This window comes from Suricata suricatta, chromosome 11 (genome assembly GCF_006229205.1).
Source record: "Suricata suricatta isolate VVHF042 chromosome 11, meerkat_22Aug2017_6uvM2_HiC, whole genome shotgun sequence".
NCBI lineage: Eukaryota > Metazoa > Chordata > Mammalia > Carnivora > Herpestidae > Suricata > Suricata suricatta.
The window spans coordinates 36,085,263-36,157,351 of NC_043710.1; the positions used below are offsets into that span (position 1 = coordinate 36,085,263).

The 72,089-nt window shown below is 36.8% G+C and overlaps 1 protein-coding gene across 1 annotated transcript in view; it reads left to right on the plus strand.

The window, feature by feature from the left end:
- Positions 1–186, plus strand: part of FANCF (FA complementation group F) — a 1,307-nt gene extending 1,121 nt beyond the window's left edge. The window contains exon 1 of the mRNA XM_029956901.1: positions 1–186. This exon is cut by the window's left edge and continues 1,121 nt beyond it. The gene's annotated coding sequence lies outside the window, so the exon portion shown is untranslated.
- The last annotated feature ends 71,903 nt before the right edge of the window (positions 187–72,089 follow it).

A 72,089-nucleotide genomic window follows, 5' to 3' on the forward strand; every position in this document is an offset into this window, starting at 1 on the left:
GTGTTTGCCCAGGCCACAGTTCACTGTGGGCAATGTTTTGTTATTGGTTACTTGAATGTATGGTTTACAAAATTAAAATTCCGGTGCTTGCACCAGATCTCTACTTTCGTGTGTCCAAAATAGTATTTTGGGTGCTAATTTATAATAGACGAAATTATAATTTATAATTATAAATGTGTAAAGTAACTGCCGCCTATTGTCATGGATTTTGTGATTAGAGCAGTGACATTGGAAGTACCTTACTTAAAGCCATGAGATTAACAACAGTTTGCTTATTAGAAGGCCCATTTCTGGGGCGCCTGGGTAGCCCAGTAGGTTAAGCGTCCAACTTGGGTTCAGGTCATCATCTCCCAGTTTGAGAGTTCCAGCCCCCTCTCCTGCTCTGTGCTAACAGCTCAGAGCTAGACGCCTGTTTCTGATTCTGTGTCTCCCTGTCTCTCTCAAAAAAAAAAAAAACAAAAAAAACAAAAACAAAAAAACATTAAAAAAAATTTTTTTAAAGGTTCATTTCTAAGAATGTTGAAAAAAATATTGATGTAGTTTCCAAAGTGACCAAACACCTTTTATTCTATCAGTAGGACTTTCGTAGGTTTCCCCCGCCCCACAAGTAGTGAAGAGTTTTCTTTAACCAACAACATGTGTTGTCAAAAAAAAAAAAGTTCATTTTAAAAGCTAACGGGCCTATTTGGAGTTTAAATCCTGGACTTTGGCCTTTTGAACTTAATATCCTAACCAATTAATCAGCCTCAACCTGTATTAAAATTGTGTTGTTCAGCAAGTTTGTTTCTCATTTCTGCAAATCACTACTCCCTGAAATTCAAAGACTAGACAGTGCTTTAAAACACTGACTTAAGGATGAGGAAGAATTTTGCTTAAAGTATAGTAAATACAAATATATGCCCTTGGATTTAATTTAGCATTTGACGGCAAAAGTATCAAACAACATGAGTTAGAAGACCCAGATCTTAGTGCAGCGTCTGCCACTGACTAGATTAATAATAAATCACAACTTTGGTGTTACAGTTGCCTCATATGTTAAATGAAGTGCTTAAAATAGTTTAATGTCCTTATTTTTCCCTTGGCACCTGCCCTTTGGGGACAGTTAAGGACATTTGTCTAGGGTTTGTAGGAACCCAATATTTTGAGTTTACCCTGAGGCTCCAGAGCTGGCAGATTCCCAATCACCCAATTTGTTAATTTTTATTAGAGGGAGTATAATTTTGCATTCATCAAGATATTTTTGTCCCTATCCAAGTTACATGGTAGCAACATTTTCTTGGAAAATATATGAAGGTTCAGAAAGTTAATTTCTAATTTCAGAAATGGAATTAGAATGAGGAGTTGTGTAGTCTTGTAGAATTTTCATTCCAAAGTAGAACCTGGAGTAAACTACTGTTTCCCTACCATGTCTACTTTTTTGAATAATCTGGGTTAACAGTAGCAAATTTTATTTCCTGTGGTCTGATTCCTTTGTCTAGCTCTTATCCATATAGCCCGTCTTTTAGATTGCTTGCCATAGAAACGCAGTTCCTTCTATCAGTTACATGAAAGTCTTGTTTCAGGAAACAACCCTGAGAAGTTCTGTAGGGTTAAGTCCTAATAGAGACTCATAACTCTAAGTTCCAATTCTAAGCTTTAGTTTTAGAGAATGATAGTTTGTAAACTTATTTCCCTATTTCTACAGCTACATCGAGAACTCTTATTTAAAAAATGAAAAAAATTGGGACGCCTGGGTGGCGCAATAGTTGCTTAAGTGCCCAACTTCGGCTCAGGTCATGATCTCATGGTCCTGAGTTTGAGCCCCACATCAGGATCTGTGCTGACAACACTGAACTTGGAGCCTGCTTTGGATTCCGTGTCTCCCTCTCTCTCTCTGCCCCTCCCCAGCTTGTATTCTCTTCTGAAAAATAAATAAATGATAAAAACAAACAAACAAAAACAAATTGGCTATAAAATGAAAAAATATGGACATAGACCTAATAGTAAAGAAAATTTTGAAATCCATTTTTGTACTTCCCATATCTTATTTTAGGCTCTACTTATGTTCATTACATAGATAATCTTGTTTAATTTTCACACCAAGACTGTATTCTTTAAATCAGGGTATAGGCTAAAAGAGATCAAGTAGAATACTCAAGGGCACACAGAAAATAAGCAGCATGAGAGCAGAAGCCCTGTCCTTTTTTTCTATTTCCCCAAGAGCCTAGCACACTGCCTGGCATGTAGAAGGTACTCCTAATATTTCAATAAATGAAGCCAAGATTAGAACCTTAATCTATATTTTTATCTTATTTTTAAACAACTTTATACTTCAAAATATGCTATTGAATATAGCAATCTTATTCCTCTAAGAATCTATAAGAAAAAGTGAGAGGAAAGATGATAATTGAGTAAATAACTTCAAGCTTCTCATTAGTCTGTAAATAAAACAATTTCATATTTGTTGTATTGCTGTTAGTATTATTTAACAACATCTATCTCAATGTTTTAGAACTTCTCTTGGACTTGTCTATTAAGTACATTAGAATATTTGAAATCTAAATGCTGTTTCTATATGCTGGATATTTGTAACATTCTAATGGAAAATGTATAAGGTTTGACTTTTGGTGAATAAATAAGGCATATGTATGGTGTCCTATGTGGTGTGTTATAGTTCACAAAGTTCTACAACTAAATCATCTAGCAGAACCTCTGTAAGACACAGCAATGTGCTATGAGCTTCCAATTTTATTGAGACTCAGGAATTGAGGTTCAGGGTAGCAATTTGTCCAACACCGCATGGCTCTTAGATGGTAAAGCCAACATACATCTGGATCTTTTCTAACTTGAATTGCTCCACATATCTTTTAGATGATTTTAGGTGACTGGTGATTTGAAAACCAATGTTCAATTAAAAGGTCTGTATCATCATTGTATACTCCAAACTAATACAGGGTCTGGCACATGGGAAGCATTACATTTTTTCAGTATTCTTTAAGTTTGGGTTATTGTCACCTGCTATAACTTTTACCAAAGTATTTTACTCTCTGAATGAGAGTTTATGCATCTTAAAAATGGAAAAATGCCATCTTTTCTACTACTTAGCATAATTAAAAAATAAAATGATAATGCATATGGAAATGATGCCAAGTTATCAATAGGCAGATTCACTTATTTTCTCTTCTTTAGGTTAATAAATATAAGTACATGTTTGTAAATGATGATCTATACTTAATCCATTAGTATTTATGAAAAGCAACGATACAGACAAGTATAATGAAAACTAAAAATGAAGCATTACTTAGATTTGACCATTAAAATAAATTTAAAAATAAAATGAGGTTTATTATTAAAATGATAGCTTAATATCTTAAACACATTTCTGTTGCATAAATAATACAGTAGCAATATTAAAGGACTAGCCAGTCACCTTGGCACTATATTCATGTCTATGTATTCCTTCCCATTTTTGGTCATATGTCTGCTATTTCTGTAGCTATAATGTACATACCATTTCTAGATTTTATAAAGTTATCAATTGTTTTCATGTTTAGTCTTTAAAATTAGGAAAACCTGCACTGATCATAGACTAAGTCCTAAATAAATATTCACTGAATGCTTTTCCTACATTTAATGAGATGAAAATGTTGAGGTCTTTTTCCATTTTTATTATGTTAACTTTTCTAATGATAATTTGTCATCGAATTTCTGGATACTCAACTTGGTCAAATCTTTTTACTATTCTGTTCAATTTCATGTATATTTTGTTTAGATTTTTGATTCTCAGTTCATGAGTGAAATTGACCTGTAATTTTTCATTCTTATTTTTGTATGAAATTAAGATTATATTGCCCATACAGTTTGAGTTATGGACTTCTATTTTTCTTATCATATGGAAGAATTTTATAAAATTGGAATGATCAATCCTTTGACAGCTTGGATTATTATTCTCTACTACAATATGAGCTGGATGGTTTTTTATTGAATTATTTAACTAACATTTAAATTTTCTTAGTGGTTACAAGAGATATTCACACTTTCTTCTTAAGTCAGTTTTGGTAAGTTATGCTTCTCTAAAAATTAATTTCATCTAACTTTTCAAATTTACTGAAACAAAGTAGTTTCTTACTTTTTAAATCACTAGTATCTTCTCAGCTTTTTATTCATTAGTTACTTGTAGTTCAGTTTCTTTTTGTTTTTTAGCCTGTCTTTCTTTTCAATTAGTTTCTTCAGATGTTAAGTGTTACATAATTTTTATCAGCAAACTAACACTTTGTCATACATCTATACCTTTTGAAAAGGTTACCTATTTGCTTTGCTTTATTCTGTTTTTTTCCTTCTTAAATAAAGACATTTAGCTTATTTTCTTTTTATGTTTATTTTTTTAATGTTTGTTTATTTTTGAGAGAGACAGAGCTCCAGCAGGGGAGGAGCAGAGAGAAGGAGACACAGAATCAGAAGCAAGTTCCAGGCACTCAGCTGTCAGCACAGAATCCGATGTGGGGCTCTCACTAACCTTGAGATCATGATGTAAGATGAAGTTGGACGTCTAACTGACTGAGCCACCCAGGCGCCTTCTTTTTGTATTATTATATAACAAACTGATTTCTGAATTCTGCTTTCACTGCAAGAGTTGTGATTTTTTTACATATACCTTTTTTGATATATAAAAATAACCCACCCCCACATTTCAGCTAGAAATGGCCAACCAGTTAAAGAGTAAATTTCCAAGGTTCTCTTGCAGTTGGGTATGGTACTCACACTAGGTTTTGACCAGTTATATATAAACAGAATTGATAGGCACAGCTTAGGATTCACATTCTAGGATTGTGAAATTATTTGCCCTTATGCCCTTTCTCCCTTCAAATGTATTGGAACATTAGTATGGTGCTGGTGAGCTACTTTGAATCATACAGCTAAAGTCACTTGGAACTGTTGTAGCCCCAAAGATAAAGCCACATGTTGGGTGGAGGAGTAGAGTGATGAAGGGTGAGAAAGGTGGCTTGGAAATTATCTTTATTTCCTAAAATCCCAATAAAGCATTACAAGTATGTTTTGTTGAGAATCGAAATGTTTGTAGCAGTTGAGCCCTATGGAACATACAGCTACAGCTTTGCCAGAGTGCAAGCCCTCATTTTTCCTTTAACCCACACCAGCTTAACTTCTGCCCTCAGTACTGGATGCCAAATTCAAAGGACAGCTTTCCGATATCAAGTTGTTTGTCTTCTTCACAGCATTAGATATACTGGCATTGTAAGTAGTTGATAACTATTTATGAGTGTATGGGAATGGAGTCAATAAAATAGGAATAGGAATGGAGTAAACATTTCATTAGAGTGTCATCCTTTGGTCACATCTAAGAAATACAGGTCATTTACCTAGTAGGTCCAAGGAGCACAGATCCAGAGTGGAGCCCTCAATATGTGGCAGCTTCTTCAAGCTGTAACCCAACAATCTGAAAAACATTCTGAAGCTTATTTGTTGCATTTGATATGGATCCACCTTCATCAATGTCAAGACTCAGTTGCTGTCATTAAATTGCTCAATTTCTTTTGGTTTTATAGCTCTTTTACACAGTTTTGGAGCTCTGAAGCAGTATTCTGATCCTCTAAAGTAGTAGCCAGTTATAAATAGAATGGCCCATCTTCCCTAGATAATTGTGGATATAGAATATTTATATTAACATAAATTAGTTAACATAAATGCTCTAGGAAGGAAGCATTGATTTCTCTCAGCAATTAATTGGAAATGATCAATCACTATCTTAGAAGTGTGGCAGTAGCATCATTTATCAGGTACTAATTGTCCTGGTGGGCTAAGAATGCCCTTTCAGCTTAGAAATCTTGTGGCCTTAAGGGAAAGCAGCTTGAATAATTACAATAATTAATGTGTGTACAACTGTCACTTGAAGCTTCATTACTCTTAATATTGGGACAAAGGTTTGAGTTCAAAAAAGCTTACAGTGTTTTAAAGTCTCATTGTGGTTTTATCTTTTTATATCATGGATGATCAAGACTTAAATCTTAGAAATCTTGTTATGCAGTAATTCAGAAGTATAAGCATAGGAATATAAAATGTGAATAATCAGTGTCTATTTTATATTTACTACAGATAGTATTACCAATTTCTGAATAAGGTCTATTATAATTTTAATGTTAAGGACATTTGAAATTTGTACTGAAATTTGGGATTTACACATCAATGTTTAAAATAAGTTCATTCTAAAGTCAATTTTATTGGCTTATCACCACAAACAAAGCCTCTTCACTATAACCTTTCAGTTTCATATTTGTGTGGCAAATGTTTCCTCATTTATTTATTCAAATAGCATTTGATTACCTACTTATATACCAGTCTGTGATTTAATGCAATAAAACTTATTACAAACCAATTTATTTAGCTTATATATTTTTATGTTATGAGCCAAATTTTTTATTTCTTAAAAGAAAATACACCTGGAGAGCAATATGTGAAGTATAGATGTACGTGTAAATCAATGTTGGGTATTTTACCTTCTATAATTGGTCAAAGCTCTATGGGAAAACTGTTGAAATATTCATTATTATACGTCTGACATATTATCGACACTTATTTTGTAAGATACTCTGTTTGAGGCTATGCATACATTTATGAGCATTGACAATCTGCCAAAATGAAACAAGAAAATAGCACACTGTTAGCTTCCATTGAATATAGATGCAGCCATGGACAAGAATGGGTAAAGGTTTTTGCTAATCTTAAACACATTAGGTCCTTAAAAATGTTCCCTGAATTTGAATCCACAGCGGATGTTAAGATAAAATTTCAAATAATCTGTTACTAATAAAGACTATCAAAATGCAGAATAAGAAAAACAAGGCAGATTGCAAATTATTCCTAGTCTCCTTTAGAGATGAAACAATCTCATAGTTTTACAATATTCTGGCCAAAAAAGAAGTGTGTTTTCTATCTTGCATTAAAAAAAATTATGTTCACAATCTTTGATGACTTTCAAAAATATTCAGTAGTTTGCATAAATATTGCTAGCCAGTAGGGGGATGAGGTTGAAGGTGCACATTCTCTGGTCTATTTTTCCAATAATTGCAAAAACATGTGTTCCTGACATTGCTGGTTTAAAACTGTTGTTGGAAACATAAAATAAATTGCAAGTGACTAACAAGAGTAATTTACAAAAGATACACGATCTAGTTCACTAGTCAGCAAGCATAGGTTGCATATGGAATTACTATAGGAACCGAAACTAATCGAGAGCAGGCGCCATTTTCTAATTACAGCTGGAAGCACTGGACCTTGTGCACTGCACCAGTAAATTGGCCCCAGTAGAATCAAAATAATTTCACTGTTTGTCGTTATAGACGTTAGCTAAGGCAGGATATTTGAAGAACATGGTTTCTGTAATTTGTTAAAGATATTATATCCATTTTTATAGTCTAGTTATATGAACGGAATATTACACCTTATATTACAATTAAAAGGATTTATAATTCCATTTAAGAGTTTTAAAAGATTAAAGAAAACAATGATTTTTTATGGTGGGGGAACTAAAGTGTAACTAAGAACACAAAGGCGGGGGAAAAAATTAAATGGCTTTCTTTTTATGGCTGATTTTTATCATAAAACACTATCTCTGGACAATTTTGAATAATTTTTTTCATAGCTCTAAGCTTCCAACCTTTCCTTTATGTCATTTGGATAAGAATAATAATCACATCTTTTTTCAGTAAAACAATCAAGTGCATGAATATTCAAGAACTTCCTTTAGGCATTCTTTTAGGGTAGGTGTATTGGCAATGCATTCTCTTCATTTTCCTTTATCTGGAATGCCTTGATTTCCCTTTAATTTCTGAGGGATAATTGAAACCAGATATAGAATTTGGGGCTGACATGTCTCTTTTTTCAGCATTTGAAAATGTGTCATTTCCTTCTGGTATCTGTAGTTTATGATGGCAAATCTGTCATTTGATTAGTTTTACCTCTACTGGGAAAATGTCATTTCTCTGTTTCAAGATTTTTTTCATTGTTTATGGTTGTTAGAAGTTTGATTATGATATATCTTTGTGGATTCCACTTGTTGGGCTTTTCTCAGCTTCTTTTAAAAAAATGATTCGACAAGAGAAACCTAATGGAGGACCAGGGGGAGGGGAAGAGGGAAAGAGAGTTGGGGAGAGAGAGGGACGCAAAACTTGAGATACTATTGAATACTGAAAAGAACTGAGGGCTGAAGGGGGTGGGGGGATAAGAGGTGGTGGTGATGGAGAAGGGCACTTGTGGGGAAGAACACTGGGTGTTGTATGGAAACTAATTTGACAATAAACTACTTAAAAAAATGATTCGAGCATAGTTGACACACAATATGACATCAGTTGTAGGTTGTACAATATAGTGATTCAACTCTCTATATATTATGCTGTGCTCACACAGGTATAGTTACCATCTGTCACCATGCATTATATCATTATATCATTATATCATTAACTATATTCCTTATTCTGTGACTTTTATTCTCAAGACTTGTTCATTCCATTAACTGGAAGCCTGTATATCCTACTTCCTTTCATCCATTTCATCCGTCCCCCAAACCCTGCCCTCTGGCAACTATCAGTTTGTTCTCTGTATTTGTAGTTCTGATCCTGCTTATCATTTATTCATTCATTTTTTTTATTCTACAGATGAGTGAAATCATATGATATTTGTCTTTATCAGTCTGACTTATTTCACTTGTCATAATTCCCTCGAGGTCCATCCATGTTTGAATCTATAGGTTCATGTCTTTTGCCAAATTTGGAAAAACTTCAGCCATTATTTTCTATAATATTTTTCAGTTCCACTATTTTTCTCCTCCCTTTCATTGAGTCCAATGACATGATGTTAACTATTTTGATTCGCTTAAAGAAGTCACTGGGTTCTGCTCACAATTTTTCCCCCTGCAATTTATTTTCTTTCTTTTGTTCATGTTGGGTAATATCTACAATTTTATATTTGAGTTCACTAATTCTTTCCTCTGCCCCCACCATTCTGTTGTTGAGCTCTTCCATTGAATTTCTATTTCTATTGAATTTTGTAGTTCTAAGATATTCATATATATCTTTTATTTCTTTGCTGAGACCTTTCTTTTTTTGTTGTTGTTCACATTTCAAGTGCTTGTAATTGTCTATTGAATCATTTGTATGATTGTTGCTTTAAAATCCTTGTCAGACAATTCCAACATTTGTGTCATTTTAGTGTGACTATCTACTGATGGTTTTCTTTCACTCTTCAAGAATATGTTTTAATAAGACAAATTTATTTTTTCTATCTAAGAGAAAGAAGAATCTAGCCTGAAAGTTAAGTGCCGCAGTAGAAGATATTATTTGCAATCTTAACATAAGAGACTTTTAGCATAAGGTCCACCAACTTTTATTATTAAGTCCAATTTTTTAATGTATTTTTTCTAATGTTATATTGTATGTCAGTTAAAATTCAATAAAAATCACTTAATAAAATATTTACTTACTTACACCTATATACTCCTCTACCACATAGTAGATACTATCTATTTATTTGCTTATATATTTATGATCTACCTACCTGAATCCCTAGACAAATATGGATATGGATACAGATATCACCATGGATATAGACATAGATCTATGCATAGAAAAGTATCTGGAAATTCAGCTGAATTTCATGACTGCTATTGCTAAATAGAATAAAGATCTTCTTACATTTTTATTTGCATTTTTGTTGAATTATTGTAATAAGCATATAAAATTTTTATAGACCATAAAAGAGCCAAATACTTTTCTTAAAATAATCTTTATGAAGGCTATTAAAGAAATATGTCAATATAGCCATCATCTAATTGATTTGGTAACCACTGCCCAAGTGACTAGACATGTTAATTTTATATTCATCAATGGGCCACGGATTTGGTAAACTGTAAATGTGGATCTGTAGACCCTATAGAACTGATTTTTGTCTTCTTTGAGAGCAGTTGTGCAGCAATCAGATACGTTTTCTCCCTGAGCTAATATGTATCATAACAACAGAAGGCACAAAGATGAAGGAAGTCAGAGAAAAGAGGTAACTGTCTAAATTATAAAACAAAATGTGTTACTATAAAAAATTATATATAATTAACAACCAAACTTATTTATTTATTATTTTAATTATATTGCCAGAAGTTTTTTTTTTAAAAAGGAGAAATGACATACTTTATTTGTAATTGGATCTGTTAATTGAAAATGATTTGCCTGTGACTTTGAGATGGAGGTACCAAACCAGTTCCTTTCAAAATTTCTGTTGAGTCAGAAATGATTGGTAGAAAGGCAGAAATGATTATGACCTCTCTGTTGCAGACTATTGGCATGTCTTAAAAGATAACGTATTGGTTAACAATGTTTATTAGTTATCAGGTAAATCTCTAACTTTTTTGATATCCTAGTTATGAATAAATACATAAAGATACACAGGGCTAAGATTAGAAGAAAGAGAAGCACCTGGGTGGCTCAGTCAGTTGAGCGTAGAGTTCTTGATTTCAGCTCAGGTCGTGTTCTCACGGTCATGATCTGACAGTCCTGAGATGGAGTCCCGCTCCACACTCAACGAGGAGCCTGCTTAAATTTTTCTCTCTTTCCCTCTGTGCTCCTGTGCTTGCACTCTCTCTCAAATTAAAAAAAAAAATGTTTAAAAAATTTTTAAAAAGACTAGAAGAAAGAAAAGAGTACAATAATTACTCAAATGTCCTATTTTATATTAATGGAATTAATAGAAATTTGTTTATTATGCTTTAAATATTCTATTCTGAAATTCTGATGTCAGTAAAAATATCTGCTTTACAATGACTTTTGGATATATAATTATGCATGGTGAATAATTTAAATAATAACAGTTATAGAATAACTTTCAAAAAATAGGGCGCTTATAACAGTTTGAAAACAGGATATTATTTAAGTGTTTGTGCAGATAGTGATGTCTTCAGCCTATTCCAAAGGAAGATGTTGCTAAGCTTTCACTGAGGTCATAAATTGCTAAGAAGGGATATTTTTTTAAATCACTGACAATCGTGCCATTTAATCAGTTCATAGCCAGCCATCACTCATTTGCAACCCATATTATGTCATAGAGAAATTAATAACTAAAATGAGAAACTTCAAATTGACAAACACTCTCTCCTCAGCTAAACCTTAGTTAGGCTCTTCTGAAACTTCTTTTCAACCAACCATCAAAGTTGGCCCCTAACCAGTTCTGTCTTAGGCTTGCTCAGTCCAATTTTAGCAAATAATCCTGCTACGTAATCCCGCACTTGATATTTGATCACCCTTGATACCTGATAAAGTCCTTCATCTCCTACTTTAAATATCTAGGTCCTTGGTCTGTCTTTAGCAAGAATCCTGTAAGGCCAGTTTAGCAAGAAATCCCCCTGTGTTTGAGGTCTCCTCTTAGTAATTTTCTACCCACTGCCCCTTCAAGCTGTTGGTTGGCTACAGATCAGTCTGTCTTTGCTGTATTCAGAATTGAGTCTTATAGCTCTCCTATTGCGATCATATTGAGTAAAGTGTTTCTTACTATTTTAACAAGTATCAGAATATTTCTCTTTAACAGAGCCACAATAGCCGAGGTAAATCAAACTTAAAGATGTAGCTTTCTAGGGTTTTCTATATAATCTGTGCATTGGTAAAAACAAAACAAAAACATAGAAACAAGTATTATGCTTTTTACTTTAAAATTCATAACCAATCACTGAACAGATGATTTGGTGGGCACCAACAAAAGCAGAAAGTAACTGGAAGTAGCCAGCAAGGATTCACTAAGAACAAGTCTTGAAAACAAAAATTAATTAATTTACATGAAATTTGCTAGGCTAATATTCCTAGAAATGCCATTAGCAAAAGTTTACATAATTTGGGCAAGACATTTGACAAAAGATTTCATGATATCTGTTTGTGCCAGATGGAGGAATAGAAGTTGGGTAGTTATTAGTGGCGGACATTGAGTGTATGAAGTAACCCTCCTTCCCCCCTCCCCCATCACTTTATGCACTTGATTTACTCCCTTACATAAATCTGTTTTATTTTCATCATAGCACTTGTCCTGTTTGGGATTACTTGTTCATTTATTTGATTAGTCATTTGTTTCCTCACAGCACCATGTGAGGTAGGTGACATTATCCTCTTCATTTTACAGATAAGGAAACTGAGGAATAGAAAGTGAAACAGCTCAAAGGTATGTATCTATGGCTGCTGCCTAAGACCATCTTCTCTAGCAGAGATTGAAGATGCTAAGTTGTTATGGACACAGGGGTGGATGTTCATGACTCAAAAAGGTATAGCAGATACTGGGTTTATGACCACTAAAATCTTTTCTAAGCTCTGCTCCATGGTGAGGATTGGCTGGGGAAGTGAGCACAGTGGAGTATGCTATTTATATGTATTTGGTTCTGGAGATCAGAGTGACTGGGGAAAAGCTAAGACTAATATTAGTTAAGCAATCATCATTCCATTATATTTAAAAGGTAATTTCAGTGATCCAGGCAACAATCCTAAAATAATTTAAATAGTTGGCAGGATTTCGTGGCCTCATTGTGCTAATACAGAAAGAGAGATGTTCCAAAGGATGGCCAATTAAGATACGTCTTATAAATAAGTTGGAATGGCTAGTGGTCTACAGGTAGCAGCAAATATGATTTTAGAACTTGAAGAGTTAGAAATTGGCATACAGCACTTGACATAAATAGCATTGAGAAGCAATGGCCACAAGACTTGATTAAGCTCTCTACAAATGTTGGCACGAAAGCTCTGTCTTTGGCCTTAGGTTTTTTTGTCCTTGGGATGTATGGCTTATACTCTGAAGAAGTCACCCAGGGTCCTGACACAAAAGGAGGAGAACAAGGAGAACAACCCTCAGAGCTAACACACAGGAACAGGAAAGGAGAACAAGAGGAACATGGTGTCACAAAAACCGAAGAACATCTTTCGTCCGATTGTTTGTTGAGTCGGCCCGCGACCCTTTTTTCAACGGTTCCTGTGGGGGAGAGGTGAGTGGAAGAAAGGAGACAAGGGGACAAGTCTGCAGTTGCTGATCAAGTCCGTTTATTGAGTGTTTTACAGAGATATATATAGTATGCAGAAAGAGGTATATACAAATTGAAAGTACACAACTAACAATGATTGGCTAGGGCAATAATAGGGGAGTGGGCTACTAACAATGAAAAGGTAACCTGGGGGTGGGGAGATGGAAAAGTACTGGAGGTCGTATGGCGAAACTCCCCTCCTGAGTCAGGATGTAAAAACAGCCACAGAATGAGGAAGTACCTTAGGGCGCTGGAAAATCCCAGCACAAAATATGTTACACAGACCTGCCTCTTGGCAAAATACCTCACAAATGGCCCAGGGGACCTCCAGCCCCCTACAGTTTGTTTTATTCATTTTAAGAAAGAGCTAGAGCAGGGGAGAGGCGAAGAGAGAAGGAAAGAGAAAATCCCAAGCAGGCTCTGAGCTGTCAGTGCATAGCCCCACATGGGGCTTGATCCCATGACCCTGGAATCATGACCTGAGCTGAAATCAAGAGTTGGATATTCAACCGGCTGAACTACTCAGGAGCCGCAAAGCTGAAGAATATTTTAGCAAGGGATGGTCCATGGTGTCATCTGGAAACAGAAGGCTGAGAGGCTGAATTGAAATTGTCTTGCATTTGACTAAGAGAAGATTTTTTATAAACTGAGAATCAGTAGTGTATCAGGGCTGGAAAGAAATAGAAGACCATTTTTAGAACACCTAAGAAAGTTATGAATGCAATAAAAACATAGAAAACAGACCACAGGATCCTGACTGACTTGAAAAACTTATTGCAAATAGAAATATTCGAGCATATTTGCTTAGATCTCAGTATTTGGAATCAGGAATATGCAAGTTGGACCCTATTGAGCAACAGATTTGGTTTCTTCATCTGAAAGAAATGAGGATCATAATAGCACCTACCAATAAAATCTTTGTAAGAATAAATAATATGGTATATGAAAATATTTAGAATAGTGTTTGCATATGGTAAATGCTCAATGAATAGTATATACTATTATGAAATGATAATTGTAAGAGTCCAGTGATATAATATTTTAGGGGATATATTTGTGCATACATGTGTTTTTAAGGTGGTTTTGTGTATGTTTCAAAGTATAATGCAGATTTGTAGTTTATGCATTCTAGCATGAGTGTCTCTTCACCCTGCTCTTGCTTTAGGAAAAGTACTCTGTCTCTTTGTATACAGCCCAGTGCCGCTCTGGTTAAGGTACTTTTCTCTCTCCTGGGCCAAAACATGAGAAAAATGGCTGGAGTCCATTCATCTTAATCATGGTGTCCTACCTGCCTTGAGCTCATCGTCTGGATCCTTAGGGCTTCTCTGGTGTCTAGCCCTTTCCTGTACTGTTTTGGGTTTTTTTTTTTTTTCCAACTATTCCTGTAAGTCTGTGAGGAATGTATGTGCTTCCAATAACTTTTCTTTTTCATAGATTGGCCAGGGATAATCTCTCTTGTTTGTGACCGTATAATCCTATCTGACATAAAGAGGAACCAGGAAGGAGTTAGAGATTTTAGACATTATGAAAAGACAAGAGCAGGTAGAATTCACAGATGTAGGCTCTCTTTCCTAGAGGATAATAGCATCATGGAAGGGAAAGAAAAGAGTTGTAGACAAGAGTGTGTGGAAGCAAAATGTATGAGAGAACTTACAGATAAAGGCACAAGTAGTAGGTAGCCTTGATCTCAAGACTACACTGTATGTTAACTAACATTTAACAATTTAAATTAAACAATTAAATTTAACTATTTAAAATTTTAACAAAGATAGAAAATATTACATAATCACTTGCTCCAAGTGAAAATGGAAGGAAGGAAGGAAGTGGGACCTTAAGAAGAAAGAGGGCATGAAATAGCCATAACGAGGGGTCTTTTGGAAAGAGAGAACTGATACAACTAGAAGGAATTTTCAGACCACGGTAAGAAAACTTCGTATTAAATTATAGGGGAGAGAGCACTGAGTGTGCTATTTTTTTCCTCAAGATAAAGCCATCCAGTATCAGTAAGCCTCAACTAATCCAGGATCTTTGGCAGCAAATGATGGTGAAGAATAATTACGTTACATCAACCAAGTTGAAAAATTAGATTTTTGGTCACAGCAAAATGTTTGAGTGCAAAAGAGTAATGAAATCCTGGGAATTAGTGGCATAGTACCATGGTGAACTCCAAGCATGACATGCCCTAAAGAAACAGAAAAATAATCACATCCATGTCACATCTGTGAGAAAGGTACAGGAAACATTACTTACTGACTGCCCCTGTCACGGAATTATTGAAGATATTAAAAGGGAAATCTTGAATTATTTATGTGCAAGACTCTGACTTCAGAAAAAATACCTTCTAGCTTCTTACAGCTGATTTGATCTCAACTCAGCAGACCAGTGCTGAACAATAGAACTTTTGTGATAATAAAATGTTCTATAATGGCAAAGGTAATTTTAACATGTATGGTCTGTGCTGTCCAGTATGCCAGCCACAAGTGTAGGCTAATGCAACTGAGGAACTGAATTTTTTATTTTGTTAAAGTTAATTTTAATTAAGTTAAATGTAAATAGTCATATGTGACATGTGGCTACTGTACTGTACAGGACAACTCTAGATCACACTTTTTTTATTCATCTAGTGATATTCTAAAATTACGTAAGCAATTGCCAAGATAATCCATAAGATTTGATTAAATTTCCAATTTGTTCGCAAAGGGGCACTCATTTTTGTTACATATACTAATGCTGTCATATATTTCCAGTTTAAGTTAAAATGATAAATCTTTGAGGGGCGCCTGCATGGCTCAGCTGGCTAAACGTCTGACTTCAGCTCACAGTTTTGTGGTTCCTGAGTTTGAGCCCCATGTTGGGCTCTGTGCTGACAGCTCAGAGCCTGGAGCCTGCCTAAGAATCTGCGACTCCCTCTCTCTCTCTGCCCCTCTCCCGTTCATGTTATGTCTCTTTCTGTTTCTCAAAAAATAAATAAATGTTGAAAAAATTTTCAAATGCTAAATCTCTGTTTTAAATTAAAGGAGACAACTATTATTAAAACCATTATAATCACAAAGCATATATATTAACACATATATAATATTTGTGTGGCATGTATTGATGTTTAGGAAACAGCTTCAGTGTAAGATATGAGAGATTTGGAGACAGTGAGGGTCAGAGAAAAAGTTATTTAGGTATTTCTATCCTGGTATATATGCTTGTCAATACAACCATAGTGTTTGAGATTTTCTTGCTTCCAGAAACACCTAATCAAATGAGCAAAACAGTATAAGTAATTTTCAAGAAGCATTTAAAAGGCATATAAGAAAGGAAGGAGAAGGAGAAGATTAATTTGGGACATCCTGATAAAATTTTAGGTGGTGAACAGAAATATATATTCCTGACCCATGTAGATATTGCACAAATTATCATGCTAGAATTATAAACATGGAAAGATAAGAATTCATATCTGCTAAGACTCTTATGTATAAGTCCATTAACTTTCATTTTTTTTGACTCATGCAAAAAGAATAAAAAATGTAATTTCTGATGTGAAATTTCATAATGCAGAAATAAGCTTTAATTTTTATTAAGATACAAAGTATACATTTTCTGGATTTCTATAATATTTTTCATGCAAGTAGAAAAGAATATGATATTTCATAAAGGTACAGAGAATTGTCTTATTGAATTTTACTTAACTTATACTTAAAGATTTTGGGGGTGATTCTTATCTCTGGAGGATTTGCTGATTTCCCTCAATATCCACTGAACAGATTTTGATGAAACATTGAAATAATTCATGATAATAACTGTGCATTACCATTCAGAATTTTGCCTGGAATTTATACTTTAAACAATACAAATAAATATATATTTTACTATTAGTAGTTTTGGCTAGAAAATAGAAAAATGTATTAAAGACAGTGCAGGTATGAAAAAATTAAAATGCAAAAGTTACATATATTCTGTATGTATGTATTTTCATGGATGTATATATATGTATGTATGTATTTTCATATATAATTGAATGCATAATTTATTTAAAAAGGCTTTATCTCAAAGCCTAGAATATTGAGACTGTGGCTGAATCTACATAAAAATAAGTTGTTTGGTTTTTTTGCATTGCAGATTAACTTTATTAACTTTACTTTTTAAAAAATATAATTTATTGTCAAATTAGCTGACATACAGTGTGCTCTTGGCTTTGGGAGTAGATTCCCACAATTCATCGCTTACACGCAATACCCAGTGCTTGTCCCAACAAGAGCCCTCCTCAATGCCCATCACCCATTTCCCCTTCCCCCCACACCCCTCATCAACCCTTAGTTTATTCTCTGTATTTAAGTCTCTTATAGTTTGTCTCCCTTTCTGTTTGAAACTATTTTTCCCCTTCCTTTCTCCCATCATCCTCTGTTACATTTCTCAAATTCCACATATGAGTGAAAACATATGATACCTGTCTTTTTCTGACTTAATTTCACTTAGCATAATACCCTCCAGTTCCATCCATGTTGTTGCAAATGGCAAGATTTCATTCTTTCTCATTGCCAAATACTATTCCATTGTATATATAAACCACAATTTCTTTATTTATTCATCAGTTGATGGACATTCAGGCTCCTTCTATAATTTGGCTATTGTTCATATTACTGCTATAAACATTAGCATACATGTGCCCTTATGCATCAGCACTGCTGTATCCTTTGGATAAATTCCTAGTAATACTATTTCTGGGTCATTGTGTAATTCTATTTTTAATTTTTTTAAATAGTCTTTTTTTTATGCTTTTTAAAATTTATTTTTGAGAGACAGAGAGAGACAGCACGAGCAGGGGAGGGTCAGAGAGAAAGGGAGACACAGAATCAGAAGCAGGTTCCAGGCTCTGAGCTAGCTGCCAGCATAGAGCCCGACGTGGGGCTTGAACCCACGAATCGTGAGATCATGACCTGAGCGGAAGCCAGATGCCTAACCGACTGAGCCACCCAGGCACCCTTATTTTTAATTTTTTGAGGAACCTCCACACTGTTGAAAAGTGTAACTTCCAGTCAATAATATGGATGTGTTAACTTTTTAAAAAAATGTTTATGTATTTATTTTGAGAGTGAGACAGAGACAGTGAAGGAAGGACAGAGAGAGAGAGAGGGAGAGAGAGAATCCCAAGCAGGCTCCTCACTGTCAGCACAGAACCCAAAGGGAGGCTTAATCTCACAAACCATGAGATCATGACCTGAGCCAAAATGAAGAGCCAGATGTTCAACCGACTGAGTCATCCAAGTGCCCCAGTGTGTTAATTTTATACAGGAAAGTTATTCATACCTACATATCAGTTACCATATTGATGCTACTAATACGGTAGGGGGTCACAATACTTAATATAGCTCATGTGGTAGAACTTAGCTCTGCATTAGGTTAGCATACGCTTGGGGAAATATACAAGTAAAGGTAGTATTAAGGCAGTATCTTGCACACGCATACATAGCGATGTGTATGGGATTCAAATAACTGAAAACCAAGGTCAATCAATGGAATATAATAATCATGGGTAGACAATTTGTTTAATGTCCAAATGGTTTACTAAATGAGTTCTGCCTTAAACATATGTTTCGATCCGAACTCTTATCCTCATAGACATTTTTTTTCTTACCTTACCTTTATATTTATTTTGACTGCATTACATGCCAAAATTGGAAAGCTACAATTAGCCTAGCATTTCAGTTTCCCAAAATTAATTTTTCTGTTGCAAAACAGAAATTTAGAAATGAAATAGTTTCCATTGCTGAAGAGTCAGTTAAAACTTCTAATATGCTAGTACACATCCTTGATTTCCAATTGAGAGACATTTTAATGTTATCTTAATTAAAATCTTTTTTGAGGGCATACTCTTTGTTATGTTAAGGAAAAACTTATTCATGGCATTTGTTAAAGGCAGTAAGGCAGACTTTAATCAGGGCCCTCACAATTGTGTAAGAACCACTGCAAAGGACTTTGTAGTAGGGAAAGAGACTGGGTATAGCTCCTACTTAAAGCAAGGAAGAGTAACCATTTTACAGCCAAGGAGCGGAGGTGGGGAGGGGGGGGTGGTGCAAGGTCAGTGGATGAAATATTACTAAGAGAAAACATAGGAAATGAGGGAGAACTCTGGCTTAACCAACTAATATGCAGGGCTCCTACTGAAGGCCGGCCAGGGTGATCAGACATCTCCCGATGGGTGGTGGGAGATGAGCAACCAGGTCAGAGTTGGGTGCCATCAGATATTGATAGAGAATGGAGGATCCTGGTTAAACTGACTTGGTAGGCTTCTTGTTAAAACTGGACTCCACAGAGCCAAACAAGGAAGCCTAAGACTCAGAGTCTAGTTGAGAAACAAGTTCAGAGGATTCTGACTAAAGCTTGGTCGAGTCAGTGAGGCTGAGTATAATAACCGTGAATCCCACCATCATGGAATTTTGTAGACTCGTGAAGAAGACAGATTGGAATAAGCACGCACATGCATGTAAGTGAACATCGATAGAAGTAAAAGATTCACAGAGAAAATGTGGTATTTTTCCCAAATAAGACTACACGACAATTTTGCTCAGAGCATTTTTTGGCACTAGTATTAGGGACAGCTTGGGTAGACTTTAATTATGAATTTCTTAATCTGGTCATTTTCCTTTATATGATTCAGAATAGTTCCCTGTTGTAACTGATAAGTAACATCTTCTCAAATATAACTTTTCCTTGTTAGGGCAATGATTTTAGTGTTCTGATTACTCTGATATTCTTCTGTGGTAAAGAATCTGAGAATTTTGAAATATAAGGTTTTTTCCTTTTTATTTCCAACTACGATGCAATAGCATTTTCCTGAGGTCATTCATTTAAATTCCAACAATAAAATAATGCAGTATTTTGTTAAAATATATTAACATGTATTATATATATTTTATTATATATATACAATATAATCAACATATTAGCTCAATAATAATTGAATCAAATTATATTTCCATAGATCATGTGCAAAAGAAGTGAGTAATTCTTCAGTGCTCCTGGAGTACATACATTTATTAATTAAAATGAAGCTGCTATGTTTTTGTTTATCTTAATATGATAAATATCCTAGATTACATATGAAGTACATTTTTGTAGATTGATATATTATCTTTTAAACTTTACCTTGTGTAACATTTTGACTTAAATTAATGGCAGTTAATTTCCACAGCATTGGTTTAATTGTGCTCCTAATGTACCCATCAGTCTGGAAAAGATTATAATGCCACTTGAACCCTGTAAATAATATTAAAAATGAAGCTTGAGTGCTTATTAAAATATATCCAACATAATAGATTACTTGGATATATGTCTTAATATTTAAGGATATAATTAAGAAAAACTTGTTTTTCTATTCTACACATATTTTGCTTTTGAGTTGTTTTTCTGGTTAATCTATTATTATAGGAAAGAACAATGATTACATACATGAGAAATGATATATTTCTACTGAGCATATATGAATAATACACAGTGTAGAATATGAGAAAACTTTTTGGGCCCAAATTTCTAGTGATATATGCCACTTGTCAAATTTCTTCATATTTTAACTGCTGGAACTGCTCTTTGGTAAAGCTGTGCAGACCATTCATCACTATGATTCAGTGTTGAGTGTGAGTGTTGTTTACACAGAATTCTGGCCACATCTTTATGTTTCTAAGATAAAGAGGTGGCTAAAGAGGAGTATGTTGAAGTATTATAAGTTAGAGATCGGCTCTATCGCTAATCTATTTCTTGACCTACATAAGCCATTAATTGAAAGGTTCACCATCACATTACACGGGGGAAACATGTGACTTTAAATCAAGGAAGTACAGTTAGCACCTCCCAGAATTTATTTATAATTAACTCTATTTGTAGTATTTATTTCACTAATAAAATCGTTAAGTTTCTCTAAACTGCTGAGTATCTGTGTTGGCAACAAAGAAGAGGTATAAGTCCAGCATTGATATGCATCCTAAGTACACACAATACATTTTATATCATATGCATAATATGCTCAATCTTCCTTTAGTTAAGTGCATAAGATATAAATGCATACATACCTTAATACATAAAAGATATTTATCAAAAGAAACAGGTCTCCCTTTTTTATTTTCTCATTCACGCATTTAGTTCTTCATTCAGTTGGTTAACACCTTACCAAAACTCCTACAAGGTAAAGCTCTGATCATGGTAAGGAATGTGCAAAAACATAAGGTAAACACTTCCATTGTAGAGTTTGAGATTTATTCGCTTACAAAATCTATGTTAACACTTCAATTACCCTAAATTCCAACATGGATGCAAAATTATGAAAGTTAGAGTTCCTTGTGGCAAAAAGTGATAAAAAGCTATTTCATCCACTCCTGACCCTTCTTAAAACTAACCCTGTTAACTAAGCTTAATAGATTTTAATAAATAATTAGTTTTGACAGTGGAAATGTAACTAGAACTCTAAGTTTTAAATTAGCTAAGTTTAAGTGTGACACCAAGTAAGGTTTACTTATTTGATCTATTCCCTTTCTTAAAATTTGACTTAATGTATTTATTATTGCATAAGCAATAAATAGAATGCACTGAAATCTTTATCATTGTTTTTTTCTTTTCAGAAATATTGAGAAAGAAGGCAAAGCAAGCATAAATGCTATTATATGACAAAGGAAAAGAGAATAAAAGGGGAGAGGAACCTAAGGGCTGGCTCTGAAATGATAAAATCCAGAGGTTGAAGCCTCATATTAAAGTTTGCCTTTTGTAGTGAGCTATTTGCAAATGAAGTTTCCCGGTCAAGACCCTTGGATAGCAGATGACAGTCCATGCTAAGTATTTACTAATGATCAGTTTCAGTATAGTAAGGAAAAGACAGATCTTTCTGGCTTTGAAAGTATAAATAAAAAAAATTTTTTAAGAAATTAACTTAAAAGAAATTTCTTAAAAGATATTAGTGTAAGTTTTTTTTCAATATAGATTACTTAAAAAATACCTGGTGAATCGTTAACTTCTTAACATTCTATCTAACACACAGTAGAGTAGATGTAAGGACAAAATTCTGTGAGAATTACAATGAACATATTTCTTTATTGAATCAGATCTTTTTTTTTTTTTTACATTTATTTATTTTGAGCGACAGAGAGAAACAGATCATGAGGGAGGGAGGGTCAGAGAGAGAAGAAGATACAGAATCCAAAACAGGCTCCAGGCTCTGAGCAAGCTGTCAGCGCAGAGCCCTACGTGGGGCAAGAACCCATGAACCATGAGATCATGACCTGAGCCACAAGCAGACGCTTAATGACTGAGCTATTAGCCCCTGAATCCGATCCTCTTATTACCCCCATAAATTGTCACAATTATCAAAAGTATTAAACTATGAATATCAACAGCAGAACCAAATATTTTGACGAACAATAAGTATTTTAATAGAGAGAAAGATTCAAATGGAAAACCAAAACTTTTCATCTTTCACCTGGATTGGTGATAATTCTGGTCGATCTCGATCGATGATTATAGCTTTTGTTGATTACCTTCTCCTCACTCCCCTGGGATGGGGAGTAGGAACTTTTACACCAGCACTTTACCATGGGCTCTATCCAACTTCTCAGTAAAAATATTTCTGTGTGTGACTTCTCAGGTGATTGAATCAGGAACAGAAATCTCTCTCCTTAGCTGTTCCGCTGATTCACATCATAAGTAAAGATTACTCTCTGTCATTACATAAAATGGATGGTTGGCTTCAACTGTTTACTGTGACTGAGCAAGGACAGAGGTTCAGAAACAACACTGGTGGATGTGATTATTTTTCTTTCTACCTGGCATATGGTTCTTTTATTGAGGGAAAGAAGTCCCTCCTGCTGATTTAGTTATTTTTTCTCATGTTTATAAGGTGTAAGTATAGGCTCATATGGTAGATTCATATAAAGCAGTCAGTTGCAAATAACTTGTAAAACATGATTTATTTATATTAGTTCCACATTTTCCTTTTTACATAAAATGCATTTTATATATATTGCCAAAGTTATCACATTTCATCATTTAAAAATTGCAAAGATTGTGGCTATGTTTTCTTTGTTTTTTAGTTTAACATGAGATTTATGACTTTGAGCTGAAAAGGCACTTTTATAATGAGAATACCATATGTACAGGCAACGGTGGTCTGCCTTCCTGCCGGTGCTGGTTGTCGGCTCGCCTCATCCCGTGGACACGCCTTTTTTATCTGTTGCAGTCTGTGATCTCTGTAGTGTGCTGTGCAAAGGACTTTAGAGGCTGACTTTTCGTAGAGAGCTCACCCATGCCCCTGGCTCTCACAACTCAGGTAGCATTTTTAACATTTTCATTTTTTAAATTTAAAAACTAATTTAATTCCAGACCTATGGCAAAATTAATGAAATTCCTCTTCACCTTGTCCCATCCCCTATCCTGTGTCTCTTCATTTTTTCAGAGATAATCACTTTGAACAACATGGTGTATATCCTTTCAGACACAAGAGATGGTTAAAAAAAAAAAACAAATCATATGATACATATTGTTTAGTCACTTGCTTTTTTCACTTAATTAAATACTTCTTGGAGATATTTCCATCTTTGTTCATATGGACCTAACTCACTTTTTCTAATAGCTGCATGTTATTTTGGGATGTGAAGAGATCATTATATATTTTATAAATATACAAAGTCATTCCCGTAGTAAGGACATTTAGATTTCTAGTTTAATGTTATTAAAATACTGCAATACGCATCCTTGCAGATAACATTTTTAGAATGTGAAAAGTGCTTTTACCCAGGATAAACTCTGGGTCCTGAGGCATACATATTTTAAATTTTAAAGCTGTCTCCAAATTCCCCCTCAAAAGGTTGTACTTATTTACAAATACACAAATATTATTTGATCCACAATGATACTCCTAGGAATTTATCCTGCATATGAATTCACATCTATGTGATACAATTTATGTGTAGTGTTTTTTACTGTAGCACTTCAATCAACTTATATATCCATTAATTCTGTCACACCTATACAACGGAATACTATAGAGCCATAAAAACGAGAAAGCTCTTTGTATGTTTATGTGAAAATTAAAGTGCAAGTATTATGAATTGGCTTATAAATGCATAAAATACTTTCATAAAAATACATAGAAGACTAGATTAATTCCCTGTAAGAGATAAACTGCTGGCAGGGAACTGGGTAGGAAAGAGATTTTTATTACATAGTATTTTGTACTTGTGCATTTGAGCCCACAGGAAATATTATCTTTCCAAATATTAATTAAAAATTTACAATTAGCCCTATCAAATTTTGTATAAATGTATTCTTATTGTACATGCTAACTTCCCATTTTATAACATATTTCCTTGATTATCAGTGACATTCAGTATCTTTTATATGATAATTGGCCACTGGTATTTCTTCTTTAGTGAAATATCTGTTTATATTTTACCTCTATTTTTATTCTATAGGTTTTTAGCCTCCTTCTGTGTTTGAGACATTGGTGTTTTGTGTTAAAAATGTTACAAATACTCTCTCCCTGAATGACCCTTATCTTTAACTGTTTTATGACATCTTCAATTATTATGATGTTTTAAGTATTTAAAAGCCCGTTCCGCTTTTTGTTAAACAGTCTCTGATTTGTTCACTTACGAGAGTTTCCCTTACCTTAATGTTATCAAAACAATCTTTTTTCTTTTAAAATTTTGTAGTTTTTGGTTCTTGTGTTTTTATATTTTCTTTATATTTAATTCATTTAAAATCAATCTCTTTTCCACATGGAATTTGTTTTTGCCGTTAGTAGATAGAAATGGAAACCCCATTATCCAAACACTACTTATTAAGTCGTGTATATTTTCTCCACTGATTTACAATGTTAACTTTTTAATACTAAAATCCCTATGCAAATACTTATAGATTATCTACTCTGTTTGACTGATCTATCTTTTCACTTACAACAACGCTGTTTCAATTTCTATATCTTTATAGATTTGAGATCTGATAAGTTTCCTTCCGTTAATTTTACCAAGAATATCTCCATTATTCTGTCACATTTTCTACTTCAGGTGACGTTCTCATGAGATTATATAGAATTTATATATTATTTGGGCTGACAATCTCTATAATTTTTGAGTCTTACTGTCTGGGAAAATTGTATTTTCTATTTAGGGTTTTTACTTGTATTTTTTTCATTTGTATTATTTAGTTTATTCTTGATAGGTCTTGTAAATTTCTTATTATGTTTCTTCCTAGGTGTTTATAGATTTTGTTGCTCTTTTGAAATACATGTTGTTTCTAAAGTACTTGGAAGGACCTGCAATAACAGGCGTTTACTTTGCTAGTCATTTCTTGTAACCAATATTTTAATTCAATAACATACATCAAATCATTTATTTGAGAAATTATTTTATGTATGTATATACAGCAAACATATATATTATACATACATGCACATATACACAAATACTTGTTCTCTTAAACTTCAGCTATTTGAGCGTTAACCTACAGCTTGCCTTTTCTAACTAAAGTCTCAAATTTTAGAAGAAAATATCCTGTATTTCTTGTCTTTGGGAAAAGTCAATTCCTCTTTTTCTTCCAGTTTCAGTATTTTTGGTAGCAAGTGCAAAAATTACATTCACATATTTTTAGTTTTCACCTCAGATTCAGTTTGTGTGCAAATGGGATATACGGGACTATATTGGAACTTGAATGAACAGAATATTTCAGAGTATTTTTACCCCAAGACACTTCGTTCTATGTTCAACTTCTAAGTTCCTGCCAGTCAAGTTACAAAATGTAAGACTGGACAGCTGTTTTGGACATCATTCATTATATCACTGATTCACTCCTATAGTTTTCATGATGGTTTATTTATCTCAGAAAGAGAGACAAACAAAAGAGGGAAACAAATTTTTAAAAATATTTTTAAATGCTTATTTATTTTTGAGAGAGGAAGAGAGACAAAGCAAGAGTGGGGAAGGGGCAAAGAGAGAGGGAGACACAGAATCCGATGCAGGCTCCGGGCTCTACGCAAACAGCAGAGAGCCCAATGTGGGTGTCGAATTCACAAACCATGAGATTGTGACCTGAGCCAAAGCTGGCTGCTTAACAGACTGAGCCACCCAGGTGCTCCTGAATTTTAAAGTCATATAGATCAACTGCATTTTTGGTGCCATATTGTGTTTCCTTGTACATATTATTTTTGGACATTTTCCTTTCTGGTTTACAACTCTAGGTTTTAAGCAACTTGATTATAGCTAATCTTCAATCCAAATTTTATGAGTAGTATATATATTTATCCCAATTTCTTTTTTTAATAAATGTTTATTTATTTATTTGGAGAGAGCGAGAGGGGTTGAATGATGGGGTAGGGGCAGAGAGAGGGTGAGAGAGAATCCCCTGCAGGTTCCGTGCTGTCAGTGCAGAGCCCAAATTGAGGTTCCATCCCATGAACCATGAGAACATGACCTGAACAAAAATCAAGAGTCTGACATATTTAACTGACCAAGACACCTAGGTGCCCCATCCCAATTTCTATATATGTTGGTGCTTACTGACATTTCCTTCGTCTTGCTTCTTTTCACTGGTTCTGGTACTGAAGAGTGAATTTTTTTTAAACAATGAAACAAATAAAAAAACAAGACAAGACCTCACGTTGAAAAATAAACCTGACTTGCAGGGAACATTGGCATTTCTGTTTAATGTGTCACAATCAGAAGCCGTAGGCATTGAAAAAGTCATGGAGATGAATAACCACTTTCATTGTTAGCAGTTGTCCTGGGAAGATGTAAACAATAAAGTTCCCTTTGTAATTTAATTTTCAGTAGTCTGGCATCTATTATTTTGTATCGTCTTCTTTTTTCTGTAGGGATTGTCTTTTCACCTCGAAGACCTGTGGCTCTCGTTATTGAAAGACTGCTTCAGGCACTAGGGCCCACTTTGCTTTGTGGAGAATAAGAAGTGTGTGGAGACTTAACTTTAGGTCTCTCCCACTTCTCTGTGGTAGCTTGAATCGAGTGAATAAGACACCAGCTCTCTCTCCTCAAATCAGGACATCTTTGAGGCAAATTTACACTCCAGGAATTCCCCAAAGGTCTGGCTGAAGTTTCCCTCTGAGGCTTTGCCTGAGAGAGAGTCCACCTCTGGCATTCTCTTTCCCTCATCAGCTTCCCACACTCTTATTGGTTTGCTTTGAGAAAACTTCCTAACTAAACCACTTACCATGAATCCTTGCTTCACCGTCTTTCTGGTGGGCAACCTAACCTAATACATAGGAAATAGAAGCCTTCTGAATGCCATTTTTATATTTCGTACACATTTTCCACTTTCCTCATGAAATGGGTCACTTCTCTATATATTTTTCTTTAGCCCCCCTTCCTTCTTTTTAAAGGGGTAAAGAGAGGGAGAAAGAGTTGGGGAGAGGGAGTGAGGCAAATCATGAGAAACTTTTGAATGCTGAGAACAAACTGAGGGCTGAAGAGGGAGGGAGGGAAGGGGAAGGGGGATGATGGTCATGGAGAGGGGCACTTGTGGGGAAGAGAATTGGGTGTTATGTGGAAATCAACTTAGTAATAAACTATTTAAAATTTTTTAATGTTTATTTATTTTTGAGAGACACAGAGAGAGAGAGAGAGAGAGAGAGAGAGAAAGAGAGAGAACACAAGTCTAGGAGGGGCAGAGAGAGAGAGAAAGGGAGACACAGAATTTGAAATAGGTTCCAGGTTCTGAGCTGTCAGAACAGAGAGCCTTATGCAGGGCTCGAATTCAGGAATGATGAGATCATGACCTAGGACAAAGTCGGATGGCTAACTGACTGAGCCACCCAGGAGCCCCTCTTTCTTTATTTTGCCATAAAAACTCTGTTGATGTTTTTTTTTTTTTCAGTAACTATCTCCACATTACTATCCAATGTCTCTAAGTCTCTGCTTTTCATTAGTCTTGCCTTCTCACCCAGACCTACCTTGCAACCCTGGGCCTCCTGTATTTCCTATCAGTTTCTGTAGCAGGTCAAGGAAATCAAATTTGGCAAGATTGGCTTGACGCTTAACCTCATGTATCCTACAAAGACATTTTTTTTAATGTCTCAGGCACAGGCAGGGAGAAAAATCATGAGAATGCAACTACACTTACTGAGTGCTTGCCATATGCTAGGTATCTCGCTATATATTTTCAGTCATTATTTCATTAAAATATCATGGCACCTACAATAACTGATACATTTGTCCAATTTTTATATATAAGGAAATTAAGGATTAATAATTGGAGAGATTAATAATTTCCTATTTACTCAATTAATAAGTATAGAAGTAAAATTTGAGCTCATGTCTCTCTGACTCCATTTCATGATTTTAACCACTGCAGTGTTGCCTCACAGAAATACGACCCTATTGGAGTGAGTTAGATCCTTGTTTCTGAAAGTGTGGTCAGAAGAACAGCAGCATCTAAGTAGCTTGGGAGCTTCTCAGAAGTGCAGAATCTCCAGCCCCCTAGATCCTCAATCCAGAATCTAAATTGTAGCAAAATTCGGATCATCATTCACATTTATTTTGAGAAGCACTTGGCTAGAGCTCCTGATGCCATCAACCTAGATGGAAATCAAACGTGTAAATGGTTAGGGGCACCTGGGTGGCTCAGTCAGTTGAGCCTCCGGCTTCGGCTCAGGTCAGATCTCACGTTCGTGGGTTCGAGACCTGCGTCAGGCTCTGTGCTGACAGCTAGCTCAGAGCCTGGAGCCTGATTCCGGTTCTGTGTTTCCTTCTCTCTCTGCCCCTCCCCCTCTCATACTCTGTCTCTCTCTGTCTCAAAAATAAATAAAAAATTTTTAAAAAATGTGTAAATGGTTAATTTATTCCACCAACTTTCACTGAAATTTTACTGTGGTTGAACCAAGCTTTGTATTCGGTAAAAGTGCTAAAATTGATCCCTGTCTTTCAGGTGTTTATAGCTGAGTTGGGATTCAAATGAGTTAACCAATGAAATAGATCAAGATTCTCAGCCAGATTGTCAGCGTGCAAAGCACTGGACAGTGTGTAAAGTATGGAGTCAGTCCCGGGGAGTGGAGAAGACTACCATCTAGAGAAATTTAAACCTGATTTCCATTAGTCTCGCTTTCTTGTTCAGATCTACCTCTCAATCCTGGGCCTCCTGCATTTGCTATCAATTTCTGCAGGGGGTTGGTGAAATGTAACTTAGCAAGATTAGGATCAAGATTTAGCCTCACTTCACCTCTCTCTCTCTCTCTCTTTCTCTCTTTCACTACTGTCTATAAAATGTTTTAAAACAGCTAATGAGTTATATATCTTACCTTGGATTTTAGACCAAATCACTCATGTTTTAAAAGATTTAGCATTTTGGCATTTGTTTACAATTGATAAAATGTACTTGGCTGATCAGGTATGTATATAGTTAAATGTGGGGGGTGTCTTGTTTTTACTTTGATGTACCCACTTCAAATGGAAACACAGTACTTATTTTAGAGGAAGAATAGCATTAAAAATAATGAGAACTTGATAAAACAGTACTTTTTCCAAGAAGTGATGTAGCCCTGGTTATTTCTGTACTTGCTTTTACTAACTCCCTTGTGGTTTACGTAGAATACTGACAGTTCTAAAACTATCTTTACCCAAGTAGGTCAAAGATTTATGCAAATATAATCTTGTTAGGTGTGAATATTTATTTTGGACACCGCTAGGCTATTTCTTTCCATTTTATAGTTTTAAGGCTTGGGTTGCCAGATGTTCACAAAACTACTAGATTACCAGAAGAGCAATGAAAAAAAAAAACCACTCTACTCCCCACTCCTAAGTCTAGGACTAGAGGTGAAGCTTTTGATATGATCACCACCAACTCAGGAGTAACTGACTATTGCCTTATTCATGACCCCAGAAGTCTCACAGAAACCTCCACATTCAAATCATAACAGAATAAGTATTGTTTTTTTATTAACTTGTCAAGGGCCTGGTACCACTTAATGTAGGATACCGATAAAGTTCAGCTGGAAAATCAGTATCGATTCAAGTCGAAATAGAGTTTCTATCTTTTTTGTCTTAGTTCAGTTGGAAACTTATCCCAGCTGTTCTGAGTCAGAATAAATGACAGCACTGCTGCATTTAGGGGAGATAAGGGGAGCAAAAAGTGAGATGGTTTAATCTGCTATGAAAAACTGAGACTCTGTTTACCTACCCATCAGCATAACATGCATATGGGTGCACTTAACTCAGCCAGTGGCCAATAAAGTAGTAAATGGTTCCCAATTAATACTTGTAATCCATTTATTTCTGTTTATGTTTATGTCTATGTATCTTTATCTATATCTGTATCTATATATAAAACATTGTTTTCGAAAGGGCAGAGTTTTTGTTGGCATGGAAGACAGTTGAGAATTCCCTCCCCATTCAAGGATCACAGCAGCCCTTTTCAAGTCAGTTTTTGACATCTCTATCCAAAGTACTTTCATTGATCAACTCCATCAAAATCAGGAGCTGAATCAAGGATATTGAGTAGAAACTTAACCATGAGGTTTATAAATCAATCCCTCCCACAATTAAAATAATGATAGTAATAAATAATGAAATAAAGAGAAAAATTTCTTCTTCTACCCTTAAAGTCATCAACATTTACCAATTTTAAGGCACAATTTCTGCTTTTATCCAGAATATGGAGTTCAATTTGTGCTAACAGACTTAAATAGAGCTTCTGTCTTTCATCTTAGTCTAAATTGAAAATCTGATCTTTGAGCAGAAGGATATTTGAAATAGTCTCTTAGGTGCTTATAAAACTACTACAAGGGCTAGAAGAGCTGGTTCTAGACTTAGTCCCCGAAGAAAGAATCCCCGCATAAACTACAAGAATTGCTTATCATGGGAATTGCTATCTCTTCCACAACAAGGAAGCTGAGGAAGCAGGAAATCAGGACACCAACTATTGGCCCTGGTACTACATTAGCTCATCCACAATCCATTCAGAAAGATGCTACACCCACTACATCATTGCCTCTAGGAAATCATTGCTTAGCAATGATATGGAGGTCAGGAAGAAACTGCAGAAGAGGTTGGCTTCAGGTATCTGCTCTCTACCTGCTGATAAAATGATTGCCTCAGATCTTGAGTCTCTCCTTAGAGTTCACCTGCTTGGCAGAGCCAATATCACATGTGGAGCCCTAGCTTCAAAGGAGTCTGGGAAATTCCACTTTCCCCTTTCCAGACTCTATATTCAGGAAAGTACTGTAAAAGAAGGCAGAAAAAGATGTTGAGTAAAGCCTATCCCTTGAATGAATAAATGAATCCTTAGCCAGGTGCTCTTGCTTTCTCTGTGAAAGCTTTATACATACACCTTCATATGCATGAATTATAATATGTCATTTCCGGGATTATCCTCAGTTAAGCTTCGATGCAAAATTCCATAAGGGCATTCTAATACCAACTTATATCCCCTGGCTATATTGAATCCACTAAAACCAGTCTATAAAATCTGAAAACTAATAACTTGACACGTCTAGTTAGAGCCAAATTTGCAAATAAAATATGCCTCATGATTAGATGCTCAGTGAGGGTTTGTGTCACAGCTGTGATTTAGTGAATATTGCTAATGAATCAGGTCTTCATATCAAGTCACTCTAGGTCCATTTTACAGAACATATATTTATATAGAAAATAATAGTAACATTATAGATCTTGGCATAAGCCTTGGAAAATTCTCTCCCAAGGTTCTACTTTTCTCATAACAGTGATTATTTTTCCTGCATGATGTTTCTGGCCAAAGCAATGAACATTCCATTTTACCCCAATTGATTCTCCATTGTTGAGTTTAAGTTCCACATCTATGGCTTCCTCTGCCTTCCATCTCCAGAGTTTGTCTTTATTACTCATCCTTTTATTAAATTTCCAATAGAATAGTTATGCTTTCCAAGTTATGAGGTGTTTTCTTTGCTTGGATTTTCTTTTTGATCAAAGGTTGCCTCAGCAAATGTGGGTATATCATTGAATCTTTAACAATGGCAATTTTATGGTGCTGAAGGTCATCACTCTGAACATTAACTCCCATTTCAGTACCTAGATGCTGAAGGAAATGGCATGGAATCTTCCATGAAAGTATTTTTTTTAATGATACCTCAGAAAAGGGGTAACTGACAAGTTGAATAGCTAATATTTTAGAATGATAGAAAGTAGGAGAAAAAGCTGATCAATCAAAATGCTATTACTTTCTAGTCTAAAGTACTTTTTACAAAGCCAAATCATTTTAAAGATCTGGATTCAATTTGTAAGAAAAAAATTGTTCTTAACATTTATTCAAAGTCATTCATGTTATTAAAATATTTTATATAATCTGTAAAGAACTTTAAATTTATTTGTAAAACAGACTATCATTCCTCTCACATTGTGAGAATTAAGAGAATCATAAAATGCCTATCTAGTACTCAATCTAAAAATTATATATTGCTTGTGTAGGTTTCAGTACAGGCAAGTGAGAGAGGCATCTGTTAGGTCCTAGAAAGTTCAGATCTTATAGCGATTTTTTTAAGAGCTTAGTTTTTATAGTTGGATCAACTTGGCTTCAAACCCTAGACTTGATAATCATATTTTGAACACATAGCTTAACCCTGAATATCCCCATTTGTAAAATGAGAAAAACTATAGTATCTACTTCATAAGGATGATAAAGATTAAATGAGAAACTATTAGCACAGTAACTAAAACAGAATAAACTATCTCTTACATTAGCTATTGTTGCTATTGATATTATAACTCCTTGTACCCAGAAAAAGTTGCTTCTAGACTATCATCTCTTGTGAACGTGCAATAACCAAAATCTTTATAATGAATTACAAGATCTGTGGCTAACAGACTAAATATTTGAAACTTGGGCTAATCTCAGAAGTTATGATTTGTTAGTATAAACTAGTGATTCGTAAATTACCCCTCCCTACAAACTTATTTTGTTTATCTTTTACCTATCTATCCTGAGTCAGTCATGTGTATTACCAAGTAGTCCTAGTCACTCAGGTATATAAAATAAAATACCTGTACTTAGAAGTATATATCTATATACATAGATAAATATAAATATATGTAATTATATATAACCTAAGAGTATATTTATATACATACATATATGCATAGGAGCATATATGTGTGGGTATACACACTGTTAGAAATTCTAAGCTATGTGGATATACTATTTTTTATTCCAAAAATGTCAGTTATTCATATCATTAAAATATTTTATATAATCTGTAAAGCTCTTTAAAATTTATTTGTAAACCAGACTATAACAGAGGTTATGTGGATTTTGTGGCATTATGGTTTTTTGTTTTGTTTTGTTTATTTTCTTTAATAAAAAAAGTTTACAAATAGAAACACTTAAGAGACTTATCTGATTAGAGTGATGCCTCTTTTCCTATTTCATCTGATTTTCTTCCCTGGGTCCTAAATTATGGAATGAAAAGTATGAAAACGCTTGTTTCCTGTTGTCTCAACTCCCATTGGTTTGGCGAAGTTCTGCTTATGAAACTGGAGATAAGCAGTGCTAATTCTACAATCACATATTCAGTCATGGGTACCACAGCCAATTGCTAATTTGCCATGGACTTGAGGACACCAGTTTAATTACAGCTTTGCACAAAAGAAAGTTTGTGAATGTTAAAAAACAGCATTCCTCGCAGGACACATAACTCACCTTTGGAAGCTTTGCGTCACACTGACTGAGCATGCCAAAATTCTTGTGGTGGAGTCTGGCTTGGTGACGGTGGCTGATGATGAAGAAAATACCCAGGGACTCAACCAAGTCTTATTCATTTGACATAGGAGTTATGGATGGAAATGTTTTAAAATCTATTTACTGATCCATAAACTGTAATGAATCTACTCCAGAGACCATCTGGAAGAACTTCCAAAGCACAATGTCATCGAAGGTGAAGACATATATCATTTAAAGACATTTGACAAGAACAGAATTTCAATGGGGAAGAAACATTGAAGAAGCTTAGGTTGTATCTAGTTTTAACTTCTTTAAGAAGAGCAGTCTGCTGGAGTGTTGTACATATTTCTTTGCGTTGAGGTACACTTTAATTTGGGCTATAAATAGACCCAATATTGTTTCTGAAATTATACCATAAATGTATTTCAGACCTCTATGTGGTGCAGGAGACTATTTAAGAAGAATTCATCTAATGGGAAGGAAAAAAGGAGAACTTTGGTATTTTTACTTATGTAGAAGTGAGCCAGGTAAATTGTTAAGGAGACATAATGGCCTATTGCCCTCACAGCAATGCATGTCTTGGGATTGTATTGAGTTTTTCTTTCGTCCAGGTAATATGCTACATGTTCAATATATCTTACCATATTTAATGGCTTTTAAAACTCTGTGAAGCAGGCAGTCATTGATGTCTTCATTTCACGCACGCACATGCATGTATATAGTTGAGATTCAAAGAGGTTAAGCAACTCATCGTGAAGTTTGTAAGTGGCCAAACTGGAATTTGAAGCCAGGAAGTCAAATTTTGTAACACATGCTCTTAGCCAGAAAACTATACTGACTTTAACAAATGTAGCGTATTTAGATAGAGGATATGTTATATAGTTTGACAGACCATTTGAAATCCTTAATAACCTGAAATTAACCTTCAGTGATTTTTAAAATTTTTTTTAATGTTTTATTTATTTTTGATACAGAAGAGACAGAGCATGAGAGGGGGAGGGTCAGAGAGAGAGGGAGACACAGAATCTGAAACAGGCTCCAGGCTCTGAGCTGTCAGCACAGAGCCTGACGCAGGGCTCGAACCCACGAACGTGAGATCTGACCGGAGCCGAAGTCGGAGGCTTAACCGACTGAGCCACCCAGGCGCCCCACCTTCAGTGATTTATATAGACCTCAAATTAGGACCACTATAGGTGGCTTACCTGGGATTCCCAAATTTTTCATTGAAACGATCACCTTCATGTTTTCCAAAAGACTTTGATCACTCTAAAAAGAATAAAAGGTAAAACACTTGTATGTTGCGGGGCAACTGAGGGGAAATACACACTTCTTTGAATCATGGGAAGGTCCCCTTTAATAATTGCTGCCCCTTGTAGAGTATCCAGGATGAACTTTAGATCTTGTCATCCTTACAAATTTGAATGGTAGGTATTATTTTACAGATGAGGATTTGAAGCTGCAAGTGAGTAAACAACCTTCACAGAGTCACACAAGGCTCTGATCATTTGTCTCCTGTGTTTTTCCCCCCCTCTGTACAATGACTATTTATGACCAATCAGGTAAAATTTAGTGATTAAAGAGCTCCTAAGGCATCTTAATTGGCCTTTCCAGAAACCGTCAGCCTTTGAACATCCTAGATATACAAGGAGAAGTGAAAAGTTGCTGTAAAATCTAAGAAGATTGTCAATACGATCCAAAACAAACAGGAAATAATGGAGACCAATAAATAACCACTGCTTATTTATTCTGGCCCATGCTGGAGAACTCATGACCCTAAGGAACAGAAGAATAACCACAAATCAAACCCATGAAAGCCCTGGAGTAATCTATCCCCCTCCTTCATCTTCTTTAATGTGTTCATAAGAGCCATTCTGACCAAAATGATGGCTGGAATGTACGTTCTATGCAAATATGGCCGAAGAAAGGCTAGGTAGTGAAAAAGATACAGGTAGATACGGTGTTAAAAGTTTAATTCACCTAAATCACCATAAAAACAAAGAAGAGAGGTAATAATCACAGTGACTTAGAAGTATTAGCAACACGATCCAGCAGACAGCTGGTGATACTAACCGAAAATATTCTACTTTCAGAGGGAGAGAGAAATCTAAGAGTTCAAAAATACTAAAGAAACAGAGTTTCTTCCAGCAGAAAGTAATAAGAAACGTGAAGACTGAGACAAGAGACCATGACTGGTTTAAGTCCCCCATGTCTATATTGGTTATCTATGCTGGAATAACACATCAATCCAGTGTCCTAAAGCAATAATAATCATTTATTATTTTCAGGTACTGTGGGTGGTATATCTGGGAGTAGTTCAATTTGTCAGTTCTGGTTAAGAGTCTGCCATGAGATTATAGACAGATGTCAGTTGCAGCTGCAGAATCTGAAGGTTTGGTAGTTGAGGAACCTACTTCCTAGGTGAATTATTCAATGTCTAGCAAAGTAGTGGTCCTGTTGGGAGGAGGTCTCACTCTGTACCCTTTGCAGAGCTTTCCACAAGACTGCTCTATGTCATAACATGCCAGCAGAGTGGAACTCCAAGAGACCAAGGCAGAAGCTCTCCTTTTTATGACCTAGCCTTGAAAGTCACTCACCATGACATTGGTCATATTCTATTTTCTATTGAGCACACATACCAGTCCTGATTTCTGCAGAAGAATACCGCATAAGGATACAAACATAGGATCACCAGAGGCATAAGAGTCTAGCTACCCTGATTTTTAGCCTTTCCACAACTTTGAAAAGTGGCTTGTTATCTATTGTTGACTACTAATGTAAGCCAAATTCAGAGTTATAAAAACGTTGTGTAAGAGATCTGTAATTGGTTGCATGGGTCTTATTTATATATTCAGCAAATCTTGTCATTATTTTATCCACATTGTGATAAAATGAAATAACATTTTCCTTTAACAATTTTTCATTATTAAGAAGCTTATTATTCTATTTTATTAAACCTATCTGAATAATGATATTTACCAGGCATACCATTTATTGAGCTCTTCACATGTACCAGTCATATGCCAAGCACATAGAAGCATTACCTAATTTAATTCTCACAATAATTATATTATCTTCATTTTGCAGGTAAAGAGCCAGAAGCAGAAAATTTCAGGAAGATACACAACACACCAGAATTGAGATTTGAATTTATATTGACCTGATTCAAAAAGTAGTTTTATTAACATCTAGACTATTCTTCTATGTTCCTACAATACTCTGATCACCAAACTTTGTGTCCTATCATTAGTCATGGGAAATGGTTTATAAAGTTAATATCAAAAGATGGATAGTAGGGCACCTAGGTGGCTCAGTCAGTTGAGTGTCTGACTCTTTATTTCAGATTAGGTCATGATCCAAGGTCATGGAATCCAGCCATGCCAGACTCTGTGCTGACCATGGAGCCTGCTTAAGATTCTCTCTCTCCCTCTGCCCCTTTCCCTTGCTCATGCTCTCTCTCCCTAAAATTTTTTTAATGTTTTATTTATTTTTGATACAGAGAGAGACAGAGCATGAGAGGGGGAGGGGCAGAGAGAGAAGGAGACACAGGGCTCCAGGCCCTGAGCTAGCTGTCAGCACAGAGCCTGACGTGGGGCTCGAACCCACGAATGTGAGATTGACCTGAGCCGAAGTCGGAGGCTTAACTGACTGAGCCACCCAGGCGCCCCTCTCTCTCTCTAAAATAATCATAAAAAAGAGGGATAGTCACCAGTTATAAGTTTTAAGCAATAAAAAGGAATATTGAGGTGTACTAGAATTACTGGAAGAAATGTAATAGAGCTAGAGAGAGTATAAACAGGGTGAGAGGTATTGAGGTAGATATGTAGCAAAGGAAAACATGGTAAGTATAATGATCACGTCCATAGGCCCTGGAAATATCCAGACAGAAATAAAAGTGAATATCTAGAGGGGCCTAAGTGGCTCAGTCAGTTGAGCATTCAACTCTTGATTTCAACTTAGGTCATGATCTCATGGTTAGTGGTTTCAAGCCCCCATCATGCTCTACATTGATAGTGCAGAGCCTTCTCTCCCTCTGTCTGCAACCCCCCCCTCTCAGAATAAGTAAATAGACTTTAAAAAGTAAAAAGAAATATATTAAAATATATTAAGAATATTTAGGAATATCTGGGCTGCTAAGGAGATACTCAGGGTAGCAGAGTGCAATAGACACATACTTGATATTCAGACTGACCAAGGTTCAGATCTTCACTGCACTACTACAAATCGTTTGGTGATCTGAGACCAGTTACTTGAACTCTGAGTCCTAGTGTTCTAATCTTTAAAATGGGAATGATAGTGACAATAGTAACCTTACTGGGTGGTTGTAAGGGCTAAAAAATCCTTTGTTAATGTACCTAGGAGAATGTGTGGCACATGGAAGGCCACTAAGAACAACATTTACTGTGGTCCAGGTACTCTGCCACGTGCTTTATACATGTGATTTTATTTAATCATTAATACAAGCTTGGGCTCTCTAATTTGTAAGTTCCTAGGGGATGGAAGGGAAGGTATCTATAATGCCAGAACAATTTAAAATGAGCTTACTTAAACTAATTGGTAACAGAAAATAACGACAAGAATATTTCATCAGAAAATGAATGGGGCATCTGGGTGGCTCAGTCGGTTGAATGTCGGACTTTGGCTTAGGTCTTGATCTCATGGTTTATGAGTTCAAGCCCCCCATAGGGTTCTGTGCTGATAGCTTGGAGTCTGGAGCCTGTTTTGTATTCTGTGTCTCACTTTCTCTCTGCCTATCTCCCACTCACATTCTGTCTCCCTATCTCTCAAAAATAAATAAACATTTAAAGAGTTAAAAGGAAAAGAAAACGAGATAGATAGTCTTGTTTTCTGGATTAAAGACTCTTAAATATACTTCTTTAGCATTGTGTAATTTCAGAATTATAACACTTAATTTGCTATTTCATAAATATTTGCTAATAATCCACATCCCATCGGCTTCCCTCACTGAATCATAAACTCTATGAGGACAGACATTTTTCTTCCCTGAAAAAAAATTTTTTTTAATGTTTATTTACTTTTGAGAGACAGAGAGAGACAGAGCATGAGTGGGGGAAGGGCAGAGAGAGAGAGGGAGATAGAGAATCAGAAGCAGGCTCTAGGCTCTGAGCTGTCAGCACAAAGCCAGATATGTGGCTTGAACTCATGAACTGCAAGATCATGACCTGAGCCAAAGTCAGACGCTTAACCAACTGAGCCACCCAGATGCGCCTACAGATATTTTTCTTTCCCTTTATTCTTGTATCTTAAAGTGCTTGGTACAATACCTGTCAGAGCGAGGCTTCAAATATTTACTTAATTAAATTAAAAAAAGTTTGAAGGGCTATGCTGAAGAACAGACATGAATTAGCTTTGGAATTACAAAACAATACACATAAACATGAGGTTTTGTTACAAGTAATTTTTTTGCATTATTATATTCAGGTATCACTTAAGCATTAATCCAGGCTTATGAGACGGATTTGGGCACTTCTCCAGAGAAGCATCAGTCAGATGATAAGTGCTATCTTTCATGAATGAAACCATTTTTTTCTTTTTAAATCTAGCATTCTTTTATTAGAATTTTTTTCTGACCTCATTGACATATAACTGACAAAGAAAATTGTGAGATATTTAAAGTGTACATTGTGATGATTTGATAATGCATACAAGCCAGTTGTGTCTGACCAGTCATAGTGATGTTATATTTGTTGGAGATATTGTGAGTATGGGAATTTGATCTATAAGCCTGATGTATTTTTAAAAATAATTTATTATCAAGTTGGTTTCCATATAACACCCAGTGCTCATCCCAACAAGTGCCCCCTCCATGCCCATCACCCAATTTCCCCTCTCCCCCAACCCCCATCAATCCTATTTGTTCTCAGTATTTAAGAGTCTCTTATGGTTTGCTCCCTCCTCCCTCTCTTTAACTATTTTTTCTCTTTTTCTCCTCCTCTATGGTCCTCTGTTAAGTTTCTTCTGTTCCACATGTGAGTGGAAACATATGGTATCAGTCCTTCTCTGCCTGACTCAGCATAATACCCTCGAGTTCCAGCCACATTGCTACGAATGGCCAGATTTCACTCTTTCTCATTGCCATGTAGTATTCCACTGTATATATAAATCACATCTCTTGATCCATTAGTCAGTTGACGAACCTTCAGAAAGCCTGATGTATTTTAAGCAAACGCTGGAGGGGCATGCTGTGTGCATGCTAGTCTTTGAGTCCACCCGCAAACTAGGAAAAGCAGTGGACAAGTTCTTACTCGACTCTCAATAAACCCACCTTTATGAAACACTCAGTCTAGCCATTGTGCTAAATGAAGAGATACAAAGATGAATGCACAAGGGCCTTGCCTGCCCTCAGGGAACTTAAAATTCAGTGCAAAAGAAAGCATCACTGTAATTCAGGTTAGATCATGGTAAGCAAATGTTATAGGGATCAGAAGAAGAAGCATACTTTTACATAAAGGATTGAAGGTAACCAACAGAATAACTAGGATTTTGAACATTAGAAAAAGGACAAGGAAAGAACATTATTTTTTATGCTTATCACTTGTTACATTATTTTAAGTAAAGTAGTTCTTCCTTAGCGCTGAGCAGTTTATGCTGGGAGTTAACGCGGAGACCACCTCCAGGCTTTTAGCACCGAGAGGCCACATATATCTTCAAACTCCTTGAAATGGGAAGTGTCATTTTATCTTCCTAGAACAACATGTTTTAAGTTCGTGTTGGGATATTTATTTTTATGTACAGAAAAATGAACCACATGTACATAGCCCAGCTTGCTTAAGCTCTTTAGCAATTGTTTTCTTTTTCAAGATTCACAACGTGAATGAATTTAAAAAAATAACATTTGTATTTCTGTGTATAAAAGCAGTAAGCCCACTAGCTCATTACAGATCTTCCTCAGCCTACGATGGGCTTAGATCCAGAGAAATCCATCATAAGATGAAAATATTGTAAGTGGAAAATGCACTAACGCTCCTAACCTAGGGACATCATAGTTTAGCCTCACTTACCTTAGAAGTGCTCAGAACACTTACGTTAACCCGTAGTTGGGCAAAATCTTCTAACACAAAGCCTACTTATAACAAAGTGCTGAGTAGCTCATGTAACTTATTTAACACTGTACTGAAAGTGAAAACCCGAATGGTGTGTCAGTACAGAGTGATTCTAAACGTGTCACTGCTTATCACTGTGACTGTCTGGCTGGCCAGGAGCTGGGCTGGCTGCTCTGCCCTGCATCACAGAGTGTCCCGCCGCATAGCGCCAGCCCAGGAAAAGATCAAAATTCAAACTTCACAGTATGGTTTCTACTGAATGCGTTTGGCTTTTGCACTATCATAAAGTTGAGCAATTATAAGTTGGACAGTCCTAAGTGGGGGACTTGTGTCTGTACACATTTTCTGAGCATTTACTATGTCACTTCCACCAGAAGCAACAACGTAAACACAACCACCAGGCGTGCTCACAGCAGAAAGAAGTGGTGTGAGGACCTGGTTCATCAAAGGAAGCGGAGCGGACTCCGTGGGGTGAAGTACCAAGATAACCGTGGACGTCCTGGGTGATGCAGGAGTGTGGAAGAGAGACCCTAAGCATCCTAGAGGGAATTGTCCTGATAAAGGAATGCGCTTGACTATTTTTCCTTTCCATCATTGGGACTCATATTTTTCAACTGCCAATGTATTCTGGTATGGCCAGGATAAACTGCATTCTAACTTGCTTCATTTGCTGAATTGCGCCTTTATAGTCCTTTTCATTTTCTGCTGCTGATTCCATTACATATTCAACAAATAGTCATTAAGCCCCTACCATGCATGGGTGGCATGGAAATATAGTGGTAAACAAGAATGGGTGTCTCTTTCATGGAATTTACATGGTTGTTGAGTTTGCAAATAAGCATATATTTCTAGTTTGAAATAATGTTTTGGCATGAGCGATTTAAAAGGAAACTATGGCCGATTATGCGGGGTCTACCTAGAAACAGCAATGAGTGAATCTGTTTCACTTGAGTTCAATTCATTAATCTATAGAACAAACAGGCATTAGTATGCCTGTTTCTACGAAGGTGATTTTTTCCCATTACAACCTTTGTAAATAAGTTTTCACATAATATAATTAAGTAATGATAAAATGATCATTTTCAAACATTTTTTCTATCAGCCTTCCTCCTCCTGACAAATGTACATTTGCGGTGGACTTTAAATGCAAACCTTAGACCCACTGCTCAGCATAGAGGTAACTCTTATATGCTTGTGTTCATATAAAACTATAGGAAAGTAAGGCATGGAAAGTTATTATAATAAAATGATTTGGTGATGAGAAGAAAATGAAACAGCTGGGGCAAGATGAAGCCATGGACTCCAGGGGAAATCAAATTCATGTCCACACTAATGCTCCTACTAGCTGACTCGTTGCAAAACAAATACAATTTATTAGATAAATTTGCTGTTGTGAATGTTTTTGCAGGTCACTGGTGCACCACGCTGAATAATACAGCAATAGACAAAATAACAAAGATTTTAATCATGTTGATTACTGATTTTTTCCATCTACTTCAGAAGCTGCTTAAAAAGAAGCAATTACTTGTTTCAACTGAATTGATGAAAAAGTGAAATCCAATATATAAAGAATTATGAGTTCATTTTCTTTCTTTTTTTGGTGTAGACTTTCAACACATAATAATTTATAATACATTTCCTTCTAATTAGACTGAACTAAAATTTCAGTTAAAGCGGGCATGAGTCCTCTATTGTTTTATTTAATAATGACTAAATGGAAACTCAATTTTTCATCCAATGCAGAATGGGAAGCAGGTCTAGAAGGTTGCCATTGAGAAGGACAATGATTGTTTTTATTTAAATGGAAAGTAAGCATTTTGTGACCTTGCTGAATAATTTTTTTTGTAGTGTGTGCATGGAATTTTTATTTTTTCACAGGGAGGTGAGATTGTGTGCTCTGGGGTTTTCTCTGGAGGTCTATTCTCCTGGCTGGATGTGTATGACAGGTTTAGACATTAAATGGCTTTAAGCTTGTCAAAGAAAGGTTATTAAAAATGTCCCTGCCTTTCAGGCTCCGTGCTCAGTAGGAGCCCGAATGCAGTCCTATGGGGCTGTCTTTCTATTTAGTCATGTCATTTGGATCTTTGCCTATAGCAAAAAATGAGACACCATCTGTTACTTCTCACTAATGGCCGTCGGTCCTGTGCTTGCCTGGCTCACTAGGCTTATCCGTTTTCCACCAGCGGCTGGACACAGCTTTGCTAACAGGATTCTATTGAGAAGCGTGCTTTATTATCAAATGAGCTTAGCGACATGGAATCGCTCACATACTTTGAAACACTGTTCAAAGCTAAGGGATTGTCATTATTTTGTTACCACTGTGAAATCTATCTAATTTTTTTCAGAATTAGGGTTATCCAGATTGTATGTGGAAATTGCCTTTTTGCTGATAATAATAGCTCATCTTAATTGAGGACCTGTGAGTTACTCTTTTAATTCTTACAAAACCTTAGATTGAGGCATTATTACCTCCAAGTTATAGTTGAGAAAACAAGAAAACCAAGTTTATGTAACTTACTCAGTTCCATAGCAATAGAGCAGAATCAGGACTCACCCAGTTTAAACCTTACTTTCAATTGCTATACTATTCCATCTCCAGGTAACATACTGGGCTTTTTGGGATTATAATCAGAAATTTGAAGCTTAAAAAACACTATACGTTGGAAGCAAATTATTTTCCCTTGGGTAATATTCAGTGTCTGCATTTATTTATAGGTGCAGAAACACCTTCTGTTTAGCTTCAGGAACCATTGTGGATTTCCAGCTTTGCAGTGAGCTTTGCTACAAACTTTCTTCACTTTAGGAGTGGGGATTTGGGATTGATCACCATCCTGTGATGTCAGCCTGTTGTCAGTTTCTTGTAAGCAGCACTCACTTAAAACACGTCAGCTGACACACCACTTATCATCAGGGCCATGAAGTCTTTTTCTTTTCGAAACCTCAACATGGGGCAGCACTTTGGGGGGGAAACATTTGTTATATAGCAACAGGTAACTATTGTAACTGTTGTACCTAAAAACTTGGTATATTTTTCATCTGGGAAACATTTTTATTCCCCGAAGTACAATTTTTTTCTTTGCACAGTTTTGAAAACCTTATTGGGTATTAGTTTGGATAGACAGAACTGCAAATACTGAAATAGCTAAAAGAATAAAACTCACTTTGATTTTATTTATAAATTAAAATCAAAATTAGTTCCTAAAGACTTTACCATGACTAATGTGAGGCTCGAAAAATTGGTAACTACTTTGTTGCAATGTCATTTTTGGCAATTTTTGTTGGCCATTTCCTGATGAGTTGAGCAAACTGTAAATTGTTATTAAGTATAAACTGTTACCCAGAATGCTAGATATGCAGAATGTTAATAGAGGTAGAGCAAAAGGTCCTTTGTCAAATGTTTTTTGAAACATTACCTTGAATATATGGATCTCTTTATTGGAAAAAAACAACAAAAACTTTCATCTTTAATATATTGATTATGCATTGTAAACCTCCAATGGCAGAAGACTCACAGTATTTTTTTAAACCTACTTTTCTGTGGAAACTTATGTTTTGAAGTTTTCACCTGTGTGGGTTTCCAATTGCATTGGATTACACTTACCAGATATCTCAAAAGCTCATATATATGCTTTATCACCTCCCCAGATAGAGCCTCTTCTTAAGGTTGTCCAGAGGGAAAATTCACAAGCTTCAGTCATGTCTTAATTTTCTTTCTTTTCCCACATCAATTGATTGTCAATAGTTATACATTTTACCTCCTAACAAACCTTGGAAATGAACTCTCCATGCCATTCCCACTGTTCATGGCCCAGCTTGTGTCATTATTGTGTTTGGTCTCCACCAGTGTAAGAGCTTCCCAACTGAGCTCTTTACTTTCTATCTTTAATTAATGGACAGAACAATCTTTCTAAAATATAAATTGGGTTTTGTAAATCAGGTCCTTATATGACTTCACAGGTTCTCCACAGTGAACAATAAAAGTCATCCTCGCTGGCATGCCTTTTAAAGTCTTTGTGACCTGACCCAGGCTTATGTCTCTTACCTTTCCTGTTCTTTAGGCACTTTGGGTGTCTTCTCATTTCCCAAATATAGGATGACTTTTGTCGCATCCGTGTGCTTTTCCTGTTTAATCTGCCTGGAATATCCACCTGCCTGTCTATTTCACCAACTGATGAAATTATCACTTTGCAAGGCTCTAATTAAGTTCATACCTTTTGCAAAAGCTTTCTGGCTTATCCCGGCACATTTGGCCATCTATTGGTATAGCATTTCTTAGCCCAAGGTTTATGACGTGTTTTCTGGGAAGTGGTAATCAACTCTACAGATGGTCCCCAAAGTTCTCTGCCTCCTGGTATTCATACCTTTTTGTAGTCTTCTTCCACATTTTATCAAGATTGGACTATAGACTAGTAGGTGTGGGGCCTGGGTGGCTCAGTCAGTTGAGTATCCAACTCTTGATTTCATCTCAGGGCATGATCTGAGGGTCATGGGATTGAGCCCTGTGTCACTCTGCACTGAGTGTGGAGCTTACTTGAGATTCTCTCTCTCTTTCTCCCTCTGACACTCTCCCCTACTTGCATGCTCTCTCTCTCTCTCAAAAAGAAAAAGGAAAAAAAAAGAAAGAAAAAGATTAGTCTATAGACTAACTGAATGCTGCATAAGTGATGGTGTGTTACTTCTGATACTAGGTCATGAAAAGCATCACAGTCTTCTTTCCTGTCTCTTTCATAGATCACTTGCTCTGAGGAAAGCCAACTGCCATGTCATGATCAATCTTGCAAAGAGACTCACGTACCTAGGAATGAGGTTTTTCTAACACAGCCTATAGGGGACTCCTTGATGCCTCCTTCCAATGGGCATGTAGAATGAGCCATATTGAAAACAGGTCCTCCAGCCCCAGTCAAGCTTTCGGCTGACAGCAGCCCCAACAGAAAGCATGACTGCAATGTCATGAGAGACCCTAAACCAGAACAATCCAGCTAAGCTACTGCTGAATTCTTGAACTTTAGTAATTGTGTCAGATAATAAATGTTGTTTAAGCTGCTAAGCATTCAGGTAAAAATGTATTATCAAACAACAGGTAACTAATACAGACCATCATGTTTTCAGACGGGTCCACCACCCAAAAAAGAATAAGAATCCTGGCACGCATAAGGTTCATATTTCTATTGGTGTTCATCACTGTGTATCATTATTTGCTTGTCACATTCCCCTTGATATAAGTCACCTCAAAACTACAAAATTGCATTCATCATTATATCTTAGTACCTACCACAGAGCTGAAAATATGAGACAGTTTTAAAAATGGATTTTCTTTTACTAAATGAAAGTTTATCTTTTATCTCAAGCTTGAAGCAAATGCTGGCTTTATAGGAAAGATTCAAGTCACTGGAAGCCCCTCTTAGGGGCTTTAGATGCTGTTGCACATTTAGGGGGAAGGCCTAAAGAACTCCAAGGTATCTGAGAATCTGAGAATCTGAGAAGCTGTCCTAGTAAAAGAGACATAGAAAAAATAATTTGTAGAGGAAAAGCATTGGTATTGAAAAGGATGATGACACTTTATTTCGCTCTCAGCAGAATCTGTACCTTTGCCTTCTATGATGTGAAAATCAGGGGGAAAAACATTCCACAGTCTTTTTGAGATCATTGGGTTATCAGTGGAAACTAGGTATGTCCTAAGCCTACTGTGTGTGTGTATGTGCATGCATGTGTGTGTATGTGAGGTGTGTGTGGCTGGGAGGCAACTAGAGAGTGTTATGTTTCTGTAAAACTCAACATCTGGCTTGAAGAAAATTTTATGAGAGTTTATAAAAGGCACACAGGGCTTTTGCATGGGGTTAACCAAGCATGCATGTATATAAAAAAGGATTCTTCATAATTGTCTATAACCACTGATTAAGATATTTCATATCAATTCTAGTTTATGATAAAAAACAGATGTGCTTTACTATAAAGAATATTACTACTTTGCTTTCCTTGTTGTTTTGCAAGAGAAAGAACTCTCTCCCTTACACAAAAATGACTGAGTGGGCAGTCAGGTGACTGTGTACAGCATGCTCTGCACAAAGAAAATTTTAGGAATTCCAGATCATTCCAAAATATAAAATTAAAAGTAATTAGAAGACAAAAATAGGTTTATCAGAAGAGAGCTACCTTACAAGCACCTTTGACCATCTACAGTTTTTATTCAACAGTTGAATCAAAGTTTAGAGTTTTATAAGGAACAGTCTTGTTTTCTTGTCACATGCAGTATTACTGACACTAGTCACACACAATAATGAGTCAGCATTTTTGACATTTTGATTTTCTAGGGGTGGTGGGGGATTGATGAGGAAGGGGAAAGCATGATTTTAAAAAAAAAGCTTTCTTAAAAAGTAAATATATTCCCAGGACTCTACAACTTTAGCCAGGACTGAGATTTCTGAAAATCTTGCCATGATGTTATCAGAAAAGAATCTCCAAGTCTTCACTTTGTCCTGGGGGAATTTGTAATGGCAGCCTTTCATCAGAAGTTTGTCCCTGTGGAGGACTAGTTTGCTTTGTTGTTGTTTGTTTTTAATTGAAAGTATGTGATCCTTCTTATTGAGATGGATTTAAATATTCACCAGCCCAACACCCTTTTATCATCTCTATGAGATTTATCCAAGTCCTGATCTAGCTTACACTTAAACAACTCTGAAGACAGAAACTCAACTGCCTTCAAAACATTGACTCAGGAAGTTGTTCCTTATTTTAAACTAAAATGGTTTACTATAGCTTCCACCAAGTGAGGCTGTAGCAAGCCAGCTCCCCTTTTAGGGGACAGGTTATCTGGAAAGCTCTCACCTCAGCAAGCCCACCCCGCTTTCTTCCCACCACTGCAATCTGCTCTTTAGATTAAGTAGGAAACTTCCCAGGCTCTGCATTTCTTTTAGTGTGTGAATAGAGTCCTCCTTCCTGATTCAAGACTGTAATGAATGCCCTTTCCTAGCCCTGAAGGTCCCCTCGTCGTCTTTTACCCTGATTACTGTTAATACAACCTGCAGAGCTTAGTCCAGCTGTCACTTCCTCAAGAGAAACAGTGTCATACACTGCCCATAGAGTCTCCAGTTATGCTCTATTTAGAGCACACTGAACATCTTCATTGCTTTTATTACTGGCAGTACTTTTATATCTATTAGATATATGACTATTATATATCTACTTTTATGTCTACTACTTTTATATCTATTAGATAGATATAAAATGTCTGTGTCCTCCAGTAAACTTCATGATCTATAGGGCAGAGAACTCTGGATCCCCAACACTGGTACAGTGCTAAGTACATAGTAGGTATTCAATAAATAGTTGTTGAATGAATAAAAGAATTCCTCTTATGTCATGGACATTATCATTTTAACAACCAAGAATCTTTTCACTTTAAGAGAGTTTCTCAGGATTGTTTTGATCAGCAAACCACAGAATGGATCTGTTGTATCCTTTACTTAGATATTATAATAATTTTAATGTGGCCTAAGATCTCATTAGTGTTTTGGTAACCACAACATCCTGCGTGACCTTGTTGATCCATAGAATGGCTTTTTCCTAAAGTGGTGCTGTTATATTTTCACTTTTACCCTTCCCCACATGTTCTTAATCCAAGCATAAGAAATGACAGCAACCAGACCATAACCAAAAGCATCAATTGTCTTCTCTTGTGCATATGGGAAGTGTTTCCCAAATTGTTTCAGAACAATGGGAAACTAATTTGGTTCCTCCTTCCAGAGTTTGGACAGAACATTAATTAGCTCTATCAGAATTCTAACCACTTAAAAGCAGATCCTTAGCCCTATAGAAGGTTGAATACCAGATAAGATAACTGGAAGAGGGACAAACTAGTCAAAACTCAGGTTTCAAAGTTGGCCTAATCCAGGATTAGGAAAAACCACAATTCATTGTCTAAAGGTAACATCTAGGCCCTAAACCATTTTTTTGGTACTGATTTCCTGCCTCACTGGAAGTAAGACTCTGGATGGGAGATAAAAAGGGCATTGGAACTCGGAAGAATTGCTGGGGCCGCAGAACTCCAGTTCAAACAAGGTTGATCACCAGGCTGACCAGATAACTAAAATTTGAGAGTACAGGGAAAGGGTATTACTAAGAATAATGTGAAGACATTGAGTGTCAGGGGGGCTGCGTTTGGGTATACCAGAATGCATGGTCATCCTAGTGATGGCTTAATTCTCTGTCCCATCAGCTTCCAACACTGTTTAACCGTTTCCTGCTTTAAGTTCTCATCTGCAAAAAGAGAATGAATCATATTTACCTTATGAATGGTGCTTAACACACCATTGACACAGTGTAGATGCACAAATTTAGTTATTGTTTGGTCATTCTACTTTCCTCCTAATCTCTCTGGTACTGGCTCAGAAATTGAGGGATTGCTTCTGGAAAGAGAGTCAAAGAGGCCCCAGAAGACATAGCGCTGTGCTGGTAAAGAACACTAGGTCTGCCAGGGCAGAGATATTTGTTTTAGCACCTATGAGTGGGCTGAGGTGTTGGCTTTCTAATTTCCACCAAATCACAGAACACAAGAAATTGTCCTTTGCTCAGTACTAATGAGTGAGGGCAGTACTCCTTCAAGGGAGATGTTTTTAACACTAGAGGTCTAAAGTATTAATGGAGCAGCTGTTTGATTTCTGAGCCAAGTACTCAGGAAAACCTGTATATGAGGAGAAAAGAAGAAGGCATGATTGATCGTTGATTTAGAAGCCAGGCCCTGTCCCACTGGAATGCTCCCAGGCAATAACGCTCAATTCTCCCAAACTCACACTTCATTTTCTTGGTTCATGTATGTAAGATTTCCTTTGTTCTTAATTCTCTCTGAATATTTTTTCTAAACATTAGAATCTTGAAGGCAAGTTTCCAGGGAAGGGAAAGAAATCACAAAATATGGAAGAAAAGAAAATAGACAGACACTGATTTTTTTTAAGTTTTCAGATAGATTGCCAACTTCAAAACAGTGACATGCTCAAGATGCAGAAATCAGATGAAATAGGAGCCAACCAGCATACAAATTAGCTGTGAGAAATGGACTTCTTGGGAAGTCAGAAAAAAAGGGAAGCTTTCAGGACTTGCTTCCAATTCTTCCTCACTCATTATTCATAAGACACAGCTGATATTAAGGGCCCATGAGGCGGAGAGTGCTGGTGATCAAGGGAGCTAAATTCACAGCTTCTCTAGAAGAAAGTGGACAGGTTTCTGCCTCAGCCATGGGGAGGTGGGAGAAGAGAGAAAACACTAGAAAACTCTCTTGCCACTTTCTCTCCTCTGTCTCTTGTGGTGAGAAAAAGGATGGCATGGTGATGAAGAATTTACTCTGGAGCTAGAGTGCTGGGCTCCAATCTCTGCTCTGTCCTATGAGCTGTGTGACCTGGAACGTATTATTTCACCTCTTTACACCTCATTCTTCTCAACCATTAAGTAGGAGTAATTCAAGCTTACTGGATTTTTTTGAGGACTAAATGACCAAATACATGCGAAGTCTTTGGGGTCTGGCTCAGAATAAATATTCTCTGAGTATGGTTTAGTATTATCATTATTATTATTATTATTACGGAAATCCTCTTCTCTCCCCTTATCCTCACTTCAGGTGCCTCAAGAGCCCACATCCTTTCTAATAGGATTCAATGTGTCTTACCATTGATTCACCCATTCAACAAGCAAACTCATGCCTTATTATCTCTCTGTGCCCAGAGTCTAGCATAGTGTCTACGATATGACATCTCATAAGTGTTTATTGAACTGAACTGTTCTACATGAACTGTTCATCTGTACAATATACAACAATGAGGGCTTGGGATCTCAGTTTGGCAGCATCTTAAATTTGCTTAAAATATATGAATGAAAAACAATCTCAATACAATGCCTACTCTTAATTTTTTTAAATGTTTTTTTATTTATTTTTGAGACAGAGAGAGACAGAGCATGAGCTGGGAGGGGCAGAGAGAGAGGGAGACCAGAATCAGAAACATGCTTCAGGCTCAGCTGTCAGCACAGAGCCCGATGCGGGGCTCGAAACCACGAACGTGAGATCATGACCTGAGCCGAAGTCAAAGGCTTAACCAACTGAGCCACCCAGGCACCCCTACAATGCCTACTCTTACTACATGAGATGCGCTGTGACATTTTAATGTTACCATATTCATTTCTGTTATGTCATGTTCTTACCTGGTGGAGCTGATTTTATAACCAAAATAGGCAGTATTTAAGCACTCTCCCCGATTGCTGCTATATTTATTTGCAAATATTGAGTTTCATGGTCCTCATCTGTGGAAACGCAAAGCTTGATCAATGTTCAAATGTTTGATTCAGAGAGACATTGACTTTTTTGGTGAGCTGGAGGACAAAAAGTCCAATAGTAGCTAAGTTACAAAGGAGATTTGGACCCCTAAAAAACAGTCTAGGAGTGCCTAGATGGCTCTGTCGGTTAACTGAACAACTTTGGCTCAGGTCATGACCTCGCAGTTAGTGAGTTCTAGCCCCATATCAGGCTCTGTGCTGACAGCTCAGAGCCTGCTTTGGATTCTGTGACTCTCTCTTCCTCTTTCCCACCCCCACTCATGCTCTGTCTCTCTCTCAAGAGTGAATAAACGTTAAAAAAAAATTTTTTTAATTCTATTCTCAATCTTTTGTGGTTGGTATCAAAATTACCTTGGGTGGAGTCATTACCTTCCTAAAATCATACATTTGAGAATTAGTTAATCTCAGAAGATGGTGCTTTTTACAAGTTAGTATTTAAGTTCTGTGTGGTAGCTCTCTTACTGCTTTCATCCCTCCAAACAAAGATTTTATCCACAGGCCCAACAAAAGGGGATCTGGAACCCTGCATGGTGACATCATTGTTGAGAGCCCTTCCTCAGGGTAAGGTCAGAGGATGGGGGCTGAGAGGGAGATATATAAAGGAGCGGGTGACCAACTGCAGCAAAGGAGGACTTTGAACTTGCTGATCTAGTCTGGGTTATATGAAGATGGGGAAATTCATTAATGCGTAGGGCACATCAAAATGAACCATTCATCCATAAAATCCAAACATATGCTAAGAGCTTGCCTTTCCATCTGTACCTCTGGATTTGCTTTTAATATGGTGCTCCATTTTGAAGGATTTGTTCAAATCAGCAGTTCAAAAATGATTCACAGGAGAGAAGCTTGGATGAAGAGTTCCCGTTCATGTTTTATTAATGGAATTTGCCAACACTCTCATAAAAATGACAAAAGCCCTGCACAACAAAATAACCTCTTATTTCTCAGAGATTGCTTTTGTGATTGTTGTTTTGGTTTTTATTTTAGGTTGCTTGAGATTTTTTTTGTTTTAATTTTTCTTCATAGAATTCATCGTTTTTGTCTGCTGACTAAAACTCTACCAGGAGGCATCATCTGGTGATTGTCCCCTGTGCCTCTAATTGCTTAATTAACATTCAAATCCAAGGTTTAGGAAAGGGTTGGTATTATTAGAAGTTATGAGGTAGTTAATTGCTGCCATGACACCTTTGAAGCTGTCATATAGTTTCTATAAAGAGATTTGTGGGAGATGGGTCTAGCTTGAGGTAAAATGAAAATCACAAGTTTTTAAAAACTAGTGAATAATAACTCACAGGTCAGTGTTCCTCTTCTAGAAAAAGAATACCTAACTATGAAATTTATAATTCAGTGATGTTTATTCAATCCAATAAATGAATAGCTTTCTAAAAATATCTATGGATTTTTAAATTATTTTATGTTCTTTTGAAGAAATATTCACACTGGATGCTTAGGTGTCAGTATATTTCATTTTATTTGTGAATTTCAGAGAATTTGGTAAATAACTAGTTCCCTTGAACAAAATATGGCACAGAGGATTCAGTGATGCATATTTAGATGATCTGCTCCATCACCAGGTACAGCTTCTTTGATCTGTGTATGTAAAATATTCTGTCTGGAAAATATTACCCCCTAGATATGATTACAGTCACCTCTATCTCCTACTGAATAATTTAATTTATAACATCATCCTTTAAATTTTGCAATTGGAAAACAGAAGCTAGACAACAACTTATGGAATTGTTTACACAAACTCAAATCAGAAAAACATGTTTTATTGGAAAAACACAAAGCAATAAGGGAAAAATCAAGATTGCAAGGGATTGATGAATAAACTGCACACAGATAATTCAAAAACATGGAAATATTAAACAAGAATGCATAAACATGCTTCATAAACAAGTAATCAAACAATGCAAATTGAAAAACAAAACAATGGGGCACCTGGGTGGCTCAGTCGATTAAGCATCTGACTTTGGCTCAGGTCATGATCTCAAGGTTTGTGAATTCAAGCCCTGTGTCAGGCTCTGTGCTGACAGCTTGGAGCCTGGAGCCTGCCTTGGATTCTGTGTCTCATTTTCTCTCTGTCTCTCCCTCACTTGTACTCTTTTTCTCTCTGTCTCAAAAATAAAGAAATGTTAAAAAAACTTAAAAAAAAAAAACCAAAGCAAGGTACTTTACATCCATTAGCTGAACAAAAAATAGTGATATTTAATGCCACAAAATTGTGGGAAACCTGTACATTCACCACTGGTCATAGAAGAAATTGATATAACATATTTTACAAATAATTCATCCATATCTATCAAGACTGTAAATTATTTTCTATAACTTAACTGACTAATCTTGTGTTAACTTTTCCAATGAGATTTTTCAAAGGAAGTAAAACACACAGTAATGTGCTTATTTGGAATTATCCATTAGTACAGAGAAATTAGAGACAACATTGTCATCTAAAAACAGTGCGAAAGTCACTCAACGTTTTGTCAGCCAAGAAGGATAATAATTAGTAACAACTTTAATTTGGTACAATTATTAATAATACAATATTTGGTGAAAGGTGGGATATGAAACTATTTTTATGCCAATATAAGAAAATATACACATGACAAAAGAGCACAGGTGATATCAAAGAGGAAACATACTACTAGAGAAGGAACTAGGTCAAGGTGGGCTAGTATTTGTTAGATATGCTGTCGTATAAAACTAACTTCTCAGAGTCTCATTTTTCTCCTTTGGAAAAATGAGGTTACCTTTCCTTCATAAAGTTGTCAGCATTAAATGACATAATGCATGCACAGTGTTTAATGAATATTCCAAAACCCAAAAATATCATCATGTTATTTCTGGCAGTCCTGGTACCCAACAATATGTAAAAGTCTAATAAGAACACTCATGACTCATTAAAGGAGCTGCTCCTTTGGTTAAGAGGGCCTGGGTGGCTCAGTCAGTTAAGCATCTGACTTGGGCTCAGGTCATGATGTCCACCTTGGGCTCTGCACTGGCAGTGAAGAACTTACTTGAGATTCTCTCTCTCTCTCTCTCTCTCTCTCTCTCTCTCTCTCTCTTTCTCTCTCTCCCTCTCTCTCTCTCTCTGCCCCTACCTGTCAAAATAAATAAATAAAACTAAATAAACACTTTGGTAAGACAAATTCATAAATGCATTTGTATCAAAAGATCTGGTGATGTCCCCAAAGTGGAAATACACCCCCCCAATCCTGTTCCATCCTGAGAGGTAGTAATTAATATTGTCCTTTGTGTGTCGGGCTGAGAAATTCACCATAGGTATAACCACTAGCAATAACTATGACTGAACATTTACTGAATGCTTATTACATGCTATGAACTATTGAATCACTTTATAACCATTAAGTCACATAAAACACAATAATTCCATGATCTAAATACTATTTGTACTCTAACTTCAGAAGAGGAACTGAGGCAAATAGAAAGGTAAGCACCTTATCTCCAGTTTTACCACTAGTTCGTTACCAGAGCCAGAATTTAAATCAAGCCATTTATTCCATGAACACAGAGAGCTGACATTCAAAGAGGAACCTGAATCAGAACATGTTTTGTCAGCTACAAATATAGCACCTTTTTTTGAATAAAAGACAATTTAAAAAGTGGGTTGTTTATGAATGACCAAGAAATATGTTTGTTCCATGGGTTTCTTTCTGCTTGGGAGGCAGAGTTTGTAGGAAGATGTTTCATTACCTTGGCAGAAGGAAGTTACAGGCGTCTCCCAGGTACAATGACTTCTACTGCACTGCAGGTTTATCATAAAGATTACCCAATTGTGTAGTGATTAACTATGGAATGGAATAACCAAAATCTTAAATGCAATTAAGAACAAATTGGCCAGTGTGATATCCCTGTTACCATGTCTGCAAGGAGACAGAGACTAAGCAAATCAGCCTTATTTGAGAAGGTGATAGGGCTCTGGCCAAAACCAAAACTCAGTAAATTCACAGCGGTCTTTACCCTCCTTGGAGGCACTGGTGCTGTTAAACATTGTTGAAAGTGATGGAATTTTTTTCACAAGAAAAATGAACACTTGTCCCACATTCACCATTTAATAATAATGTCACAGGATTGGCTGCCCCTGCTCAGAACCCCTCTGGAGGCGCCCTGTACCCTAAGATAAGAACCACAGGCAGAGGGATGACAGAGGCTGGCTGGTGATAAATCAGATAGAGTGCCTATCACAGGAAGGCTTCTGATCAAAGAGTATTTTAACAGAATACTGACGGAGGTGAGAGAGGGAGATGTGTAGATACTGAAGGAAAAGTTTGCCAAGGAAAGGGAGTGGCAAGTGCAAACACCTTGGAGCGGGAACTTGGATGGCTTTTGTTAACAATCACATTCATGGTAATAGCAGCAATCATTACTTAACATGTTTTTGGTAGCATCTCCTGAGTACTAGGCTCCAGCTGAGCATATGTGTAAAATAGTCTTTCCCCTTGATGGGTTCAAAATACAGAATTGAGAACACATACATTTCAACTTATGCATTGCAGACATCCCCAATTTCAGTGGCTAAACACCATAATTATTTGCTATTGAAGTTCATGAGTCAATGGTCAGTTTGCTGGAAGCTGCCCAAGGGGTGGCCGATCTTGGCTGGCTGCACCCTGCCTGAGCCTGGACTTGAGTAGGCAGCTAGGGTGGGGCATTTCTGCTCCATATGTCTCTCATATTTCCCCTGTGACCAGTTGGTATATTCTTTTTATGGTCTTGGGATTTATGCAAGAGAGAAGTCCAACAACTTTTTCAAACCTCCAACCTCCAAACACCACCCTGAAAATGATTACTCCCTTAAAGTTTGCACCCCCAGGTACCTCACTGGAAACACCTTAGTCCTGGCTTGAAATCCTTTACTTGCACTCTGTCTGCTAACATCTCATCAACCAGAGTTGAGTCCCCAGGCCATGCCCCAAGCCCGAGAGAGGGGATTTGTACCTTGTCCCCAGTGGGGGAACACCACAAAAATGCATAGCAAACGGTATGGATAAAGGGAGGGTAGACAATTAAGACTTGAGAATTGTCAATCTACTAACAATTCATCTTAATAAAACATAATCCAGTGAGCCTTGAACAGCTAGCATCTGCCTCTTTGGCCCACGAGCCTGTGTTTGAATGTATACATTATTTTAAAAAATCCTTTATGTTTATTTTTGAAAGGAAGAGGGACAGAGTGTGAGCAGGGGAAGGGCAGAGAGGGGGTGGGAGGACACAAAATCCGAAGTGGCTCCAGGCTCTAAGCTGTCAGCGGAGAGCCCGATGTGGGGCTTGAACTTAACAACTGAGAGATCATGACCTGAGCCGAAGTCAGACCCTTAACCAACTGAGCACCCAGGCGCCCTTGAATATATACATTTTAATGGTGGTATAAGAAAGGATTTTTGATTGTGTTTGAAATAAAAAACATTATTTTTATGTTAATACTATATATTTATTTTCATGTGTTGAATAATACAACAGGCACATGGAATTTTTTATTTGATTTTGTCAGTTAATATTGCATCCGTGAAACTGAATTAAATATAAATAATGAGTCAACATAATGCAAACCATACAGTTAATAATGGTATCAGTGGCAGAGAAGGAAGGGAAGTATCATCCAGATGCAGAAAGCAGCATGTACAGTGGTCCAAAGTGGTAAAAGTACATGATACAGAGTATAATCATTTATCACATTGATGGGATACCCTGCCCTAGGCTAGACTCCTTCTGCACAGTATCTCGCATCCCCTGGGTGATTAGAGAACTTCAACTCTTTCCCTGGTACCACAAAGGGTTCTCCATGGCAGTCCCAGAGCAGATATCTGTTGACTGACTGAATTACCCATAAACTCTTTCAGAAAAATTATATAGTATCTTAATCCAAACCCCACGTTGGATTTTCAGTATTCTCACTTCTTGGAAGGAGCAATTCTGCTCCATATGTCTCTCATATTTCCCCTGTGACCAGTTGGTATATTCTTTTTATGGTCTTAGGATTTATGCAAGAGAGAAGTCCAACAACTTTTTCAAACCTCCAACCTCCAAACACCACCTTATTGAGGGGTGCCTCGATTTGCTTTTCTTTGTGAGCTCTCTGATTTCCAAATGACTAACGTCGCCCAGAGCTATGAGAGTTGAATGTACACATACAAAACAAGCCCAGATTCACAGTCTGAGAGAAATATTTATAAACTAAGATACTGGGAACTTTATTCAGAAAAATAAATGGAAACCCTTTCCTTAAGCCTAAGCCTGAGGAACAGCTACCATCTGCCTCTCTTGGCCCAAGAGCCTGTGTTTGAATCATGCTGCTGATTTCCCTCAGAAAAACCAGTCAAAACAAGGTTTTTGAAGCAACTGCTCTTTTAAGAAGAGCTTTATTTAATGCAGCTCTGATATATCCATATATATTGTATGCATTGTATATATTGGTGGATAGATATAGATATATTGTATGCATTAGAGTTCCAAAATTGCTTCCTCTCCAGCGTTGACTATAGGAGTAAATAGTACCCCCTGTTATTCAATTGCTCAGATCAAAAACCTTGGACTTGACTCTTCTTTATGTCGCACTCCACATTCAATCCATCAGGGAATACTATAATTCAGTGTGCAAATTATATCCCAAATCCTGTCCCTTTTCATCTTTCTTTTTGTACCTTTCGTACAAGCCACCATCATCACTCACCCACACTAGAGTAAGAGCTAGCCTCCCACCTCCTTCCTTCCATACTTGCCACCATGTAATTCATTTTTGTCATTGCAGGCACGAGAGTCCTAAATATAAATGGGATCACAGCACTCTTCTTCCCAAAACTCTTCAATGGCTTCCAGTATGATTAGGTTGTATACCAAAGTCTCTCTGTAGCTCCAGTAAACAAAATGATGGGCTGTGTCAAAGGAACATGGGAACCCACTGAAATAACTCCCAATGGCTACACCTGTAAGAATGCGAGCAACTGATAAATAATTTTGTAGTGTTGGATTATAACCCGAAGCATACAATCAATATCCATGAATTCGCTCTGATATAAATATATATGAAGGAATGAATGAATAATTAAATAATTAATTAAAATATAAAAGAATAAACAAATCTCCTGTGCAGAGGCATTTCAAATAGGTTATGGAGATATTCTCCCCTGAAGGAGATGGAGCATAACCCCCACCATGTCAGTGTGAGGTGCTGATATTGATGCCCTTCCGAAGAACTGTACTGTATGAAAACGGGGAAAAATAACCACAGAAATTTGGCAAAACTATCTTAGTCAGGTGGAAGGTTAGTAACATCAATGATAAGTCATGTTAGTAACATGTACCTGATATGATAGGATGAAAGGACCCCTTTACTTCTGTGGCCTCCCATCAAGAATCCATGACCCCATGAAACAGAGCAAACCCAGATTGACAGACATTATATAAAACATCTCACCGGTACTTCCCCAGATTCTTAAAATCCTCAAAAACAGAGAAAGTCTAAGAAATGGTCAGAATCCAAGAGAATCTCAAAGAGACAACACACCTAAATGTAATGCAGTGTATCTTGAATAAGATTTTGAGATATAAGAAATTATTCTTATGTAAAAATTGAGAAAATATGAATAAATTATGGACTCTAGTTAGTAATAATATATTAATATTGCTATATTAGTTGTGACAAAGGCACATACTAAGGTAAGATGTTAATAATAGGGGAAATTAGGTATAAGGCATATGGGGTATATGGTAAACTATATTTGTACTATCTTTGCATCTTTTTTATAATTCTAAAGCTATTGTAAAAAAGTATTTTAAAAAGCTTTTCATGGCCTGTAAGATATTGCATAAAACGACCGACCCTCTGGCTACCTCGCTATATCTTATCTCCTTATGCTGTGTCTTTTGCTAACTCAGTTCAGCTACAATGACATTCTTGATATTCCTTGAGCCTGTGCAAGCATTCTCCTATCTCAGGGCTTACGTTCTGTGTCTGTCTCAGATGCTCCTCCCCTAGATATTCCCACAGCTCATTCTCTTGCATGGCTCAGGTTTTGGTTTAAATGTCACCTCTGCAGAGTATTTACCCTCCACCTTTCATAAAATTGTATCCTCCGTCATTCTCTATCCTCAACGCTGAATTTGTCATGTTCATATATTACATGCTATTTGTTGATTCATTGTTGTCCTCTCTCACTAAATACAAGTTCCATAAAGATAGAGGTGTGTGTGCTCTGCTCACATTATATTTATCTCCTGCTCCAAGAAAAGTACTTGGCACATAATAGATGCTCCACAAAATAGTTGTTAAACAAAGGAATGGGGGCACCTGAGTGGCTCAGTTGGCTGAGCCCCCAACACGTGGTTTCAGTTCAGGTCATGATCTCGTGGTTTGTGGGCTCTGCACTGGGATTCTCTCTCTCTCTCTCTCTCCCTCTCTCTGTCCCTCCCCTACTCATGCACTCTCTCAAACTAAATAAATAAATCTTAAAAAAAATAGACAAGTGAATGAATGAATTAAAATGTTTCCTGTAAAGCTGTATTATGCATGATACTTCCAAAGGCCAGATGCTTAAAACAAAAGTTAGCTTTTAGGGCACTGTTATTTTTGCCAAACACTTCACATCTATTGTTTCATTAGAATCCGTGTATTATGGTTCTATTTGGTAAGTGAGATATCTCGGACCTATGGATGAACTACTTGTTTTAGGTCATGCATTGAGTTGATTTTGGAGCATCCGTATCAGTTCTCTAGAGTCCTAAACCCAAGGTCGTTCTACTGGACCACATTAGAGTTGGGTTTGGTCCCACTCTCATCCTTGACTAGGCACACACACACTTTTTAATTTGGTAAGGTAATTTGGACACTGAGTTGTCTGAGCACATTTTCCCTTCCCCCTTAGGGTATTCCAAGTGAGAAGATCACGCTGGTTCCTTTGAAGGAAAGAAATAAGTGTGAAATCAGCTATTGTTGGTGTGGCACACGGTTTCTCAAAGGACAACAGCCCTGAAGAGGTCCAAATTCCCTGCTATCTAGCTTTGGGGACTGAGCTGGGGACTTCAGAGGATGCAGACTTATGAATATAATCCATCATTATAATGAGTCTCTAAAACAGCAGGTCAGGATGTTCATAAATTTGTTCACTCATCAGAAATTTCCAAATGGCCTTTATGCACCAAGCACTGTGCAGGGCGTTGGGGAGGTGGCAGGGATGATCAGGCACAGCTGAGTCTTTCAGAAATGTACGACTGTGGAGATACAAAGTAACAGAAAAAGGGATTGACAGCAGCCAGGAAATAAAATAAGGGGCACCCAAAAGAGGCTTTTGTGAGCCAAGGAATGAATGATCAGAGACCTGGGAGATAGAGTTGATTACAGAGAGGAAAAGTCAGAAATGGGATGGGAAGGGAGGAATAAACTACAAAATCATCAAAAATGAACATTTTTCAATGTATGTACAAATGTATAATTTGCATTTATGACCATTTTTGTTTTATTCACATGCACCTACTCTAGTGCCTGACAGCATTTTATTGAAAAATATTTCTTGGGGCACAGGGCTTTCTCAGTTGGTTAAGCATCCAACTCCTGAATTTGGCTCAGGTCATGATCCTAGGGTCGTGAGGTCGAGGCCCTGCATCTGGCTCCTTGCTGGGCGTAGAGCCTAGTTAAGATTCTCTCACTCCTTCCCCCACCCCCCACGCCCTGTGTGCTCTCTCTAAAATAAAAAGAAAATACAAAAAAAAATACTTCTTACCTTACCTATGGGAAGAAAACAATAACCTCACTCCTGTTCAAAATAAAATGATCACAAAATATAGGACACCTTCAGCACTTTCACATTGTATTTCTATTTAAACTGAGATATTTTATTATTAAAGCCTTGTAGTTATTTTCTTCCAGATATTTTAGGGGTGGAGAAGAGCAAGGTTCATGTGTGAATTCTGGATTTTACATGAAACATTACCTTGGTCATGTTTTGAAGCCCACAACTGGTGGCACATTTTTCAAAAATAACAATCATGACTGCTAATCCTCGTGCACCTCCAAATCCTCCAGCCTATCTCCTTCCACCACTAGAGTGCACCAGAATATTTACTACCAGCACGGAGAGCTCAGTGACTATGGTTCAACTATAGATCCTTTCTTTCTATTTGACAATTCTATCACATCAACATTTACATGTCTATGAAAGATTGTACATAGATAAGGAACCCTAGCTTATTAAAAAAAAATCCAGTCATTTGAATTAAACAAAGATTATGACTTCATTCAGTGACCAAAATTGTAATACATTGCTCTTCTTGGTATGTGTATTCTGAATTATAAGTTTGTACCGGAAGTGGAGACAGCAGTCTGTTTGGCAAATGTAACAGAAAATTTGAAATATACACAATCCTGGTATGAAATTTGGCAAAAGATCTTTTTGACATGTCAGTGAGCCAGCAGTGTTCTGCAAATTCCTAGAGCACTCTAGGGAATATACAGTCTAAAAATCCAGACTATTATTATTACATTTCAATGTTACTCAGTCCACAAACACTCTTGTAGCACCTACTATGTGCTAGGCACTGGGTAAAATCACGTTCTAGGGTGGATTTCATACCCAAAGTGGCATAGGTTATTAATTTACCATTCGAATTGAAGACTACAAAATATGTTGCTTCCAAGAGTATTTCTTCCATTATAATTTTTCATCAATGTTTGCCTTCATCTTAAATTTTAATATTAGAATGTCATTATCTTTGGAATAAAGTAGTATTCCCAGGATACGTTAGTTAAAAAGAAAAATTTACCCAAGAAAGATAACCCATAGAGTTACTGATGATGATGATGATGATGATGGTGATGGTGATGGTGATGATGGTGATCATGATGGTGATGATGATGGTGATGATGATGATGGTGGTGGTGGTGATGATGGTGATGATGATGGTGGTGATGGTGGTGATGATGGTGATGATGATGGTGGTGATGGTGGTGATGATGGTGATGATGATGGTGATAATGGTGGTGGTGGTGATGATGGTGATGGTGATGGTGGTGGTGGTGATGATGATGATGGTGGTGGTGGTGATGATGGTGATGATGGTGGTGGTGGTGATGATGGTGATGATGGTGATGATGATGGTGGTGGTGGTGATTATGGTGATGATGGTGATGATGATGGTGGTGGTGGTGATGATGATGATGGTGGTGGTGGTGATGATGGTGATGATGGTGGTGGTGGTGATGATGATGATGGTGGTGGTGGTGATGATGGTGATGATGGTGGTGGTGATGATGGTGATGATGGTGGTGGTGGTGATGATGGTGATGATGATGATGGTGGTCATGGTGATGATGGTGAGGATGAGGTGGTGATGATGGTGATGATGGTGGTAAGATAATGAGGATGCTAGCAACTAACATTTATTTAGACTTAACACAAGCAGAAAATTTTCTAGATTTTATTCATGTATTAGTTTACTCATATAAGGTAGTTGCTAGCATCATTATCAGGGATTTATAGATGGCAAATCTGAGATACAGTTAAGTTAAATAACTTGCCCAAGGTTACACAGCTAGCAAGACCGGATATACTCAGGCAGTCTAGATACAAACCCATACTTTTAACCACTATCGTATATTATGGCAAGTCCCAAATTTGTATCTTTAGTTTATCCATCTTCCTCTAGTTGAAGATGTGTGTATATGTAACTGTTAACTTGACATTTTCACTTGGATGTCTCAAAGGCACCTCAGTGATAATATGTCCAAAATTGATCTCTTAATTTCTACATCCATTCCCCAGAGGTCACATAGATATACCCCAAGACAAATATTCTGTTCTCTCCATAGCTCTGTTATCTGTTTCATTTCAATTAAAGTTACCATTTGGAGACATGACCATGAGAAGCATGCCTGACTTTCTGGTTTCTCACCCCCCAAGTCCAAAATACCTACAAGACCTATTAGCTTTATATCCAAATGTATTCCAAATCTGTCCACTCTCCCCAACTTAATCCAAGCTACCACTGCAATGGTATCCTATCTTGTGTCTGTGTTTTCTCTCCCTATCTCTCCATCCATTAAATCCAATTTTTACATAGGAAACATTGTGAACTTTTACAAACGTAAGTCAGAAATGTTGCACCCCTCTGCAAAGACTTTTGTTTTCCCGTTGTGCTTAAATATAAATTCTTTATTATAACACAAATGTTCTGTATCTTCTCTCTATTTGCTTTCTTTTGAATATTCTGTTAGGACCCTCTAATCTCTTGTTCACACAGTTCAAGGTAGAGTGCTGTTCTGCAGTTTCCTAAAGATGTTATATTGATACTGGCATGAGATGTATGCATTTTCCCCTCAGCTATGTTGGTTGGTTTCTCTTCCTCTTTCAGGCCTCAGCTAACACATTCCCTTCTTTTAGCTATCTTCTTGCCCATACTACCTAAAATAGTCTGCACCCATTATTCCCTATCCTACATTAGCACTTACTTCTGTACCTCAAAGGACTGATCATAATTTACAACCGTCTAGTTGTTTATTATTTGTGTATATTTTTATTTTACTTCTCCGGGTAGTGAATTTTCCATGAGGCTGGTGAACTTATATCTCTTATCATCCATTTTATTTCCAGGGCCTAACCATAAATGTGGCTTCCAGGGGACATTCAATAAATGACTGCTAAATATTCTATTTGTAAGGAACATATCTAAAATTCAGGACACAAAAAGCTAAGATTCCAGAGATAATAAATGATACACTAGGCAGAAACAAATCAAAAGAGTTGAAGTAACTGTTAGCAGAAAAACATATTCACAAACTTTATTAATAGAAAAAATATATTACCTACACCATTGACTGATATAAAACATGTGATCATGCTCAACAAAGGAAAAAAAAGCCTTTGATAAAATCGAGTGCCCATTTATGATAAAGAGTGTTAGAAGACAAGGAATAGAAAGTAATATCCTTAATCTGATAAAGGGCATGCTCAATAAATTTTCAGCCAACATTAATTCTAATAATGAAAGTTCAGAAGCTTTCTTTTTAAATTTACATACAAAACAAATTTGTCCACTATCGCTGTTCTAGACAGTGTGCTAATGATTAAAAAACAAAATAGAAGTTTAAAAGTGGAAAGAAAAAACTTGCCATTAGTCACAAATAACAAATATTTACTTCATAATTAAGTCAAAAGATTTCACGTTGAACAGTTAAAATTCATAGGAGATGAGACAGTCGTCAATTAGGTGAATAAACCAAGATCAACTGCATTTCTATAAAAGAATGTGTATGGTTTTTTAGAGTTTCTTAATTTGATCTGACCTATTAAAATGCCATCCTTTTTCTTTTCTACACATCTGACTAAAATTCAGAAGGTTATTTGAATCTTTGTGATGTTCTCATGGAAGTCAAAGGAAAAGGTTTTGGATTATAGGGTCATTAATTTTTGTTAAGGAAAGAACTAATATAAAGGAGAATAATTATATTTCCTAAAGATGGATGTGTTCTGCAGAAGGAAAATGAGATCCTAATGCCATTACAGTTCATTTCCCTGATTCTCCTTACTACAAATAACCACGATTTTAAATATTAACACTTTCTATGATTATAAAACTTGCAGAAGAACTTATCAAGACAAGAAGACTGGGTAAAAGAAATGCACAGACTAAGTCACTGAAACTCACAGGCAAAATTTTTTTTGAAATTTCCCAACACAAATCTTTTTCTCAACTTTTCAGCTTGAAATCATTTTTGGAAACATTTTTGAATGACTTAAAAAACAATCATTCATACCTTTTTAGATACACCACCAAAAACACGATCCATGGAAAAATAATTGATAAGACGGACCACATTAAAATTAAAAAGTTTTGCTCAACAAAAGAAGCACAAGAGCATAAGACCAGCTTTAAATTAGGAGAAAACACTTCCAAAACCCACTTGTAATAAAAGACTATTATCCAAAATGTACTAAGAAACTCTTGAAACTCAACAATAAGAAAGCAAACAACCTGATTTTAAAATGGACAAAAAACTTAACAGACATTTCACCAAAGAAAGATAAAAGATAGCCAACAAACAAATAAAAAGATGCCCCATATCTTATGTCATCAGACAAATGCACATTAAAACAACAAATGACATACCAACACACACCTATTAAAATGGCCAGAACCTGGAACAGTGGCAACACCAAATCTTGACAAGGGTATGGATCACCAGGAATCTCTCATACATTACCAGTGGGAATGCAAAATGGGATAGCCACTTTGGAAGAAAGTTTGTCTGTTTCTTACAAAATTTAACATACTTTTACAATATAATCCAGCAATTATACTTCTTAGTATTAACCCAGAAGAGTTGAAAAGTTACTTTCACACAATAATCTGTACACGAAAATTGGTCTTTATTCATAATTGCCAAAACTTGGGGAAAAAAACAAAAACATCCTTCAGTAGGTTAATGGAAAAATAAACTATCTATGCTACACATAGAAAGAGAAATATTATTCCATGTTATAAAGAAATGAGCTTCCAAGCCATGGAAAACCATATATGAAACTTAAGTGTATATTATTCAGTGAAAGAAGCCAATCTGAAAGGCTATCTATGTATGGTATGATTCTAACTATATGACTTTCGGGAAAAGGCAGAGCTACAAAAACAACAAAAAGATAAGTAGTTGCATCAGGGCTAGATGAGAGAGGAATGAATAGACAGAACATGGAGGATTTTTAGGGTAGTGAGAATACTCCTTTTTAAAAAAACTATTTTAATGCTTATTTATTTTTGAAAGAGAGAGAGAGAGACAGAGCATGAGCATGAGCAGAGGAGAAGCAGAGAGAGAGGGCGACAGAATCTAAAGCAGACTCCAGGCTCTGAGCTGTCAGTATAGAGCCGGACACAAGGCTCAAACTCAGGAACCAAGAGATCATGACCTGAGCCAAAGTCAAACACTCAACTGACTGAGTCACTCAGGGGTCTGAGAATATTCTTTATGATATTGAAGTGATGAATACATGTCATTATATATTTGTCCAAGCCCAAGGAATATACAATGTCAAGTGTTGAGCCCTAAGGTAAACCACATGCTTCAAGGGATTGTGTCAATGTAGGTTCATCATTGGTAAACTGTACCAGGAAGAAGGGAGTGAAGCTGATCTGGGGAGAGAGTTAAGCCTGTTCAGAAACTTTTGTGATTTGAAATGTGTCCCCCCAAAAACGTGTTGAAGTCTTAACACCTGGTACTTGTTAAAGTGAACTTCTCTGATAATAAAAAGGTCTTTGAGGGCCCCTGGGTGGCTCAGTCAGCTAAGCATCTGACTCTTGATTTAGGATCAGCCCATGATCTCATGGTTCGTTGGTTCAAACACCACATCGAGCTCTGTGCTGCAGTGTGGATGGAGCCCATTTGGGATTCTGTCTGTCTCCCTTTCTCTCTGCCCCTCCCCTGCTTGCTCTCTAGCTCTCTTTCAAAATAAATAAAAAAAATTTTAAACTCTTTGAGATATAAGTAAATTAAAATGAGATCATACTGGATTAATTTGGTCTCTAATCCCATGACTAGTGTCCTTATAGAATGAAAGAAATTTATACAAAGAAAAATATCATGTCACTACATAGGCAGAGATTGGAGTGATGTATTTACAAGCCAAGGAATGCAAGATTGCTGGCAACCATCAGAGGCTAGGAAAGGTAAAGAAGAATCATTCCTAGAGCCTTTAGAGATCTCATGGCCCAGCCAATACCTGGATTTCAGATTTCTGGCTTCCAGAACTGTAAGAAAATAAATTTCTGTTATTATGAGCCAGTTTATGGTAATTTTTTAATGGCAGCCATAGGAAACTAATGCAGAATCAATTACAGTGTTAAGCATCGTTAAGCCCTCCCTAATTGATATGTTGAAGCCCACAGTACTTCAGAATGTGACTGTATTTAGAGAAAGGACCTGTGAAGAGGTTATTAAATTAAAGTGAGGTCTAGAATGGGCCCTGATCCGAACTTCCTGGGGCCCTTATAAGAAGAAATTTGGACATGAAAAGAGACACCAGAGGCATGTGTACACACAGAGGAAAGACCATGTAAGGATACAATGAAAAGCCAGCCATCTGCAAGCCAAGGAAAGAAGCCTCAAGAGAAATCAAACTTGCTGACACCTTGATCTAGAACTTCTAGCCTCCAGGACTGCAAATAAATAAACATCCATTGTTGAAGTCATCTGTTCTATGGTATTTTGTTATGGCATCCCTAGAAATCTGGTGTTTAAGCAATACAAATAAAAAGGCATGATGGCTTGAAACACAGTTGTGGCTTTGGGGTAGAAAGAGTACACAGGGTTGAGATTTAGTAATCAGAGTTGACACAAAGTGGTGAGTCATTCAGTGTGCTGAGAAAGAGGGTGAGGGAAAGGAGTTACCATTGGTGAATCTATAGATTCTGATCTGGTCCCCTGGATTGATGGTGGTGCTTTTCCCTAAGAGAAGAAGGAGGAAGAGCTATAAAGAGACAAGAGGAATGTTCGGACTTCATGGTTAGGCACACTGTGGGTATGTGCCATGGCTGGGTCAGGATGCAGGTCGAGAGGTAGGAAAAGAGGTCAGGTAATCTAGAGTTACAATACTTAGAGTCATTATATAGGGAGAGGATGGGATCCCTTGGAGACAAGGGAAAGGAGAGGGCTGAGGATCTGTGGCACACGGAGATTTGTAGAACAGGCTGAGGGCAAAGAGAGCATGAAGGTGGCAGTAGAGTGATGGGGGAATAATGTGGGGCCACAGAGGACAGAGAATCTGTCAGATTTGCCAGTCAAGAAACTACTGGCATTCTCACTGGACATTTTAATTTACATGGTAGTGGCAAAAGAGAGACTCCAGGTAGGTAGGTTGTGGTGTATGTGAGAGAAGAAGCAATAAATGTAGTTGACTCAAGAAAGAGAGCGGCGTGATGTCGTGGCACCTGAGAAATCCTTAGCATCGATGGATGTTATATTTTTTAAGGTTGGAGACCACTAAGTATTTAAGTATGTTCAAGTGTTGTCATAAAGAAGTCAGTGAAGAAGAGAAAGCGAAGGAAAATAAGCAGTAGAGGAACACCTGTGGAAGTGGTTGCGTTTTGAATTCAAGAACACATTTGAAGAAATTAGCCTTACATAGAAGGAGTGAATAGTCCATTGGGAGAGCCAAAATTGAAGTATTAATGGGGAGTGGGGAGCAGGGCAGTGTTGTCAGGGGAATAGAAATAAATGGCTGAGTGAGGTTGCAGAAAACTCAGAGTTTCTATTTTCATTGTGATATGGGAGGGCATGCTATACACCATAGGCGATGGATAAAGGGAAGAAGAAGATAAAGAAGCAGGGAGCTTGAAAAGAGCTGAAAGGGTTTAATAGCTACTATGATGAAAGTAGCTGCCTAGGGATGGATAGAAAGCCACAGGGCTGTGGGGAGGATGGATGTTCTCAGCCCCCAGACTCCTCCAATGCATGTAACTTCTCCAGCAATGCTCAGTGGTTGAGGACCAGATGCTAAGAAGGCAGCCTGTGTTGGGGAACTAATCAAGCCAAATTAACACTTTAAGAATTTATTAAGCACCTAGCGAGTGCTGGGCAGAGAGTTAGGGGCTGGGGATACAAAGAAATATGAGGCATGGTCCCAACCCTAGGTACTTTATGATTTCTGAAAAATTAGCTATGTAGCCAGAAGGAGGAAATCAAGCTCTCATTAAACTTTAGAAAATATAAGCTACAGGGACAAAAGTAAGGAGCAGCTGCACAACTATGAGACTCCAAAAAGGGAGATATTAAAGAAAAGTTACCCTAGCACAATTCTTTGGGTTTTATGTTAATATTCCCATTTCTCTGATGAGGAAACATGATCAGAGAGGAACATAATTTAGGAGGATAAAGAAATTCTTCATGAGATACTTGGTATTCAGAATAAGCTTTGGAAAATAGATTTTTTTTTCCAGCTAAAGATGAGGAACTGGTAGTATCACTTCTTGGGAATGGCAAATTATTTTGTTTGATTGGATTATAGGAATGAGAAATGAGACTATTTTGTGCTTCAGCCTTGAATACTAACATCAAGAGTTTGGTCTTATTTTGCAGGCACTGAGATAGGATTGAAGGCTTTTAAGCAGAGATTGACATCTTCAAAACTTCCATAGCCTTAGGTAACACACACTGAAAAAAAGGAGAGATTGAAATGATGAGACCTGATAAGAAAAGCAGTATAGATATTATAATGGTGGCAAGGAATTGCACAAAAAATAGTACAACAAGCAGGACAGAGATAATTCACTCTCCAAAAGAGGAGAGGAGCCAGACATCAAGAAAGATGTCTGCCAAGTGTCCATCAGGCTGCTTCTCTTAAGGGGTTTTGAAGGATGTGAGATGGTTGTAACTGCACCCTTGGGGTGTGGGGACGGTGGTGTGGGACTGCGTCCATTCTTGATCAGATAGAGAAGAAGGTGGCAGGTTTCTCCAGGGATTCTGTCTGGGACTCATCTGGGACACAGGTTATGGTCAGGCTACAGAAGAATATATTTTGTACTTGGGGTCTACTTTCCAAAAATGGGGGCACTGTGACCTAGAAAAACAAAGAGGTAAGGCCAAGTGCAGACATCTGTGAGTTTTGTCTGTGTGGCTGAGGGGAGGGGGTGGGGTGGACTTGGAATAGCTTCTTTTCAGTAGATACCTAAGAAATGGTGTCAAGGAGAAATGAGACCAGGGTACTGTTCCTGGCTCCCTATCTACCTATCTCTGTGCTTTGGACAAGTCACTGAGCCTCTTTCAACCTCAATTTCTTGTCATAAAATCAAAGAGGTGAGAAGGAATAGCCTCTATGGCCCTTTTGAAGAGTATGGTTGTATAATTCTGAGGTCTTGAACAGGAGTGTGGCAGGGAGGAAAAGAAAATATGTCATGCTGAGTGAAATAAATCAGGTGGAGAAGGACAGATACCGTATGTTTGCACTCATAGGTCTAACAGGAGAAACCTAACAGAGGACCATAGGGAGGGGAAGGGGGAAAGAGATTTGGGGAGAGAGAAGGACACAAATCATGAGAGACTACTGAATACTGAAAACAAACCGAGGGCTGAAGAGGGAAGAAGAGAGAGGAAGGGGTGATGGAGGAGGGCACTTGTGGGGAGAAGCACTGGGTGTTCTATGGAAACCAATTTGACAATAAACTATTATTAAAAATAAATAAATAAATAAAATTAAAAAATAAACTGCCGAAAAGAAAATATGAGCAAAGAGGAAAGGATTTATTTAGAGCTTTTTGAAACTCTGAGTGTAACATTAATACAAATAATACCTCCCGGTTTACTCTCCACCCCAGTGAAGTGAGTTGATTCCTGGGTCACCTCTTGCACCAAAACCACACATCAACACTATACACATGCAGCCTCTCCTCCTCAGAGGATGATACTTGCTGTTCAGTTCCCCTCTGGTCCAGTTTATCCTAGTGTTTCCACATTCAGATTTCTCCTCTTTTTAGGATATTGTCTCAAAATCAAGATATCCGAAGATGAACTCATGATTTGAGCATCTTTTCCCCTCCCCAGTAAGTTTCCTCTTCTAATATTTTATCTTTTTTTTTTAAGTTTTCACGTTTATTCATTTCTTTAGAGAGAGACAGACAGACAGAGCACGAGTGAAGGAGGGGCAGAGAGAGAAGGAATCACAGAATCTGAAACAGACTCCAGGCTCTGAGCTGTCAGCACAGTGTTTGATGCAGGGCTTGAACTCATTAGCTGTGAGATCATGACCTGAGCTGGAGTCTGATGTTTTACCAACTAAGTCACCCAAGGGCCCCAAATATTTCATCTCTTGACATTGTCTACTATCTACCCTTCTGCTCAAATCATAATGACTGTCTCCCCTTCCCATCTTCTCACAGCCAATCACACTATGCCACAGATTCAAGCTCCTCAAATATTTCTGGGTTCAATTTTTCCTTCTGACGCCCCTAGTGGAAGTTCCTGTCACCTTTCATTTGGATCATTCCAATTGTCACCGAATTCTTTTCTGTTTTTCCATTATAGCCCATTTTCTACATTATTTTGCTGAAAATTTTATTTCTGATCATTTTACTTCCCTTATTAAAAGAGTTCAGATAGTTGACTTAGCAGTTCATTCCACATTCCACAATATGGTATGTACATTTGCATGTATATCCCCTCTTTTCTTCCTTAGTTCCAAAAATTATCTGTAGAGGCACCTGGATGGCTCAGTGGGTGAGCCACTGACTCATGATTTTGGCTCAGGTCATGATATCACAGTTCATGGGTTCAAGTTCGCATTGGGCTCTGTGCTGGCAGCAGCTCAGAGCATGCTTGAGATTCTCTCTTCTCGCTCTCTCTCTGCCCCTCCCTGACTTGTGCTATCTCTGTCTCCCTCAAAACAAATAAAAACACAAATGAAAACAAAACCAAAACTCCCCAAAATTATTTTTAAGCAGCCAAACCTGTCTGGGATTCTCTCTCCCCCTCTCTCTCTGCCCTTCCTGCACTCATGCTTTCTCTCTCTCTCTCTTAAAAATAAATAAACTTAAAAAACAAGCAAACAAACAAAAGCTTCAAATGCTTTATACATATGAATACATATAATTTATATCTATCTATATACTTCCAACAGAAAAACATATAAAGATGCTTTTAGAAGTATAATTTGAGGGGCACTTGGGTGGCTCAGTCAGTTGAGCATCTGACTCTTGATTTCAGCTCAGGTCATGATCCCAGGGTCATGGATCGAGCCCTGCTCAGTATGGAGCCTGCTTGAGATTCTCTCCCTCTCTGCCCCTCTCTCCAGCTGGCACTCTCTTTTTCTAAAAAAAAATTTAAAAAATAAAATAAAAGGAAAACGTGTAATTTGAGTGCCCCAAACTGCAAACACCCAAAATGCCAATCAACCATACAATGGTTAACTAAATGGTGGTAATTTCATAAGTGGAATATTTGGATCCATGACAATACATACAGTGCTGCTATAGGAAGAAACAACATGGACAAAGCTCACAAACATGTAGCACTGAGGAGGAAAAGC